Genomic DNA, 72,089 nt, shown 5'->3' with positions numbered 1-72,089 from the left:
ACACAAATATTATTACTTTTATATTATACAAATTTTTGTTTTTTTTTTCACTACAACCCAATATAATACTAATATTAAAAAATCTACGTATAAAAAGTAAACAGTAAATTTTCTACAGAACAGAGAGATGATATATTTATTTAATATATACAAATATTATATTTTACGTATTTATCATTCAAAATAAAATTGGATTTAGTGACAATAATAGAATATAGGAAATTAATTCATTTTTACGGTCTATATACAATATATTTTATTATTATTATTTTTGTTATTAATGTTGACTCTTAAAAAGAAAAAAAATTATTATATAGATTTTAAACAGATTTATAGGTCATATCAGATTTTACAGTAGATTAAGCCTAGGCCTTACAATATATATATATATATATATTTCAGGCTAATATATTAGGTTCATGCTGTAATATTTCAAAGTATGATTTGTTTATTTTAACCAAAGTTTGATTTGGGTTGTCCTATTTCCACCCTTAGCCACCCATGTCTACTGTTGGTATTTCTTTCCAGAAGAATATTACTAGTCTTTAGTTTAATGTAGCTACAATTTATATTATTATCGGTAACAATCAAATATATTTTTTATTCTCCATCTCTCTAGCAAATTCACTATTATGTTTACACTTATTTAAGTTAGTTCTTCGTTAAATTGTGAAAAAGTACATATAAAAACGTTCATTGCAGTCATTCCTTTTACTTTATTATCTCTTTTATCTCTCTCATCTACATTATATTCATCTCAGCATTCAAATTATTTTTTTTATCATCCGTTATAGTAATCACCTTCAATACATTATCTTTATTATTTTATATGATCCACAATAAGTTATCACTTGTGGAATTTTATCATTGATTTTACTATTTCAACTTTCTTTCTCTTCCAAAAACATCAAATCAAACACTCATTTTTTATTTATTTTTATTACACTTAAATCTAACTTTACATTCAAAACATCACATCAATACATATTTATATCACATCAAACAACTATTTTAATTCAAAATTTTACTATTCAAAACAAAAATAAAAAATCATAATCTTATAAGTAAACACACTCTTGTTTCTATACATTTTTTTACATAATATATATATATATAAATTATTTATTTATTTATATATTTTATTGTGTAATAATATTTTTATATAATATTATATTTTAATTTTTAAAGATTAATCTATATAAATTTTAATATATTAAAACATATAATTTACTATTTTAAAAACTGAAATTATTCGAAATAAATCAACGTATATATTTATAGATAATTTTTTTTAAATTTAAAATTTTGAAATTTCAAATAATATGAGTAATATTTAATTACTTTTATTTTTTAATTTTGTTAGAGGTAACCCGTTTTTAATAAAAATAATAAATACTTAATAATTGTATTTCCTTATTAAAGGTAATGTAAAACATAACTAATTTTTATAGTAAAAACTATAAAGACACTCATAAAAATAATTAAAAAAAAATGATTATAACAGAGGTCTAAGTTGACTATTCATGTCTTTTCATGCACCGATGCCCATATAGTCTATAGAAAAAAATTGTATGCATAATGGGATAGGCAGCAAGTGAAATAAATAGGTACAATTTAGTTTAATGTAAAGGAAGTCCACTAGATCTCAACTATGTCCTAGGGCAGATATTTTGTTAATGAATAATATCTTAATCAATATAGCCGGTAGTTATATCATAAACAACAGCTTGTGATTATATTAAGTTCACTAACTTACTTTATCTCTATAACTTTTGGCCACCTGTTATACATAGTTCGCCTAGTGTAATTTTTCTATTGGTCCTAGTTTGCAGGATATTAGATTCAATCGGGAGTTTACTCAGTGCGCACTTATGGATAGCAGCAGCAGGTTTCTACGTCGTAAAATATATATATATATAAATGGTCCAAAAATACGATCCAAACACGACAAAGAACTGTGTTCGGACCTAAAAAATAGGTTCAAACATTTTCGGGTTGTGTCTAGCCCGAAACAATAATAAAGCGGGCCATGCCCGGGCTCTCAAGATCGGGCCACACTTGACCCGACCCGGTTTTCTAATTTAAATATTTTTAAAATAAATAATTTTATAAATATATACAAAATTGAAACATAGTCTAATGGTTGAGATATTTCTTCTCACGAAAAGTTATACACATATATGAAATTCCCTATACTTTCCTATAAATATATGCATGTGTTTAACACATCAAAATTCATAATCACTTAACCCGTTAGGTATAGCACCACACTTTGATCATCGCATGCATCACTACTCGTATTTTTTTAGTTGTTCGCTTACCTTAGCTTACATATTGTTTGTTTAGAATAAACTTCATTTCAAATTACGTCTTTGTTGGAATCAAATATACTTTCTTAGGAACACTAATTTACTTATAGTTAATTGGTTGGGTTGAACAGTTAATGGTTGGTTACCAACTGTTTTAATGTATTTTTACTCGACTTCTAAATTCAATTTCATATTGAAAATAATCGAATTTCAGCGAGAATCATAGATTTAGAGAAAAAAAAAGTCTGTATTACATAAATCTCAATCTCTTAGTGATAAATTACATATGAGATTAGAAAGTTCTTCAAGAACATGTTATTAGAGCGTGTTCTCTAGTTGTTTTAAGTATAAAATTTGGTGTTGTATTGAAAGAAGTTGAAGATATGATTCAGAACTTTCAAATTGCAGATAAAATCACACTATAGAGACAACAATTTAGATGTTGTGGAATTTATGAGTTGTGAAGAACAAATTTAAACAATCATGGAGAGACAAGTTTGTGTGTGCTGTTTGTGAGTCGTTGATTGAGTGTTCGTGACTGAGTTTGAGTTGGATTTGGAAAGAAAATTTATATAATTCTAGTAGTTTAATAGAGATAATAAATTTAGTCTCCATTGGTATTTACTTGTAAATTTGTAAAACTGAACATAATTAACACTTTACGGCATTTTTTTTAAAAAAAAAACCATTAAATCAAACCAACATCAAACTCTCCTCAATGATGATCAAATCTATCAATGATGATCAAATCTATCCAAATCTTTCGAAAAAAATTGTTGGAGCCAAATTAAAGATGAATCGAACCAAAAGAGAATGAGACATTCATCTAGAAAAAAGAACTCACTTTCATTTAATTTAAATTATATGGTATTTATATAAAATTGTGTTTAATAATACCGCAATTTTGTCCATCATATTATTTTATATTATAGATAGATAGTAGTTGCTAAAATGCCATGTGCAACTCATTATTACAATATTATCACATTAATAATACTACAATTAATATTTGTGGCCCACAAATATTAATTTGGACCAGCCTGTTTTTAGCTTCATATTCAACACTATATGATGCCCATACTTTTATAAAACACATAAATTATATTATAATTTCTTTATGCATATAAATTATCATCACATCTTATATATATATATTTTTTTTTTATTAATTTTTTATGAATAATAAAATATTTGCACATATTTTTTCTAACACAAGAATAAATTGTATATTACATTTTGCAATAAAAATAATCTTTTTATACATGAAAATGAAATATATTTAGATTTTCATAATATAAAAAGTTTTTAAAATATTATAAAAATGTGAATCTAAAATCCAAAACTCAAGTATGAAGATTTAAATACCAAAATACCACTAATTTTTACTTTTAAGGATAAAAATATTAAAATTATCTTACACATTTTCACTAATCAATAAAATACTATTATTAGAAGAAGTATTTAACACTATTATAACAGTTAAAATTATTACATTTAATTATAAAGTTTAACTGTAGTAGTAAGGCTTTGACACCCTTGTCCGCAAGCCACGCAAAATCAAAGATTTCGGGATTGCAGACTGGTCTCATAAGTCAACACGAGTTCTTCCAGCACCCTTCTGTTACTCTAGAGCAAGCATGCTTAACTTTAAAATTTTTTCAGTAAGGCTTCCGAAAAAGAATGTGCACTTGTTGACATTAATAATCTACTAAATCCATTTAACCAATATTCAACCTTAGATGACCTGACATCTGCTCATCCATGGAGTTGGCCTAGTACCGGCCCAACTCCGAAAGTATTACAAGCTTACCGTAAAAATATTAAAAATATATTTTATTTTACAAAATATTATATTACATTCGTCATAAAAAAATAAAAAAATAATAAAAGAAACATTTTTATATTCTTTTTATATTAAACTAGTATTAAAATTTTTAATTAAAATAAAAATAAAAAATTCTTAAATAATAATAATAATAATAATAATAGTAATAAACTGTGTATTTGTGTATTTATGTTATTAGGTATGAGAAATTGATTGAAAAAAATAAAAAAAATAAAAAATATTTTGTGTTGGATTGTTGATTTTTTGTAAATTGATAAAGTATATATATTATATATTGTATTAATACGTGTGTATATTGTATTCTTTTATAATATTTATAATAAATCATTCCACTTGAAAATTTAGGGTGTGTTTGTTTGAGAATTTAGATTTTGAGTTGAGATTTAAATAGTAAAAATTTTGAATTGAAATAGTTGTATGATGTGATATTTTGAATGTAAAATTGATTCTTAGTATATTATTCCCTCCGTCCACACAGAAAGTAAACATTTACTTTTGACGCGGTATTTAAAAAATAATAGTATTTTAATTATAGTGAGTAGTTAAAAGTAGTATAATGACATTTTTGCCCTTGTTTTTTGGTGTAAAAGTAATGATGTGATGTAAAATAAGAGTATTTGTGAAGAAAAGTAGGGTATTTAATGAAATGTTTACTTTGTAATTGGATATCGCAAAATAGGATTATGTATATTTTCTACCTGAACGGAGGAAGTATAAAAAAAATAATATTTGATTTAATGTTTTTAAAAAAAAAAATTTGAATGAATAGTGAAAATTCTAACAAATCTTTCAAACAAACACAACAAACCCTTAATATTTATTGGTTTATATGTTTTTGTTGCGGGATACATAAAGTTATGAAAATATTATATGAAATGATGTTTTATACTCTTTGCATCCCACTTATAGGTATTCATTTTGCCATTTTTGTATGTCCAAGCGAAAAGTATTGATTTCTTTTTAATTAAAGTAACTCTCAATTAAATAGTTAAATACTTTTATTTTTTATATCATCCCACTAATATTAAGGATAAAATAGATTTTATACTCCTTTATTATTTTATATATTTAAAATACTAATTTATATAAATCTGTGTGCAAAAATCCAATGAATATCTTTAATTTGAAAACAGAGAATATATTTTTTTGTTGACTCTTACAGTGATATATATAAATATAGATATTGTATTTTTGTAATATTTTAAAAAATTTGTACTCCCTCCGTCCGAGTGAAAGGTACTCATATGACTTTTGTACGTAAATTTAAATATATTAATGGTTTATAGATGTGTAGTATAATAGAAGAGTGTAAAGTTTATTTCACCTTTGATATTAACGGAATTCAAAAAAGAAATATAAAAATTAGGAATATTAACATCATAATTCTGATACCATATTAAGAAGTAGAGTGCCCTTTACTCTTATAATCCAGGGAGTTTTCACGACATATCCAATGTGAGACAATATTCAATGGAACACAATCCCTTAGGGATCTGATTTTTCAACGAAGAAAGTGGTGGTTAGCAACCTCAAGGCGGAAATCGACATTTCGCTATCGTTATAGTGGGTGTAGGAGGCGGGAGTGGACCGTGGATTCCGCATCACTTGCTTTCTATTGCCGGCGTTCATGTCACTATGTCAATTTTGTTCTTATTTATTATGTTGTTATTGTTGTTTGCAGCGGCGCGTGTGAATCCGACGAAATTATACTTTACTTCAACTAAAATCTGGATAGACAATAAAGAGGAAGGAAAAAAGAAATAGGAAAAATTAGAGAATCAGTTCTTCGATCTGCCCAAACGCCGTCGTTTTTTTTTTTTTTTTTTACCACGGCCGTGTAAATTTTGAACCAGGCCGTATATTTTCGGTCAATATTCAAATATGGCCATGTTAAATCTAACATGGCTGATGTTTACATGGCTGGTGTTTGTTCTAAGTCAGTCGCCATTACATCAATGTTAGGGTGTGTTTACTTGTAAGTTTTTAAATTTAAATTTTACTATTCTCAATTTTTTTTTTCCCTAAAATATCAAATTAAATACTTATTTTTCATTTATAATATTATACTAAAATTTATTTATACATTCAAAACATTACAAGTGTGTTTGTTTGGGAGTTTGAATTTTGAGTTTGGATTTGAATAGTAAAAAATTTGAATTTGAATAGTTGTATGATGTGATATAAATAGGTGTTGATGTGATATTTTGAATGTAAATTGATTTTTAGTATAATATAAAAAATGAAAAATAGGTGTTTTGATTTGATGTTTTTTTGGGAGAAAAAATGAGATGAATAGTGGATTTAGAAGACAATCCCCCAAACAAACACACCCTAAATCAACACATATTTATATCACATCAAATAACTATTTTATTTCAAAATTTTTACTATTCAAAATCAAAATCCCACAAATAAACATACCCTTACTGTTTTTTTCCGTTGATTTTTTTAATATTGAGATTAAAATTAATTAAAATTATTTTTTTCGTTAATTTTTTAAGGATGAGACTAAAATTTGATGAAAACTATGTATAATTGAATTAAAATTGATTAATTATTTATATTGACTTGATAATTTTTTTGTTATATTAGAATCAATTTTGATTTTTCTCTTTAATTTGTTTTTGCTTAAAAATAGTACTTCATTTGGTCAGTGACAGGATATTTTAAATAAAATAGATTAATAAATTATTAATAATAAATTATGATATTATTTTATTATTTTTTATATAAATAGTGTTGTTGATTTTAATTTTAACTATTTTTATCATTATATCTCACTCAAATATATGTATACTATATGAATATAATTTTTAGAGAATAAAAAATAAATAAATAATATTTATTTGTTTATCATTACTATACTATAAAATTGAAGAATTTTAAAGAAAAATTAAAATATTTATTAATTAAAGGAAGATATAAATAAAAGGATTTTTTTGAGCATGTTGCAAGATGTTATAAATTTAATTAAATAAATTTATATTTATTAAATATATTTAAAATTGATAAATTAATCAAAACTTTAAAAAATATACTCCCTCCGTCCCAATACAATAGTCCTGTTTATCATTTTTGTCCGTCCCAAAACAATAGTCTTATTTCCATAAATAATCATATTACTATAAAACTATCCTTATTTCTTTTTTATTATTACACAATTGTCAATAATTTTTACACTAATACACTCATAAGGGCAAAAAAAAATCTTTTACTCGTACTTTTTATCAATTATTAATATAAAAGGGTCATATATGGGGCTACTGAGAATGAGCATTTTATAAAATAATAATATATAATCTTTTACATTGTAAATAAACTGAAAAAAAGTTGGAATGAATAGGTCCAAATAAACAAATCAAATCCCATATTTCTCATCGATAAGGAAATTACAATACATGAGAAATTATTTCTTTTTATAAAAGTTTAAGTGGAAGGATAAACATATCAAACCATAAGTACGGTCAGTATATATAAATTTGTAAAGAATATCGAACGAGTCACCCGATACGAACCGCCAGGCAGTCATTGGACCGGTCTGCTAAATCATCCGGTTCACAAACAACCTTCATTTCCTGTTTTCCAGTACAAACAAAAAATTCATAAAGCCTCGTGAGCCCGGTTTTCTTACCGTCTCTACTCTTGAACCTGATTCTTCCGGTGCAAGAAACCCGAGGCGAGTCCGGCTCAGAATCCTGCACTGCTGCCGGTTTAGGATCCGGTTCGGACCGGTGGCTATTGGAGAGACGCAACCCGGCCGGCTTGGGGAAGCCAAACACCGATGGAGCGGAAAGTTGGTTTTTAGACGGAACGGCGGAGGAAGAGGAGAATGAATGGCGGCGGAGTTTGAGTGATGTTTTACGCTGTAAAACGGCATTTTGGTTGAGCCAGTCTTGCTCGTCGGCGGTGGCGATCCAGAAGGATTCCGGCGGGAGGTCGTACAAGGGGGGCGGCGGATCTGAGGCTGAGGCCATTTGGAGGGGGCAAGGATCGAAGAAGCATATGGGTACCATATGTATGTCTATTGTCTGTCATCCCATCCCATCCCATCCCATCACCCAAGGACAAATTCATTTTCTAATAATTATTGGTGTTTAATTTTAGATAAATTATAATCTCTTTCTTGCTTGTAAAACAATATAGGCTTTTGAGATTACCAGATAAATTAAAAAATATTAATATTATATTAATATTGGACGTAAAAATATTTTTAAAAAAGCCAAAATACTTTTATTATATTTTCTCCGTCTCAAAACTAAATATTCATTTGTTTTTTGCACGTAGTTTTAAAAATATTAGTATTATATTGGGATATAGTAAGAATAAAGTAGAAATGATTAAAATAACTTTATATGTGATATAAAGGTAATGACATTTGTTTAATATATTGTAAGTTGTAAGGGTATTTGTAATGTTAGGTAGATAATGCAGTTACTAAAAAGGAAAATGGATACTTTGTTATGTGACAGACGAAAATAAAAAAAAAATAGATACTTTGTTACGGAAGTATATAATTATTATGAAAACTTAAAATAAGTTCTGTGAAATAGTGGAAAACTTGTACAAAAAAAAATAAAAATGAAACTATTCATTTTTAATAGATGAAAATGATAAAATAAAACTGTTAAATTAGGACGGAGGGAGTATCATATGCATACTATTAAAAATGCACAAAATAATTCATATTTTTGCTAGCTTTGTCGCACAGCTGCAAAATAAATATTAGTTTCTACGTCACAGCAAAATTCAAAATGCAATATAGTAGAGGTGAGTAGGGTCGTCTCCGCGGATTTGAGATTTGATTTACTTCACTAAATAAATAAGCAAAATAATTCAAATTAGAAATAAAATATATTAAACTAAAAAAATATAACCAAATACCAAAATTGACTAAGGCCATCTCCGACCGGGTAACTCTTATTCCGTTATAACTCTAAAAATGCAGTTGTTACAATAATTTTACTCCAACACACAATTCTATTTTTTACTCCAAAACTAATATTATTCAAATATTTCATATTATATATTATTTTAAACCACTTTCTATATCTACAATTAATATTTTCTTTTAAAAAAAATAAAAAATTTATAAATTAATTAATATACAATTTATTTTTTTTAAAAAAACACAACACCATAAAAATGGCGTTGCTACTGTGCAACACCATAAACGGTAGCAAACACCATTTTTTGTGTCAAAAATAGCGCAGGTTTGGAGACTGAAAACTCCATTTATGGAGCTGCAACGTCAAAATTGCAACCCCGTTGGAGATGGCCTAAACTCTAGCCTAGGCACAAATTTCCGTTTGTGATATGAAATTTTGTTCATCAACCATAATCAAGTTTATTAGTTTATTGGATAAATTAGTTATAGTTGATCTACACGCGTTCACAACCAACATTTTCTTATTTGATCGATAACTAAGGTACGATCATTAGCTATTTTTCTAATCTAGTGAGAATCATAGGTTCGACTGTAATATTACTAACTCGACAACATTGAGAACTGGAAAGACCCAACTCAATTTAACCAAATTTCTACGATAATTTGTTCAAAATTGATTTTAATTCCTCTATAGAGTTTTCTTCCTCTAGATTGCTACTCCAATTGAAAGATTACACAATTACGGGTGTTAATTCTCAATATAGCTATGAAATCTCAAACTAATGCGTGACCAAAAATATCAATTTAAGATTTTTAATCTCGCAAATCAGAGAAATTAAAAATACTCCATACCAATAAACATAAATTAGAATTAAAATGAAGTCTCACAAATTCATATCTCAAACTTTAATTCATATATATGCTAGAAAATAAATTACTCACAATCCATGGAAATCGACAACACAACGAAATAAGAAATTCATCAAGCTTTTAATTTGGAAATCGACAGAAAAGACAATACTGAGAATGGAAGATGAATGCTAGAAAGTCATTTGTTCTTGTCTGCTTCTCTTCTTCCCCTTATTAGGATTGATGTTGTGGGTTGAACGTGATGATGCGTTTTCTCATTCCTTCTCTTCAATTGTGCATCGTGTCTTCTTAATTTTATCTTTAGATTTCCTTTGCAATTAAATCCCCAACAGCTTTTAAATTATCAATTCACCCCGGATGACTTCTTTGTAAATTTTCATATTTCCCACATTGTGGAAATCACGCCTAAGACTTTTTTGCATTTACCTCATTTTGTCCCAACATATGCCCAAATATTTGTCAACTTCACAAAGCATAATAAAACATTCGAAAACACACTATCAAGAGCCTACACACAAAATTTTTCATCCATAAACTACCCAAAACATAATAAAATATTATCATATATAGCACATATCAATTTTATTTATGGGGTAAAATTTATTTTTGCTAATTTAAATTATGCACAAAATATTTTTTTTTATCCAAAACTGATGTTTGATTGTAATTTGTAAACGCACACCTAATTATACAAGTTTTATATAGTAAAATATATTAAATAATGTTTTTTAAATAAAATAAATAACTAAATAATTTATTAACAGTTCATTTAATAGTTTTTTAGATGAATACAAAAAAATAAAGAATTGATAAGTTATTTATTTATTTATTTTATTAAATAAAATTACTTAGAATATTTTATCTATTTTATTTGTATAAACTTGCAAAATTATGTACTTATTTACAATCAAACATTAGCTTTAGACGAAGAGAATTGTTTGTGGATACTTTAATTAACATAAATAAGTTTCATGCAATAAATGAAAATAATAAAATATCGCATGTTGTACTTTTTTTTTGGTACTGTTGTCATTGAAAATTAACGATGATGGTCTAATTGTAATACCCCGAAGTTGTATCGGTGCTAGGCCAACTCCCATGTATGAATGAGCCGGTGCTAGGCTTCCAATATTGAATAGAAGTTAAGTGGATTGATAAGACTACTCATATCAATAATATCCTGTGGGGTCAGTCTACGATCCCGACACTCTCGGTTTTGCGTGATTTACGGGCTGGGGAGTCACACCAATAGATTTAAGCCTCTATCAAAATTGACATCACTTGGGTCCCCTGATCTCCTCGAAAAATTATTTGAGCTGATAAATCGCAATAAAAAATAATCTCGCAACATATCCAAAAGGGATCAATCATGATAGACAAATTGACATTACTTGGGCCCCCCGATCTCCTCGAGAAATTATTCGAGCTGATAAATCGCAAAAAAAAAAAAAAATCTCGCAACATATCTGAAAGGGATCAATGATGATAGACAATTTGGGAGTTGATTTGATCCAATAAAAAATCTAATAAAATCTGGACTGAACCAATCGAATGAATTAAATCTCTCTTATTTGTAAAATTATATCTCTTAATTATTGGTATTTTCTAACTAACTCCACTCATTCATCATGTGTGGATATTCTTTTTTCTAAGACTCCACCTTTTCATAACTATTTTTGGATGAAGTTTGATTGAACTTTTCTCCTTAATGTAAGCCTCTTGGAACCAGACAAAGGCTGCACTTCTTGGACTGAAGTTATATCCTGAACTGTGCTACTAGGCCGGAGCTCGCTAGGTCTACTTTGTTGTGGGATACAAATGTCCTAAAAAAAAAATATTTGGAAACAAATTAACTTGTAGTCTGGATATTTTTGTACGAGATATTGGAGGTACCTTGAACAGCGGCTTTGCCGGCAGCTCATTCGAATTCTGCAATAAGTTGATCCGGGTCGTCCCAGTATTAAATTCATTTTCGTAGGGCTCGCACCAAGTCTCAATAATTTTCTATGATATCGAGATATCCCTCGAAGTTCTATCATTATCAAGAGCTTCAATCGTAGGCTCGTCCTATGGAATTAAAGTTGTCCAAGGCTCCAAAGAAAGTCGTTGTCCTAGGTTGCCTCCATCTTTCGATAGTACGTATTTTGGCCTCAATTCTTGACACACCCAAAGCTGGTGCTGCAAATCATTTTTATCATTTGTAATTTTACCCAAATTTTCTTGCGTATGGCATGTTCGGAGCTGTCCATCCAATCGCTCCAGCTTCTCTTGACCGGACCTAACTCTCCTGAGTTGACACTATTTTCTCTGTTTTTGAATTACAATGAGAGGCCTGGTCTTCTTCATCCTCTAGTTGCTAGTCTATCTCCCATTTTCAATGGGCTATTCAGAGACGTTTGAAGGGTATAACATAATGATCACTTGATCTACGGAGCTCACACGCCACATTTTGCCATTTTTCTCAAAGTAAAGATCTACCATAGTGTTGCTAGATGATGACCAATCTCACACTGGCTTCTTTTTGGATATTTAATTAACATCCCAAGCCTTTCAAAAATTGTCTTCCTTGAGATGGAATTCTTGTTGCTACTACTGGAACCAGAAGTTGATCTGTGGATTCTCGTTGGAAGTACTCCTACGACATTGATCAACACAAGGAATGACCGGATATCCACCTTTCTATCTTCTGTTTTGACCAAGAGGGTCTCATCTATGCCATTCATGACATCAAGATTGTCTTCATGCGCACACAGAGGGTAAGCTCCGCTCCAATATTCATGGTTCTGAGCTGCTTGAGCATCCTTCAAAAGTTGTTTTGCCTTGACAACTTTGACAATGAGCTGCATAAAATTATGATATTTTGAAGGGCTAGCTTCTCATGGAGCTGGTGGTTCATGTTGCCAATCGTCATGTTAACGACTTGATTGTTGGCTATACACACTCGACATCTACCTTCAGCACTAAAAAAATAATCTAGAAATTGTTCAATAGGTTATTCGCCCATTTTCCATAGGTATGTGAGATCCGAGACAGTCACTTCCGGGAGGTGACCGTAAAAATATTCGTGGAATTCGCTCTCCAGATCTGCCCTCATGTGGAATAAGCTCAGACGCAATGAGGCATACCACGTAAACGCCCAACTAATTAGTAAGAGCGACAATAACTGGATTTTGTACTAGTCATTATTTTCAAACTTTTTTCCGCACTAAGTTATGAATCGGCTCATATGTTCCATCATCGAGTGATTTCTCCAGAGAAGAGCATCAATTTTGGCACCTTGGAATTTCGGGGAAGAGGGTGGTTCAATGCAACCTTGTCCAGAAAAGGCCTCTGATAATGAAGCCTCACTGAAAGTCTGATCGGATCGCCATAGAGGCGACGGACCACCTCTAAAATTTTCTAGGGGTTAATGAGAGGGTATGATGGCAGCGCTGCTTCCTACTACCCCCCGGCCTATTTGGAACCTAGCTGGACAGCCAGCTGGGGATGTGGGGCCAAGTGCTGGAACATTTGAGGAGCAGGCCCTCGATAATGAAGGTGCATGCCAGCTCATTTAGTTTCTCCTCTAGGCACTAAGGCTTCTTGGATTGGGTTGTTTCTGAATTGAATTTTAATCATTCATGTAGGATATCTGTGACTCTATTATGGCCCAAAAGCTGAGGGGGGAACAACTTCCAAGGTGGTTCCTTGCCCCTTGGTGTAAAATGGTACTGTCAAGCCGCAACCTCCTAAGGAATTCCTAGAGCTGTAGGTGCAGACCCCCAAGTCATTCCTAGAGCTGCAAAACTTTTTTCTAGTTACCTTCGAAGCTGATGAGATAGTGCACGGCTTAGAAATTGCTGAGAGCTAATCTCTCATGCATCGGGAGCTTCATGTAACGTTGTCTCACTCCCTTTGGTGTACAATTCGGTCGTAGGCATATGAAGAACCACTTTGCCTAGCATAAACTGATCACACCCAACACTACACACAATACAACCGTAGCATTTCTTTCTCAAAGAAATCATCTCAACATTAATGGCTGATCAATCACGATGGCAATTATCCTAGAAAAAAATTATATTGATTCTTCTTAATGAGATGAGTTATAACCGAGTGGTGTTGCCTGACGTGATCAGAGAGAGGATCTCTCCGGTTGTTTCCATTAATGATCGTCGGGCGCTCTTCGTCCAGATTCCCCAAAAAGATTAAGAAATGCACGTTCTAGCTAATCTCTAGAACTACCACAATGAGAAAAATTTCCTTGAAGGAAACAATGAGATGTGGAACGAGATCGAGAGGAGAAGGGTCATCATTCACGATGATAGAGGTCAAGAAATAGGATCAAGAATATGGTTCATTTTCGAAAGATCGACACAGATTCCAGACAGTGATAGATTCTTTTTGAGGGAATACATAATTGTTGACATGTTCCACCTGTCCCGCGTCAGAAATGATTGCAAACACTATGTCTTTCGTATAGTATTTAAAAATATGAACTCAGAAAAGTATATTGATACTCTGAGCACGAGCGGTGTCCTTGTCTAGAGGCACTTGGATTTGATTCTTCAGGCAAATACCCCTCTCTTATCAAATGTGGGAATTATCATTTTTCTTGTGAATATGGTCTGTAAACGTCGAGTGTAGTTGCCAAATAAGTTTATTCTCATTCCTACAATTGAGGTTTTCCGGTGACCAACCACCCTAGGAGCTCTTCAGCCACTACCATGATCAACGAGAAATTTACTTCTTTACAAACCTCGAGCCAGGCAATCGACGACACTTGGGTCACCGCAATTTTCGGCATGCCGGACACTGGGACAGTAACCATGGATTCAAGGATTTTATTCCTCCACACGGAACGAAATATACAGATATAGGGCATGTCCAGACTTTTCGCTACAAAGGCAAGTTTTAAGTCGGGACCAAATTTATTTTGAAAGAATACTCAATAGGCCCAATCTTCGACAAGGCCGATCGTCTTAATGACGATGTGAAAGACTACGTGTTCTGCATGGTCATAATGAGCGAGTCTCAAAACCCATTCCACTTTGCTCGTATACATCAGAAAATTAATACCGACGAAATTAATCACTATGTAGATGAATTTTTGAAACCCTACAGTTTTATTCCGACTCCATAATGAAATTATCACACTTTTAATTGAATTTTAGATGATCGATGATGTACATACGTACCTATTGCCTTTTGGATATTGATATCCATTTGATTCGAAAAAAAAAACCTCTGGAGCTTTTTGCAGCTCTAGAGCTTGAAGAAGGCCCAGGACAGACCTGCCCCAATAATAGCTTGGATTATCCAGCCTTCGTGGCATTAGGCGATGAAGTTCTAGGTCTGGTTTCTTTGCATAAAATGGTCCCGTGATTATATTGGAGAATGATGGATGACAATTCTGCCATTGCCTTCCGTGGAATTTTCGTTGAGAGGTCAAATTTAAGATATTATCTTCGCCAACTTTTCTTTACGAGCCTCATCTTTCATCATCAATGAGATCTCACTACGGATGGTGGGCTTCAGGATGTCCAAAAGGTATCGAAAAGGCTCCAGCGTCAACTCATAGAATAATACTTGAATATCCACTTGGATTTTGTCCTTGAGGATGGTCGTGGGCAATATGCCCAACCTATCATCTTGTTCTGGAGTTGCGGCTGACTTATCTCGCTCATTCTCTCCAGCAATAGGTTGCAACAATGTTTCTCTAACGATTCTTTTGTTTTTTGACATGGAAGAACTTTTTGGCGGAAGTAACTTGCGATCGCACAAGTGTGTGTACGTGCAAGACTCATAGGAGTCCCATTGGGCGTGCCAATATGTTGTCGTTGAAAATTTTCGATGATGGCCCAATAAATTTAAGCCTATAAAAATCGACGTCACTTAGGTCCCCCGACCTTCTCAAAAAAGTATTTGGGCTGGTCTTATAGTAAAAATAAATCGCACCACAAAACCGGATGGGATTGATCGCGATAGACAATTTGGGAGCTGATTTGCAATGCAAAATTAAATGAAATTTAGACGGAACGGATAGACGTAATGTTAGGTAAAATCAAGATAAAATAAAGAAAAAAAATCTAGAGTTTATTGCACACAAGATTAAAATGCAGAAATATATGAAAGAAAAAATTAATAAGAGAAAAATAGTAGAAAGAATAATATAAAGAGTTGAAATCGGCTGAATGGATCTACTTGAATAGAAAATTTAAGTCCTATACGCTGTAGGAAAGAAAATAAGTTCTGAATGTAAACAAATGCAATAGAAAATAGATGAAAAATGAGTTGAATTATTGTGTTATTACGATAGAATAAAAAAAACTAATATATAATAAAAAGATAATGCAAGAAAATAAAATTGTTCAATTTGAGTTGGTGCTAGAAAAATGATTGGATCTCTCTCATTTGCTAATTTTTATTAGAGCTGACAAAAATAGGTACGATATGAAAATCCAATCTAAATCAACACAAAAAGAACCTTGTTTGAACCTAAAATAGTAGACTCGAAAAATTTCTGGCTGCCCCCGTTCCCTGCCCGGGTCCACTAAAGTCGGACCATGTCTGGTCAGGCCCGAATTTATAAATTAAATAATTATATAAATATTTTAACTTATAAATGTATGTAAAAATAGAGGTTTAGTCTAATGGCTGAGATCTTATGTTATTATTGTTAGAGTATGGATTAAATTCCTACACTTGTCATTTAATAAATTGTATATAGAATTTAAAAAAAATAAATAAATTGAAAAATAAAAATAAAAATTGGCTTGCTCGGTCCAGTTTTGAACCGGATCGTGCCCGGACCTAAACTTCTAGGCACGACATAAAACCGAATCAAATCGTGCCTGGACCTAAACTTCTAGGCACGACATAAAACCGAATCAAATCGGCCTGGCTCGAAATTGCAACCTCTAATTTATATTCCTCAATTTTTGGTATATTTTTAGTAACTCCACTAATCTATTACTAGTGATATTCTTTTATCCATGACTCCACATCTTCATAACTACTTTTGGATAAGATTTGATTGGACTTTTTACCCTTTGGGTCTAACGTAGTCTTCTTGGAGCTAGATAAAAGTTGTATTTCTTGGACAAGTTGCATCCTGGATTGTGCTATTGAGTCAGAGCTCATTGGGTCTGCTTTGGTGTGAAATACATATATTTAAATGTGTGTTTTAAGTTATGTTCGTACAAGTTCAACTATAAAGTTTCTTAATAAGATGAAAAATGTATAAAATATTTTAAAACATAATCATGTCATAATTTAGAATTTTCCTACAACACAATTAGAAAAGAAAGAAAGTTTTGAGAAAATTATCATCATCAATATTTGCATCGATGATATTATATACAAAGGTACACATGCAGCATTAGTTAATGAATTGAAAAGAATTATGATGATAATTTTGAGATGAAGAATTTGGGAGGATTACATTTCTTTCTTAGTTTGAAAATCAAGCAAGTTCAAGAAGGTTTATTTTTTTCTCAAAAAACTATTTGACCGATGTGCTCAAAGTATTTGACATGGACCATTGTTTCGCTGCTACTACTCCAATGAATCCAAATGAAAATTTGAGTTGATAGCATTTGTTTGGGAGAAGCAAGCAAATTAGAGATCTTGGTAGTAAGGTTAATAAATTTAACCAGACGCGGCTTGATATTGCATTTTTTGTTAGACTACTTTTTAGATTTATGCGTCATCACAACAAGCAACATTACGTTGCAGCAAAATGGATTTTATGTTATCTCGCTGGTAGAGGCGGAACCAAAACTTAGCCGAAGAGGGGCTAATATTCGAAAGTAAGACAATTTATATAATTTATACATATAAAAACATATATATTTCTTTATTTTCGGTTAATAATATTTTCAAGTTAGATTTTAAAAATTATGCTAATAGCACTGGTTATGGCTTATCATACCTCAGTAAATTATAATATGATATACACTTGTTGAATATCTTTAAATACATTGACAAATGATAACGCGACTATAGATATTTTTTTTATTATAGTTTCAAATTGACAAATGCTACATTTATATTTTTTAAAAATTGCTTTTAATAAAAAAAATCATTAAAATTATTCCATTCCCACAATTAAAATTTTATTTGATTTTAATTTGAATTCAGTTATTATATTTATTTTTTATTTAAATAATAGTTAATATGATATTTTAAGAAACTATATTTTTATTATAAATTATATATAATCATAATAACTTTGATTAAAATTAAAATCAAACAAATTTTAATTTTCAATATTTTTGATGATTTTTTTATTAATTTTTATATTATATATACATATATTTAAAAATATATATAATATTAAATAAAATGGTGGGGAGGGGTGAGGGGGACTGCAGCCCCTTGCTCTTCATCTCATCCGCCTCTGCTTGTTGGTACACGAGACTACAAAATTTGATAGATACAAAGTAAAATTTTTATTCTTGAAGAAATTTCCGATAATGGTTGGACAATTTTTTTAAATGACAGGAATAATACATTTGCAAATTATTTTAACTTCAGAGCAGGTCCAGTGTCATGGCTTTATCAGAAACAATCAAATATTGTCTTATCATTTGTAGAAACAATCAACTAGTGTCATGACAAACAATCAACTATTGTCTTATCATTTGTAGAAACAATCAACTAATGTCATAGCTTTATCAGAAACAATCAACTAGTGTCATGATAGTCTGTAGCCGATGCAACTACTCCATATCCTTGAAGATCTCAATCAAGTGCAGAAAGAAATATATTGTAATAGTTCATCGGTTGTGGCAATTGCTAAAATGCATAGTCGGACAAAGCATATTGAAATAAAGCATTACTTTATTCGCAATTTGGTAACAACATGAAGTATGCATCTGACATTGTACAACACATGAGCTTAGCTTGCTGCTCTTTTGCACGAACTTTACGCACATCTCTATATTACTAACTTTGAATTAAAGGGTGTTAAAAATCATTTATCTTAATTCAAAATATTTACTATTATTATCCACCCATTATATATTTATATGTAGATGGTGTCAGTTTTTTTTCTCTTTCTTCTTTCATATTTTTATTATCATTCTGTTTTCTTTGTGCATACAATATGCAAATTTTTTTCTTATATTAAAAAATTAAATCCAAACTATCAAAATATGTAATTTTTCCATTTGGAAAAATGATGTAGTTTTGAGCAAATACACAGGATAAAAGATATAATATTATAATTATAAAATTGAGAAGGTAATAATAAATGAGTATTATAGAAAATTTATTACTAAGTTGATAAAAAAATAATAGGATAAATAAAATAAAAAAAATAATTACACAATTGCTAAAAGTAAAAGTAATAAAATTATTTTATTATAAATAAAATATACATAAAGGATTACTGAAGTAATTTTGATGGAAGGAAATATATTATCTTATTTTTTTCAAAGTAACCAATTTTTATCAAGCTGACTGCCGAGCACCTAGATAATTTTTATTTTTTTTTATTTATTTATTTTTTAATAACGTGGGAACTTGCATCCGCTATCCGAAAGTGCGCATTGGGTAAACTCGATCGAACCTAATACCCTGCAAATTAGGCTCGACAAATCTTGTATGGCAGGTGACCCGAAGCCTCGTATATAACCTGTTTTACATGCAGTGTCTGTGTATGTATCTATATATATACTATACACACATACAGGAGGTTATTAACACTTAATTGTTGATGCTCACTCATATCGATCGATTTGGACAAAGATGAAGATCCGCAACAAATTCCTCTCCATCGCACTCCTCCTCTCCACGCTTCTCTGCCTGTCCTCCTCCTTCTCCTCTTCTGTAAGTCTGCATTTCATTCATACAATTACAATTATTACAATTACACAATTTCAATCTAGGTCAGGTCAGGTCAGGATCAGATCTGCAAATTCCAATTATCACATATATATATATTAATTCATGGATGATCGATTCCATGGATCCATTGATTTATTTGATTGGTTGCAGACGAAGATGCAGAACAAATGTGTGTACACGATCTACGCTCGAACCGGGTCCATTGTGAAAGCCGGAACAGATTCCCGAGTCAGCCTCGTCCTGGGCGATTCCTCGGGTAACTCGGTCTGGATCCCCAACCTCAAGCACTGGGGACTAATGGGCCAGGACCACGACTACTTTGAGAGGGCCAATCTGGATATCTTCACGGGTCGGGGTCGTTGCATGGGTCGACCCGTTTGCAGGGTCAACGTCACCTCTGATGGGTCGGGGACACGCCCCGGTTGGTACTTGAACTATGTTGAGGTCACCTCCACTGGGCCTCATATACCCTGTAGTCAGTCCCTTTTCCACGTGGAGCAATGGCTGGCGTTGGATGTTCCTCCTTACAAATTGACGGCTCAGATTGATAGGTGTGAGCCCAAGAAGCCCATTTCGGAAGCCCGGCGGTTTTTGGTGAAGTGACGAATCCTCTCAATTCGGCTTTGAAGCAGTAATGATTTATTTTATTTTTATTCCTTTTTGTTGATTAATTAATTATAAATAACTCGAAACTAATTCGAAGCCAAACAAGAGTCAGATATTTGATTCTATTCGATTTTCTTGAGGCAAATAAATCTGTTTGTTTCTCAATTTATACATATAAGTATTCTTTTTCAAATTTTATATTTATATTTATATTTTTATTTGAATAGTAATTTATACTCAAAAAAAAAAACAACCTTTTTCAATGGAATTGAGCCTTGTTGTCTAAAGTTAAATTGAAAAAAAAAAAAAAAGTTTATATAACCTTTCCTATTTAATTTAATCATTAATAGTTTGTTTTCTTATATTATGAGTTTGTCTTTTATTATTTCAAATCCAAAATACTATTCATTTAGTACCGTTTCAATAAAAATATATTATTTTTTTAAAAAATATTATATCAAAATATTATTTAAATAAAATTTAAATTAATATTTTATTTTAAATTAATTTCAGATTACAATCAAACAAACTTATTCTATAATATGAAATTTGTACGTCATTTTCTCTTTTCATCACCTTTTGCAATGCCAATTCAAATCTGATCAAATAAGATCATCTATAAAAAAAATTTCTCTAGGAAATATTTTTATCATTGCAGGTTATTTTTTCTTTCTTAAACATTATATTTTCTCTTTTGCAAACTTAACAAAAAATATATAAATATTTATATCCATACTAAAATTGTTTATTTAAAATTAAAAATTTTAAAAATATAGTAATTTACATATCATTGGTAAAAAATAAAATTTTATATAATACTTTATATTATAATCAATGAATTCAACTTCATAAGCATATATGGACAATACAAATAGACAAATTTTAAAAAATTGTCTTGAAATATACATTATCACAAAAAAATATTATAGTGATTTGATAATGGTTTAGTTTCTCTTTGTATTTGTTTAAGAGGAATATAATTTTTCGAAGAGAGATATAATTTTCCTTCAATTTATTATTGAACCAAGTAGTGGCTCTTTCCTAACCGGATGTTATCTAAATCCGTAAATTAAGGAAATATTGAAATAATTCCTAAAAGTTTTTGTTTTTGTATCGTGTTTTTTGTGCACTTCGAAATATAAATTGATAGCGTTCATGCAGGGAGCAGCTTTAGGATCAAGTTAAATTTTACTGAACGTGTCTTTCTCGAGCTTACCTACTCCTGCATATCGATACCGATAGAGCAATTAGCTCCCATAGATTATTACCGGCTGGCTTCCACTGGCCGTTGGTAACTTGACAACACTTGAAATTCTTAACCGAGACCTACCGGTGAAACAACCACATGAGAAGATTATAGTTTGTTAAATAAATATTTGTATTTCTAGTATTCATTTCAAATAGTATTTTTTTTTAAATTTTTTTATAGTACGACCAATATTTAATTTTATAGTGTATTTGAAGTACTTGTTCATTTTATTACTCATATTGTCTTCAATTGAAACCAATACTTTTTAATAGATGTTTATTATGTAAGCGACCTATTTATTTCCTAACCGTACATGCAAAAAAAATATTACGATATTAACTAGTTTGTGATTTTTTTAAAAATGCTTTAGTGTTTATACAACTATTTATATAAGCACTACAAACCTTCAAATAATTCAATTATGTAAACATAGTAGCCGCATGTAGATTTTTATAAGAACTAAGTTTAAAAATACATTAGGCCAATGAAATATTACAATAAATCAACATGGACTTGTTATCATTTTTATTTTCTATCCGAGAAAAAATACATTCTTTTTCAAAAGAATAGTTGTATTTTTGCAATTTATTTTATGTATTTTTCTATAGCGTAATCAATACATATATATTCATTATATTACATATACTTCATTCAATTGGGATCGATATTTTCTTCAAATATTTTTTTATTTCGATTTAATAGTTATGAATATTTAAATGTTTATATTATTTATTTGTCTATATATGAATATTTAAATATAGAATCAATCTACTTATTTTCCAACAATATTTGTAAGATTGAGTATTGTATACTTAATTACTATATCATTGTTCTTTAAATGCATAACATATGATTGTTGTAATTCATAAGCCCTATATATTTAACATAATTCCATGAATTCTATATATATAAAAAAACGAGTTGACGTAATTCAATTTCGGTTAATTTTTACATTAGAAAAATATAATTTTCAAACGAATGCTCTATTTTTAGGTTTCATTTCAGATATTATTTTTTTATAAATTGATCAATACTTTATAAAATATTTGAAATTTTTATTTATTGTTTTATTCATACTTTATTTAATCAAAATTGATATATTTTTTTTTATAAATATATATATTTTTTACTATTTAAGCATTGCAAATATTTCTTTATATTTATGATTATTTACGGGTCATTAATTTAAATTATTTTGTATTACTATAGATTTTTTTTTTCCCATCAAATGTGTGTTCCTTTGTGTTTTGGTTTGAATTTTGTGGTTTGAATTTTTTTTTATGTGAATTATAGAGAATTGTGTATATAATATAAAAATAATTAATGTGTATAATATATTAATTTTTTGAAAAAATGTGTTAAATTTTTTTTGTTAAAGAAACAAATTAAATAAAAGTAAATTAATTAAGCTATTAATGGCACATATTTATTTCAGCAATGTTGAATGATGAAATTCAGCATGTTATCAAACTTATTCTATTTTAAGTTTATTTTATACTCCCTTCATCATGTGTTAAGGTGTACATTTACGTTTGATGCGAAATTTTTTTTTAAAAAAAATAATATTTTAATAATAATATATAATTAAAAGTAGTATAAAAATAATTTTGGCATTGCTTTTTGACATAAAAGTCACGATGTAATAGTAAAATATAAATACTTGTAGAAAAAAAGTGGAGTCTATAATTATTAAAAAATAAATATGTACATTAACAATGGACGAATGAAAATAAAAAGATATATACGTTAACGCGGAATAGAAATAGTATTATATCAATAAATGATCTTTATTATATAAAAAGTAACCTATGTATAATTAAATACCACATAATATTATTTAATTTAAGATATATTCTCTTCAAAATAAATAATATTCACTCCGTCTCAATTGAAAGAGGTACTTTACAGTTTTTTAGTAGATTAAGAATAATATTATCTTATTAGTTAGTGGAAGTGTATAAGAGGTTTTGATATTTTTGTCATTTGATGTATAAAATAATTGTATATATAATAGTATGTTTGTAATTTAAATATAAATTAAAGAAAATTTTGATAGTAGTGTATGATAAATTTTTCTAAAATAGAAAATACATATTTTAGTGGGACAAAAGAAAATGGTAAAAGAAATATTTGATTGGAAAGAGTAATTACTTCACATTACTTTTAGTATATATATATATATATATTGCTGGTCCTAAGTCCGGACGAGATGGTGCTTGCCCAGGACCAAATATAAATAGAGGATCCATTATATATTTATATTATATATGTATAATTTTTATATAGAACTTATTTGATATAGATATATTTAGTGTACATTTACTATATTATTATTGTTGTTATTGTTGTTGTTTAATTTTTAGAAAAAAGTCATTAATTATATAATACTCTTTCCATCCCACTTATCATGTCCACTTTTGTATTTCTGTCTGTCCCATTTATGTTGTCACTTTTTTTTAGAAAAGAATTAAAAAAATTTAATTAGACTAATTAGTTATCTTAATCTTAATCTACAAATATTTTTATTATATAATAATTATTTTCACTAATATATTTTTAACTATTTACTAATTATACTCTTCTTTAATTTTCGTATTACAGTAAAGCGAACATGGTATCCAGAAGGAAGCAAATAATATAAGGATTACAATATAATTCTATATCCATGGCTAGGGCTCAAATAATATAAGGATTACAATATAATTCTATATCCATGGCTAGTGCTCACCTACTTTCTTTCTTAGCCTGCAGGTTTTCAGACTTGCTATTAATCAGAGGATAATTTTTCCAGAGGATCTCATATATATATATATATATATATTCTCATCATACAAAGGTAATGATGATTTTAGTGCTTCAATTGGGATATATTATGCCACCTTATGAACAAACATCAATTACTATCAATTCTTGAAAAATCATATCTAAATAAAGAGTTGAATTTATTCTGTGAAAAATTACATTCCACTGGAAAATTGCATCTCTTACTTTAAAAATAACGTAACATTTCAATCTCACACTATTTGAAATATATAAATAAGTGTAGAAGACTATGTATTAAAGCAGATTTAATGTCTGGAATAGATCTGATTAAATTCAATACTTGAGTAGTACTCTTGATTTTGCTGATAAAAAAAAAAAAAAACAGTACGGATTATCCCATAAAATTGATTTCATAATACCCGACAATAGGTTTGAACTACAACTTTTGGAAATTATGTCTAGACACAATTACAATCTGATTTGTATATCCAAGTCATTACTATTTTACCCGGATGGTGTAAATACTTCTCATAATGGTAATTTTATTTTATGTATATTTATATTGAACTTGCATTTTGAAAAAGTCAGCATTTTGTTGTATTTCTACGTAAGTGAATTGTTGATACATCATAAGAAAATACTTATTCATTTGTAATTGGACAGAATATTGGTGTATTTCCAACAGGTTCTTAAGTCGGCCAAGACTGCTATAAATACTTGACATTGTATTTAAAACATATACATAGAAATCAATTCTCCTCTTCGTCTCTCTCTCAATTCCCTGCCTGCACTCATACAAACTCATATTAACATACAAACACAATCATTACTTATATATATATATATATACACGCATATATATATATATATTACATATCAATATATATAATATATACAAAATAGTGATTAACAATAAGGATTATAGAATAAATTAAAAGAAAGATACCGATCACCTAAAATTTATCGTACTGTCAAAAGTCCGCAACGAATGGTAAAATTTGAGGTTGCATAATACTTCAAATCGGTCATTGGATATAAATCTCCCATATTCATGATCATTTTACAGTTGAACCTATGTGGTGAGAATATTAATAATAGTGACATAATGAAGAAAATATTTTCCACATTCCATGCCTCAAACCTGCTTTTACAGCAGCAATATTGAGAGAATGGTTTCAGAACATATTCAAATCTTATTGTTTGTCTTCTGGTGGCAGCACAAAACAACAAAATATTGTTGAAAAATCATGCATCAAGGCCAACAAGTTCTAACCCATTCCCTGAAGCAAATGCGGTACACTTTGCAAATTTAGGTTGTGGAAATAACAAAGGCCAAGGCAGAGGCCAAAGACACAACCATCCCTAACCTCATCGAAATAATGACAAGAAATCATACAAACCCCTAAAGAGGAAGAACGAAAAGAAGAAAAAAATTATGAAGATAATGTCACATATGCGGCACAAAAGAACACTGGTCACGTGTCTGTAGAACGCCTAAGCAGTTGATTAATTTGTACCAGGTTTCGTTGAAAGGGAAAAACACATATGCTGACGTAAATCTTGCTGAACAGAATAATGATGACACATATAATGATATCCTAAACTTCGATATTATGCATCTCGATACAACAAACTTTCTTGAGTACCCTAAAGGTTCCTAGTGATTATATATTTTATTGCTTTATTATTTTTTGTACCTCATCTAATTTTTGTAATCCCTCATTTTTGTATACTTTTGTATTGTATCGGCTATATTGATATATTTTATTTTATTTTTTTAATTCTGAAAAAATATTGATTCCATGTGTCAAAATACACATTATAAAGAGGATAATATTTTTCTAATTGACAGTGCGACTACACACACGATATTAAAGTATAAAAATATTTATCCCACTTGAAGTTGGAAAAAGTAAAAGTCGGCACAATAAGTGGTAGTGCAACATTAGTTGAAGGCTCCGGAAAGGCCTTTATATGTTTCTCTGAAGAAATCAGACTTATAATACAAAAGACATACTTGCTGAATTTCACTAATATTCGTAGAAAAGAATATCACATTAAAACAATGAATGAGACAAATAATAAATTTTTGGTGAGCACAAGAATCATCAATAAAAAGAAGTGTGCAATTGCAAAATTTCCCTCATTATCCTCTGACTTGTATTATGTCAAAATAAATACCGTTGCAATCAAATGAATTTTTGACTTGGCACGATCGCTTCGAGAATCATAGAAATACCAGAATGAGGCGAATAATTGAAAACTCCATTGGTCATTATTGAAAGATCGAAAGATCTTGAATTCGAATGAATTTGCGTGTGTTGTATGCTTACAAGACAAGCTGATAATCAGGCCGTCGGAAATCAAAGTTGGGACCGAATATACACATTTCTAGAAAGAATCTAGAGTGATATATGTGGACCTGTAGATCCACTATATGGGCAATTTAAATATTTCATGGTGCTAATTGATGCATTGACAAGATAGTCCCACATATGTTTGCTATCTACGCGTAATTTAGCGTTTGCAATGTTACTTGCACAAGTAATTAAATTGAGAGCATATTTTCTTTATTATCCAATAAAGAAAATTAATCTTGATAATGATAGTAAATTTTTATCACAAACATTTGACGATTATGGCATGACTTTGGGGATAACTGTGAAATATCATATTCTTTATGTTCACACCCAAAATGGTCTGAAAAAATCTTTTATAAAAAAAGTGCAATTAATTATCATACAATTATTGATGAAATCCAAACTTCTCGTTTTTGCTTGAGGACCTGCAATATTACATGGAGCAACACTTGAGTGAATTAGATCGATAAAATTTAAAAATACTCCCCAACACAATTATTGTTTGAAAACGAGTCCGATCTTTCTCACATGAGAATTTTTTAATGTGATGTTTACGTGCAGATTGCATCACCTCAATGCACAGAAATGGACTCCCAAAATCTCTTGGGAATATATGTTAGGTACGAATCACTGTTGATAATTAAATACCTCGAACCACTGACGGGTGATCTATTTACTGTGTGATTCGCAGACTCTCATTTTGATGAAACAAATTTTCCGATATTAGGGGGAGAACAAAATCAACTGAAAAAAAAAGAAATATCTTGAAAAATACCTATACATTTCGTGGATCCTCGTTCAAGACAGTGAGAATTAAAATTATAGAGAATTGTATAATTGCAACAAATTGCAACTTAGTTACCAAATGCATTTAATGACTCCAAGAGAGTCACCATGTCATATATTCCTACAACAAATACACCGGCGAAAATGAATGTTCCAAAAACACAAATGAAAGTGACATGGATTAGGATCATCTCCATGAATCAAACTAGAAAGACAAGTATCTAATATATTCGGGAACTTACAAATGACGAATCGAAATAGAAATAGAAATAGCATAAGTCGAATTCCAAAAAAGTAATCACTCCTCTCGAGCAAGAACTTTCGAGAATCCACGGACTGTCCGAGGTTGCCGATGCATCTTCCGTCTCTCACACAATTGCATCCAAAGCTCAAACAATCGATGCATCTTCCGTCTCTCACACAATTGCATCCAAAGCAAATATGTATTCACAAAATATTCTCATCTAAGTTGTGTGTCCATCAAGAAAATAAACAAGGCTATACATACTAAATGACAAATTAATCTAAACCACACATCTTAAGTGGCAAGCTAATCTAAATCACACATTTTGATTAAGATCAAAGGATCACAACCTCTAAGCAAACAAGTAGCTTCGAGCGGGTTCGGGTTGCAATCGGTCCGTCTAAGTTCGGGTTCGGGTGATCCGGAGCCGTGTCATCCTCTCCCCCTTCGGCTGCCTTGTCCTCAAGGCTAGTAGCATCTTCAGCGTGATCAAATAGGCTCAAATCGGCAACGTTGAAAGTTGCATTAACGCCCAAGTCTTCCGGAAGTGCTATCCGATATGCGTTATCATTTATGCGCTCCAACACACGAAATGGACCAGCTCCATGAGGAGAAAGTTTCCCACGCCGCAGCTCTGGAAAGCGTTCTCTATGCAAATGTACCCATACCCAATCGTCCGGGTAAAAATATCACGCATTTTCTTCCGCGATTGGCATAGCATGCGTATGTTGTGGCCGCCTTATCAATGTTCTCCCGTACTTTGGCATGTAATTCCTTGATTGATGTAGCTCGATCCCTGCAACTAAAATTCAAATGCTCGCTACTAGGTAGTGGCAACATATCGGTAGGCGTTAGAGAATTAAAATTGCAAACAGCCTCAAACGGGGACAATTTAGTAGTAGTACTAATATTCCTATTATAAGCAAATTCAACATGTGGTAGCCATTCACCCATGTTCGACCACTATCATGTACCATGGCACGTACAATATTACCTAAGGTACGATTGACCGCTTCCGTTTGGCCATCCATCTGGGGGTGACACGTGGTAGAGAAAAGTAAGCGCATCCCAATTTCATGCCAAAGACTTTTCCAAAAATAAGATACGAACTTTACATCCTTGTCTGATACAATAATTTTTGGAACCCCATGCAATTTCACAACCTTTCGGAAGAAAAGCTTTGCCATATGACTAGCATCTGTCGTTTTAGCACAAGGTATAAAGTGAGCCATTTTGGAAAATTTATCAACCACAACAAAAATTGAGTCTTTAGCACACGGTGTCCGAGGTAAACCAAGAACAAAATCTCTAGAAATATCTAACCAAGGGCCTTCCGGAGTGGGAAGAGGAGTATACATACCATAGGGCTTCAAAGTACTCTTCGCCACTCTACATGCAAGACACTTATCAACAAAAGAATCAACATGTTTATGCATATGAGGCCAGTAAAAGTGAACGCTAAGAACATCAAATGTAGCATGTCTACCAAAATGTCCAAGCATATGACTACCATGACTCTCCTCAATCAAAACATCTCTAATGCTACATCTAGGAATGCACAATTTATCACCATGAAACAAATAGTCATCATGCTTATAATAATCATCAAAATCATGCTTCTCATACTTCCTAAATGTATCACCATAATCTACATCATGCTCATACAACTCACGAATATGTGCAAATCCAACCAAATGTGTACGAGTATGATTAAGCAAAACATACCTCCGAGAGAGTGCATCAACAACTACATTCTCTTTCCCTTGTTTATATTTAATCACATGTGGAAATTGCTCAATAAAGCTTACCCACCGAGCATGATGCTGATTGAGTTTTTGTTGCCCACGCAAATGTTTGAGGGTCTCATGATCCGTGAAAATTACGAACTCCTTTGGCAGCAAGTAATGTTGCCAAACTCTCAGAGCTTGCACAACCGCATATAATTCCTTGTCGTATGTCAAGTAATTAAGGGCTGCTCAAATTGAAATTTTCACTATAATAAGCAATCGGTCGCCCTTCTTGTAATAGTACTACACCTATACCAACTCCACTAGCATCACATTGGACTTCAAAAGTCATTCAAAGTCAGGTAGTGCCAAAACTGGAGCATGTGTCAAACTATCCCGAAGCTTCTCAAAAGATGCTTCGTGACTTGCCTCCCACTTAAATGGAACATTCTTCTTTAAAAGGGAGGTCAATGGGGCTGCTATCACACTAAAGTGTGGTACGAATCGCCTAAAGAATCCACACATTCCAAGGAACCTCCGGACATCAGCCACACTTGTACATTTTTTCCATTCACGAATTGCAGCAACCTTAGATTCATCAACCTTAAGATCATTTGCACCCACAACAAAGCCAAGGAAAATAATTTCATTAGTGCAGAATATGCATTTCTTGAACGTACCATACAATTTAACATTTCTTAAAGCATGAAAAACTTGCCTAACATGTCCTAGATGGTCCTCGAAACAAGTACTATAGACAAGTATGTCATCAAAGTATACCACCACAAAATTTTCAATAGATTCTCTCAACATATGGTTCATCAACCGCATGAAAGTACTAGGCGCGTTTGTCAACCCGAATGACATGACTAGCCACTCGTACAACCCAAACTTCGTTTTAAAAGCTGTTTTCCACTAATCTCCGGGTTGTATATGAATTTGATGGTATCCACTCTTTAAGTCAATTTTTGTAAACAACCGTGCTCCATGCAACTCGTCAAGCATATCATCCAATCGAGGGATTGGATGTCGGTATTTTACAGTAATTGCATTGACGGCCCTGCAATCAACACACATATGCCATGAGTTATCCTTTTTAGGGACAAGTAAAATAGGTACAGCACAAGGAGATAAAGATTCTCGAACCCATCCCTTATCAAGAAGCTCTTGGACTTGTCTCCGAATTTCCTCACTTTCTTTTGGATTACACCTATAAGCTGGCCTATTGGGAATTGATGAACCCGGTGCAAAATAAACACGATGTTCGATGCCTCGCAATGGTGGTAATCCAAGTGGTATATCATCAATAACAAGTACTTCTTTGAGTAAGAGAATATAAAAGTAAATTCCCCCATCTTGGTTACTGTTTTGGCGAACTTCTTTGTTGAACTCCTTGAGACTAAGCAACAGCTTACCATCGTCTCCCTTGGAAGGTTTCACCGAAACGGTAACAACAGCCCCTTTTGATTTAACCACATCTCGCATAGTCCTATGTAAATATTCAACATCACGACGGACGGTCTCGAGTGGAAGGACAGAAATGCTCAGCTTCTTGCGACCTTTAGTGAATTATATTTGATTCTTATATCCTTCATACAGAACACGTTTATCAAATTGCCATGGTCGTCTCAAAAGGAGGTGGCATGTAGTCATGGGACACACATCACAAAGGACATCATCATTGAAACCACATCATTGAAACCACAAATCGAAAAGGTAACAATCGTTCGTCTATCGACATGGACAGCTCCTTCATCGCTCATCCAATGTAGGTTATATGGTTTCGGGTGAGGGGTGGTATTCAAACTCAGCTTCTCAACCACATAGGAATTAATAACATTGGTGCAACTACCCGAATCCACTATCACAGATATAGTATATCCCGCTACCTTGCAATGACAATGGAATAGATTTTCTCGTTGTTCCGCATCCTTATCTTCGCGCAGTAAACAGGTCAAGGCACGCATGACTACTAAACTTAATGGATTCTCATCGCACACTTCTTCAACATCATCATCATCACTTCCAGCCTCTGCTTCAGCCTCTACTACCTCATCGCCCTCACCATCATCGACATATCCCCATTCGCCATTCTCCAAAATCATAACGGTTCGTTTATTGGGGCATTGACCTGCATAGTGCTCTTGTCCATGACACTTATAGCACATTACAATCTTTTCTTTTTTCTATCCAAAATCCTTTCCTTTGAACTTCGCAGCCTCATCCTTCTTATCAATTATTTTATATTTGTCTTTATCCATATTTTTATCGAAAGGCTTAGCGAAAACAATTCCCTTAGATCCGGTAGAAGATACAACCGGAGCTACAGAACTGGTCGGGAACTTTCTTTGAGATGAAAATCCGGTTGAGGTTGGTCTCTTGAGCTGCTCCTCGCGTTTGATAGCCAAATCCACAGCTTCCCGAAGAGAACGAAAACGGTGCAGCTCAACCGTATCAGCTATCTCACGCCTCAAACCCTTAATGAACCGAGCTTCTATCAATGACTCGCTCTCATCAATATCCAGTCGCATCATCAAAATCTCCAATTCCTTAAAATATTCCTCCACCGATTTCAAACCTTGCACCAAGGAACTGCAACTTGATATTCATATCTCGTTCATAAATTTGTGGCACAAAACGCCTCCTCATGATTTCCTTCAACCGGGGCCAAGTATCAATTGGATTTCGTTGATGCCGTTATCTATAACGTCTCTCCTTCTCCCACCAAGTCAATGCATAATCCCTGAATTCACAAATCGCCATTCGGAATTTCTTGCCATCCGTGTAATTATGGCAGTCAAACGCCATATCGCACTTTGTCGTCCAATCCAAAAATTCCTCTCCCCCTCTTAATCCTCCAAAGGTGGGAAGGGTAATCCTAATGGTAGAAAGATTGTCATCCACTTCACCACGTCGATGATAAGTTCGGTCTCGTTCATAGAATGAGTGCTCTGAGTTATGACTATTGTGTGCGTCTGGCTTTATTGAAGGACTCACATCACGATGATGAGAAGCTTCAGTTGCATCATATCTACCCCGAATATCAGCTACTCCAAAAGGAACCTCAGTCCATGCCGTCTCCAAAGATGTCAACCTGTGATTGAGGTCCTCCATTTTCTTATTCACGGCGTACTCTACATGATCCCAAGTTACTCTTTGTTGCATGGATAAAGTTTTTTCTATTTTGGCCTCCAATTGTTGCATACTCGCTTCCAACAGCTCCTTCAATTGTTCGAAAGTGGCCATCCTGCAAACAAAGACAAACTAAATATATGTATATCGAAAGGTAAGTGCTCTCACTTTCTCTCACAACTCTCAGAAAGGAAAATCAGAAACAACCACAATCAAAACAGAAGAAGCGTTTTGCAAATACCTCAAACAGTACATAGGAGTTCCTTCAAATGCAATACTCAAGGAGAAGTAATTTTGAATAAAAACAAGACGCATCAACTAGGAAACAACTAGAGGATTCGACGCCAAACTATAATCGCAGAATGTAAAGAAAGTTTGACACAAGTTCTTATTCCACAATTAAGCAACAAGCTAGAATCGAAATCCCTAGCACATCATTTGATCATGACAATCTCTCATAACTCAAAAGAACCCCCACAGAAGGAGAGAACTACTTCCTCAAAATTGGTTTAGTGACTCTCAAGTATGATTATCCAAATGATCGACAATGCACTATAACAAGAAGAGAAAGTGTGCTGCTCAATTTGTTTTTATTTTTTTTTTGTTTTTGTTTTTTTAATGCTCTAGGCTTTTACTTAATGTTTAGAGTGCGCCTTTTTCTAATTTATATTACCATCTTGGCTCTTTTATTGCACTTTTACCACACTCCTAAAAAACAGGACGCAGTGCACTATAACCAAATTCAAATGCTATTTCAGAGAGCTATTCAAAACCAAATCTCACGATTCCAAAAATTAAAATAAACTTCAAGGATTGATCTAACAGGAAAGAAAAGAATCACTCAATAATTCCCAGCCAATTGAGAGCAGTAAATCAAACAATTCGACTGCTCAAAACAGAAAACAGGATGTTGGACCCAAAATTTTCAAACTGACCAAAAACTGTCTTCCATGTGTTTTTTTTAAGATTTTGAGATCACAGCACGGCGAAGCAGTGCTCACTATATAGAGGACTCGATGCCGATTCTGAAACCTCCTCAGATAGTAAATCAGAGTTCGTATGCAAAAGTTACGGCCAAAATACGATTTACCGACAAAACTCACAAAAACACACTTCTAAGCCCTCAATTCACTCAATTTCATGATCATTTGATGTGTTTAGTGCCAGCCAAAATCACAACTACTTGTGTTTCTTGAGAGACAAATTCAACAACACAACTCATGTTTGGCAACTAACAATGGATTGGAACTAGTTATCATTTCCACTATATAGGAAATTTTTGCAACAACGAAATGGCTATTTCCAGAAACTATGAACTATCTTCAAATAACATGAACTAAACCTATGTTCTAACACAAATTTGATCAAACAGGACATAGAGACATATTATCGAACATGTTGTGAACAAGATAGCTACGAAATCTTATGATCAAATCAACAACCGCCGCTCTGATACCAATTTATGACATGGATTAGGATCATCTCCATGAATCAAACTCGAAAGACAAGTATCTAATATATTCGGGAACTTACAAATGACGAATCGAAATAGAAATAGCATAAGTCAAATTCCAAAAAAGTAATCACTCATCTCGAGCAAGCACTTTCGAGAATCTATGGATTGTCCGAGGCAGCCGATGCATCTTCCGTCTCTCACACAATTGCATCCGAAGCTCAAACAATTGATTTGCCCTCTCGGTGATTCCAACTCTAAGGAATCTCTCCAAAGCTAGGTAAACCCTCTCACAAAATGTTCTCATCTAAGTTGTGTGTCCATCAAGAAAATAAATAAGGCTATATATGCTAAATGACAAATTAATCTAAGCCACACATCTTAAGTGGCAAGCTAATCTAAACCACACATTTTGATTAAGATCAAAGGATCACAACCTCTAAGCAAACAAGTAGCTTCGGCCGGGTTCGGGTTGCAATCGGTCCGTCTAAGTTCGGGTTCGGGTGATCCTGAGCCATGTCAAAAAGTGTCAATGAATCTTCTACGTGCCTAGAACATGGCAGACCTGTGGGTTCCAAGGATAAAAATCCTAAAAAAAAAAAAAAGTTATTGAGTAATAATTCAACCTCTCAAACAATTTGTAATGACAAGGAAAAAATCTTTGAAGATGATGCCCCTGAAGAGCTTATCTCAGAAAAAAATAAAGTTATTGAAAATCCAATTAACTTCACCACTACAAAAAAAGGTTGGAACCGAAAGTAAACAGTCATTGATAATGCTTTTGCATATAACGTGGTATTTGATATAATGGAAAATAACAAGGATCCCGAACCAACATCATTTGATGAATGCCAGAAAAAAAATGATTGGCCAAAGTAAAAAGATGTGATCCAATTTGAATTAGACTCACTGGCCAAAAGAAATACCTGACCTATAATTCAAACATCAGAAGGTGTCAAGCCAATTGGGTGCAAATGAGTATTTATGAGGAAAAAAATGAAGACAATGAGATTGTCCAATACAAAGCAAGACTTGTAACCTAAAGATTCTTACAAAGACCTAAGATTGATTATGATGAAACATATTCTACAGTTATAGATGGTATCACATTTAGATATTTTGTAAGCCTAGCGGTGCATGAAAAGCTTGACATGCGCCTTGTAAACGTAGTCACTGCTTTTGTGTATGACTCAGTGAAGAATGATATTTATATGAAATTCCCTGAAGGATATGACATGCTTGAAACATGCAAATCAAATCCCAGAGAATGTTATTCCATCAAAATACAAAAGTCTTTGTATGGACTCAAACATTATAGACGCATGTGGTATAACCGTCTCACTGAGTGTTTGACCAAAAATGGCTACACTAATGACCCAATATATCCATGTACTTTCATAAAAACTAATGAACCTATATATCTACGTGTTCTCATAAAAAAAAGGTAAAAATTTGTAATCATTGCAGTATATGTTGATGATCTCAATATCATCGGAAATCTTGAAGAGCTCCAGTCAGCTGGGAATATCCGAAAGAAAAAATTTGAAATAAAAAACTTTGGAAAGACAAAGTTCTCTGCAAATTGAATATGGATAATAAAATATTCATTCACCAAACTACTTATACCCAGAATGTATTAAAGCGATTTTATATGGATAAAAACACATTCATTATAGTACCTCCGGAATTTGGCCGGTGCTAGGTCAACTCTTGTGGGTGAGCCGGTGCCAGACCATCCGAGATTGAATGAATAGTAATTAAATGCATCAATAGACTACTCATGTCAACAATGTACATATTTCTTTTCTGGAGCCCTACTAAAAGAACTCTAGAGTTAAGTGAGCTTGTTCTAGAGTAATTTGAGGATGAGTGACACCCTAGAAAGTCTCTTAGGGTGTGCATGAATGAGGATAGAAGTTCGCTAGAAGGACTCGTGTTGATTTGTGGGCTTAGTTTGTAATCCCGACACGCCCAGTTTTGCGACGCTTGCGGGCCGGGGTGTCACAGTTGGTATCAGAGCCAACTTGCGATAGGCCGCAATCATTGACCGGATTGTTGACGAGCCTAGCAGTTGAGGGATCCTTGGGCTGCAACGGAGATGTTACATTCTTAAGTGGGGGATGATGTAATACCCCAGAGTTGGGCCGGTACTAGGCCAACTCCCGTGGATAAGCTAGTGCCAAGGCATCCGAGATTGAATGAATAGTAATTAAATGAATTAATATACTACTCATGTCAATAATGTGTACTTTTTTTTTCGGGAGTCCTACAAAAACAACTCTAGAGTTAAATGTGTTTGCTCTAGAGTGATTTGAGGATGGATGACCCAGGGTGCGCATGAGTGAGGACAGAAACGCGTTGGAATGACTCGTGTCAACCTGTGCGGCCAGTCTGCAATCCCGACACACCCGGTCTTGCGTGGCTTGAAGGCCGGGATGTCATATTCATTGAGTATCCGAATGATCGTCAGGTCACTTGATCCAAATAAGGATCCATTTAGACCGAAAGAAGAAGACCAAGAGATACTTTATCATAAAGTACCGTATCTCAGTGCTTTATGCCGATGTTGGGTATTTGTCTGACCCGTATAAAGCAAAATCACAAACCGGCTATATATTTACAAATGACGATACTGTGATCTCTTGGAGATCCACAAAATAGACAATAAGCGCCACATTATCAAAGCATGCCGAAGTATTAACTATTTATGAAGCCAGTTGAGAATGTGAAGGTCAGTGACCCATCATATTAAAAGAAATTGTGGGCTAATCTTTGAAATAAAGATCCCCCAACAATCATATACGAAAACAATGTAGTTTGCGTTGCTTAGTTAATAGATGATATATTAAATAAAATAGAATAAAATACTCTCACCAAAATTTTTAGTTATTATGTGCAACAAATCCGGTCATCTGACAATTTTATAGAGTTATTAACCAAGACTCTACCGACATTAATATTCAATAAATTAGTGAAATGAATTGGAATGCATTGAGTCAAAGATCTTAAATAAGGTTCAAATCAATTGAAGAAAATCAGAATAAAAATAGCATACTCTTTTTCCTTAAGTATGACTTTTTCCACAAGGTTTTTCCCTTAATAATATTTTAACAAGACACATTTTTTGTCTAAAAATATTTAAAAGAAAGCGTTGTATAACTACATGAATTGTGGATGTATCATAAGCAAATATGTATTCATATGTAATTAGAAAGAATATTGGTGTAATCCAGTACTTAAGAAGGCCAATACTACTATAAATACTTGACGTTGTATTTAATACATATACATAGAAATCAATTCTCCTCTCTCCCTCAATTCTATGTATGCACTCATACAAATTCATATTACCATACAAACGTAATCATGTTATATACGTAGCAATTACATACCCAATACGCAGTGGCTACGTCGTCACAATGTGGATGCATTTAATTCTCAAGTTACACCGCCTGACTTGCTATATATATGTGCATTCATTTGTGTAATATGATATAGAAAGATGATGACTCCAAATATGAGCATATTCTTAGCTTGACAAAAATGTGTGTTACTTGAATTTTTGCATAAGAACCATCAAAATAATTCGTAATCGGCATACAATATTGATTTATATCACCAGGCATGACCCAAAATTCGTTGTTGAGATTATTAACGATTTTTTGCCCTCTTAAGCGGTATTCTGGAGCCAGAAAAGCTAAGGCAGACGCCGCAAGCGACAGCCGCCTTCGCTCGCAAGCGCCCAAGACACACCTTGAAAACACTAAGGCACGAGAGGCAAGCGGCCACCTTCATAGCCGCAAGCGATAGCCCCTCCCGCTTGCAAGCGACAGTCCAGATACCCGCCGCTGCAGACTATCACCAAATTTCAACTAAGTACTTCAAATGCAGCGGTACAGCTATTCCAATTCCAGCTAGCTCAAGCGAGCTGTGCTACGCTGATGCCCTCTTGCTCTCCAGCAAGCGAGGAAGATCTGTGCCATCAACGCAAGCGAAGCGGACACCCTGGGAGTTATGGCCAGCAACTGCTTCAACAGAATAACCACCTGCAACCGCTTAACTGCCCAGCGGTTGGAACTACCCAACAGCTTCTTGCAACCGTCCCGTTACAGCTGCTATAAATAGGGCCAGATATCTGTATGTAAAAAGAATCGAATTCTTGGATAATTTTCAGAATACACACAGCGTTTGTCGTCTTCCTGTTTCCGAGAGCTCCAACCCTGTAAGGAAGTTCTCCACAGGAAAGGCCAAGGGAGTGGGTGTCGTCCCTCTCCCTTGGCCACGTCTTTAATGCTTTCTTAGACTAGCTTAATGCTTTCATTTACAGCTTTGTAGTCTAATCCTTTTCGCATTTTTCATAGTATATAAAGAAATATCATTCTCTTCTTCAATTTAAATCCTTCCACAATTTTCCATACTTATATAAATCAATTTAGAGAATTTCACATCACTGGTATAGAGCGAGAGACGAATTAATTAATTAAGCCTTGTGATGCGCCAAAAGCGGTCTCAAGGTAGTTCAACGTAGTTAAGTACGCGGGAGCCTTGTCGACCTACTTAATTACTGTGCTGAATTTGATTCTGATAAAAGAGTACCAACGTCAGGGGGTAAAGCCACTAATGAGGCAGAAATTGGGAAAATTAACGGGACATAGACGGGGGTCTATTAGGTCGCAGAAATTCCTAGTGACAGTAGGGTTTCTTTCTTATAATGTCTTAATTCTGGGTGTCATTGAAGTCTTGTTGTAAATCCCCCCCAGGCCAAAATACCAGTGTGATGAGTTCTTTATAATCGAGTTTATATAATTACAACATCTTTCTGTCATCATTTTCGTAAAATACATATATGCTTTCGATAACACAACTACGTCATTCGCTCGCTGCATCCATGGAATTCTACCCATTTAGTAACGCACAGCTCAGACACAACGCCTCTCTTTCACTCTACTTCGCTCATGTACATATACATATATCAGGCCGCTCGCTCACATCCCAATCCTCTCGCTTTCGCTTCGCTCACCCCCATTCACTCCTTACTGCTTTATTTACCGCTTTCAGTAGTTGAAGGTTCTCCGCTCGAAGCGGGCTCTCCTTTTGTTTCTTCGTCGCTTCTCCAAGATTTTTAACATTGAAATTCATGACTTTAAATCCCTGTGTTCGACCTGGAAACTCACCAGTAAAACGAGTATAAATAATTGTGATAACTATCCAGGGTCTACAACTACATAATTGCTATATCTGACCATTCTTTTATAAAAAACTCCACTCATTGATTTTCGAATAAAATTCCCTGCGAATTAATATACAACAACAAATATTTTTCGGCTATCATAATTTGGCGCCGTTGCCGGGGATTTGAAACTCATGAAAAGTATCTGTTGGAAATCTTTTGAAGCGCCATAATTTACTTTTAATTCGTTGTAATCATGCTTTTTGTATTTAATTAAAATTCTTCTAACTTTAAATTTTTGTATGTGGCTGCCATTTTGTAGGGGTCCGAAGCGTTTTCAGCGTCCCACGAGTCCTACTCCCTCCTCTCGATCACAGAGACGTCTGTTCCGAGAGCAAGTGCGAGAACAACTCATGGCGAACCAAGGAAATGCCACCGCTCCTCCTACTGTCATCCCAGCTTTCCAGACTGCCGCTGGGACATCTTCAAACTCCGCCACATCTGCATCTTCGCAGGAGGTGCCGCTCCACGTCCCCACTGTGGTCCCTACTGTCATTCCTCCTGCACTTTCACAGACTGAGGAGCAGCTATTGAGAGCCCTCAGTAGCATTCAACAAGGAATGGCGGGGCTGCAAGCGCACCTCGCTCAGGTGGAACAAACTCAAGCTGCGCAGGGAGCATTTATTGCTTCCCAAGCGGCACAAGCTACCACCACCGCTGCGATACCCACAACCATCATTCCCCCACCACCTACTGCTGAGCCTTACCAGAGGGCTGAGGGTCATAGGGCTGCTGATCGCCCACTTGCTGAAGTCCCCATGGATGTTCACTACCAGACCCTTCTGGATCACACTTTAATTACAAGTTCTGCGCCCAGAGGCTCTGGCCATTATGAGGTGAAACCAGCGCTCGTCAGCCTGGCGAGCCAGAGCCAATTTCATGGGCTGCTCAATGAAAGCCCTTACGAACACTTACAGAACTTTAATAGGATCGCTGCCACCTCCAAATCGCACGGCATCACGGAGGACGCTGCCAAACTGATTCTGTTTCCCTTTTCTTTAACAGGAGAGGCCAGGAAATGGTTTGATAATCTTTATCCGATCCCTGGCTCATTCAAGGAAGCAGCGCAGGCCTTCGTGAGCAAATACCATCCTGTATCAAAGACCATTCGCCAGAGGAATGAAATACTTACTTTCAAGATGGCGAGTGATGAGACCCTTCCAAAAGCCTGGAGCCGATTCAAACAACTACTCCGCAACTGCCCTCATCACGAAATACCGGACTTCATGGAACTTCAGATTTTTTACTCAGGAATTACTCCTGAACTCAGAATGTCCTTAGATGCAGCGGCAGGAAGCTCGCTTATGGGGCGTTGTGCCTCTGAAGCGAGGGCTTTGATTGAGAAGATGGCGGCCAATCAGTCAAGTTGGCCAGAGTCCAACAGGCCCGAGCCATCGAGGGGTCTGTACCAGGTCCCTACTTCCGTATCTCACGATGCAAGGATCGACAGTTTGTCAATCCAAGTGAAGGAGCTGTCTAAGCTTATGAAGCAGGACCTGCGTACTAAAGGAAAACAAGCATTACATGAGGCCGCGGAATGCGAGGAGAAAGCTTATGATGACCAAAAATGTCCGCAGGTTGCTGAGTATTCAAATGAGGAAGCTCAGAACCCGGCGGAGGTCTTTTATATGGCTGGCAGAAATGCCCCCCAATTCCAGCAGTTCCAAAAAGGGCAAGTTCAAGGCCCCGCTGGACCGCGTCCTCAGCAACAATTTCAGAGGCCACAACAGTTCGCTGCACAACAATATATCCAAGGGGGATATCATCCACATCATCAACAATACAATCAAACCCCCCATTTCCCGCAGCAGGCACATGCATTCGCTCAACCTCCCACAGCGGCACAAGTCCCGTTGAGTCTGGAGGAACTCTGGAGGAACACAGAGCGAGCGAATCAGGAGTTCCAAAGAAACACATCTGCTTCGATCAAAATGCTGGAAGTACAAGTCGGGCAGATTGCTGAAGCGCTGAAGCTGAAGCAGAAAGGAACGTTGCCTGGGACAGTCGAGACTGTCCCGAACCAAGCAAAGGCCATCGAAACTAGAGGAGGAAAAAGGACGCAATCGCCACCACTGCCAGACAGAGGTATGAATCAATCTTCTTCCCCTATTGTTGCTAATATGCCTGTGCAGGATGAAATTACACAGATTCCATCTAAGGAGCAAGGTCCATCCCAACCTCGAGCGATACCAGCCGCTCAGGAGTCTGACCCGAAGGAAAGGGATATTGCTCAGCCTTTGGTTCGAGCTCCCTTTCCCGCACGATTTGGGAAGAAGGACAACTCCAAGGAGTTTGATAAGTTTGTACATACTTTCCGTAGTCTTCAAATTACTATACCGTTTGCTGATGCTTTGTCTCAGATGCCACATTACGCTAAGTTTATCAAGGATATAATCAATCGGAAGCGGGCATTTCCTGATGAAGTGGCAGCGGTGCAGCTGGAAAGTGTGTGCAGTGCCGTATTTAAGGAGGACCTCCCGAAGAAACTCAGCGATCCTGGGAGTTTTATCATTAGTTGTATAATAGGAAATTTAGAGCCGATTAGGGCATTATGTGATTTAGGTGCAAGTATCAATCTTATGCCCTTCTCGCTTTTCTCTAAATTAGGGCTTTATGAATTAGAAGCATGCAGAACTGTAATTCAGCTTGCCGATAAATCAATAAGATTGCCTAAAGGAATCATTCGTGATGTACTCGTGCAAGTAAACAAATTTATTTTCCCTGCAGATTTCATTATTATGGAAATGAGCGAAGACCGCGACATTCCAATTATATTAGGGAGACCTTTCCTAGCCACCGCTCAAGCTACAATAAATGTTGCTGAAGGAAAAATATCCTTGAGTTTTGGTGGTGATAAAGTCACATTTTCCATGAACTCAGCACTGCGCCAACCCCAGGAAGAAAATTGTGATTTTATCAATGAGTTAAATGAAATAATAACTTTTGAGAACCATGTTACACTTGATAGCCTGGAAGGAATTTCAGGTAATGGATCGCTCGAACTGGAAGATAAAAAGAATTCAGCTGAGGCAAGCGACGACATTCAAGCGCCCACTGAATCCATTGAACAAGCGAATAGGGAACCAGCGAGCGAGACCAACAATAAGGATGAGCTGAAGAAATTACCTGAACACCTCAAATATATATTCCTTGGGCCGGAGGAGAGTTACCCGCTGATAATCTCCGCCTTATTACTGCCGGACCAAGAGGCTCAGCTCATCTCACTTCTCAGAAGAAATCAAGCGGCGTTTGCATGGAAAATCTCAGACATTAAAGGAATCAGCCCAGCGGTGTGTATGCACCATATAAGGCTGGACGCTGATGCAAAACCATGTAGACAGCCTCAGCGGCGTTTGAACGAAAATATGCAAGAAGTAGTCAAGAAAGAGGTGATCAAATTGTTCGATGCAGGAATCATATACCCTATCAGTGACAGCCAGTGGGTTAGCCCAACCCAGGTGGTTCCCAAGAAAGGAGGATTCGTTGAACAGACAAGCGACGATGGGGAGGTCTTCATGACAAGACCTGTCACGGGATGGAGGGTTTGCATCGACTACAGAAAACTGAATTCAGCCACAAAGAAGGATCATTTCCCACTTCCCTTCCTTGATCAATGCCTTGAGAAGCTCGCAGGTCACGAATACTACTGTTTCCTCGATGGCTACTCAGGCTATCATCAAATTCCCATCAAACCGGAGGACTGTGAGAAGACCACATTCACTTGTCCATATGGGACTTTCGCTTATAGGAGGATGCCGTTCGGGCTGTGCAACGCTCCGGCCACCTTCCAGCGATGCATGTACCATATTTTCAGTGATCTCCTGGACTCCTGTATTGAAGTTTTTATGGATGATTTCTCGGTGTATGGCAAGACATTTTCCAGATGCCTGAATAATCTGGAAAAAGTACTCCTCCGATGCATAGAGACTGATCTCGTGCTGAACTGGGAAAAATGTCACCTTATGGTGAATGAAGGAATTGTCTTGGGCCATAAGATCTCGTCTGCCGGTATAGAGGTAGATAGATCAAAAATTAGTGTAATCGAAAAAATGCCAGCGCCCTCGAATGAGAAAGGAGTGCGAAGCTTTCTGGGTCACGCGGGATTTTACCGTCGTTTTATCAGAGGTTTCAGTCAAATCACACAACCACTCACGTCACTGCTGTGCAAGGATACTCAATTCCGCTGGTCAAGCGAGTGTGAGGAGGCTTTTCAAATACTGAAGGATAAGCTGACCTCTGCTCCTATAATTTCAGCACCAGTGTGGAGTGAGCCATTCGAGTTAATGACGGATGCAAGTGATTATGCCGTCGGCGCTGTACTAGGACAAAGGGTGGAGTCTAAACTTAACGTCATTTACTATGCAAGTAAAGCGCTGGACTCTGCTCAAAAGAATTACACTACCACCGAGAAAGAGCTGCTAGCTATTGTCTTCGCTTTTGAGAAATTCAGGCAGTATCTTATTGGAAGCAAGACTATTGTTCACACTGACCATGCAGCCATTAAATATTTGATGGAGAAAAAGGAGACAAAAGCCCGCTTGATTAGATGGGTTTTGTTGCTCCAGGAATTCGATATAGAAATCAAGGATAAGAAGGGAAAGGAAAATCATGTGGCAGATCACCTCAGTAGGTTGCAACAAGAGGAGGACAAATCTCCTGGAATCAATGAACAATTCCCAGATGAGAAGCTGTTCCTGGTGCAAGCGAAAGAGCCATGGTTCGCTGACCTGGCCAACTTTTTAACTACAGGACAGTTTCCAGCACACACTGTACAACGGGAAAAGAAGAGATTGCTCAGTTTGGCAAAGGATTATTTTTGGGATGAACCTTATTTGTTCAACATCGGCTCAGATGGGATAATCCGTCGCTGTGTAGCGGAGTCTGAGATCCCGCTGATCTTGAACGAATGTCACGGGTCCCATGTAGGAGGGCATTTCGCTGGCATGCGCACAGCGGCCAAAGTTTTGCAGTCAGGTTTCTTTTGGCCTACCCTACAAAAAGATGCAGATGCCTTTGCCAAAGCTTGCGACAAATGTCAAAGACTGGGGTCCATTTCGAAGAAAGATGAGATGCCCCAAACTGGAGTCTTGTTTGTGGACATATTTGATGTATGGGGGATAGATTTTATGGGTCCCTTTCCACCTTCTAATGGGAAACAATACATTCTGGTGGCGGTGGATTACGTGAGTAAGTGGGTTGAAGCGCAAGCGCTCACCACAAATGATGCTCGATCAGTGATCCGCTTCCTAAAATATACCATATTTCCAAGGTTTGGGGTCCCTAGAACAATAATAAGCGACGGAGGCACCCATTTTGTGAATAAGGCGCTGCAATCTTGCCTTCAACAATATGGTGTTCGTCAACATTTAACTACCCCCTATCATCCACAAGCGAGCGGTCAAGTGGAAGTTTCAAATAGAGAGATCAAACACATCCTCCAGACCACAGTAAATAAGAGTCGCAAGAATTGGGCAGAAAAATTGGATGATGCGCTGTGGGCCTATAGAACAGCCTTCAAGACTCCAATTGGAATGTCCCCTTATCGGCTTGTATATGGAAAAGCCTGCCACCTACCGCTGGAACTAGAGCATCGTGCGTACTGGGCTATCAAGTATCTCAATTTTGATCTTCTCCCAGCGCAGGAGAGGCGCACGAAAAGATTGCTCGATCTGACCGAGTTCCGATACCTTGCATATGAAAGCGCAAAGATCTATAAGGAAAGGATGAAATTCTATCATGACAAGAAGTTGAAAAAGAAAGAGTTTGCGGTGGGATCCAAAGTTCTTTTATATGACACTAGGCTCCACTTATTCCCAGGAAAATTGAAGTCACGGTGGACTGGGCCGTATATTGTCAGACAAGTGCTGCCAAGTGGAGCCATAAGGATTAACAATGTGGAGACCCCCGGAGAGAAAGATTCCTTCTTGGTGAATGGAGCGAGGCTGAAACCGTATATTGAAGGGCCTGTGTTGCAACAGGCCAATGCAGAGATTAATCTGATTGAGGTTCAGAAGCTCAAGCGATGATAGAATTTCGTGAAAAGAATCCAGAAGCCCAATCTTATATCCGCCAATTTACAGCTTTCTTTTATTGCTTTTCTAGTTAAAACTTATCGCTTTCATAGTTAAAATTTACAAGCTTTCCTTTACCGCTTTCATATATAGATTTCATAATTTTATCGCTTTCATTAGAATAGGATTATCGCTTTATAGGAATAGTTTAGTGTTAGCATTTTAACTTCCAACCTAAGCCTGACCCAAGTCAACCACCGCTCCGCTTGTTTCACCCTGATATTAACTGGGGGAGTAGCATCGCTCACTCAGCACCGCTTCATTTTCGCTTTTGTGTCAGTCTTAGGTATATAGAAGTGTTGCTTTAACCGCTCGCCCGCCCTGAAATACCCTCCCCTATACCTTTATAAGTATTTACAGTGGACTTGGCATCGCTCCGCTTGTCCTCCAGAGAGTCTTGAGAAAATCTATAAATACCCCAGTCCACAGTCATTTTTCCACTTTTGCCCTACAGTAACTTCCTCCCGAAGCTTTAGTAACCGCCACTCTCAGAGCGAAAATTTTTCAAAATCTCACCATTTCAACCAATAATAGCTTCATCTAAGGTAAGATCTAGGTTAACCTTAGTACATAAACTCTATTTTACGGTTGATTCTCGCCGATTTAACGTTTAAAAACACAGAATCGCAAATTATTTTCCCGATATTTCACTGTTCTTCATTTTTGCGAAAATGTTTGCCTGTTCGATTTCTGTGAATCTAAGTCTGTCATATGCTAGATTTAGATACAATAACTAATATACTTGCTTTCTACGGATGAATTTCACTCTAATCTGTAGGTTAGGTTTTGTTTTGTGATTTTCTCCCTTTTTCACAACGTAACGTTTACAGTAGTGTTCTGTTTCGTTGTGAGGGGGAGAATTTAGGGTTAAAATCACCGGAACTTTGAATGTGATTGCCTTATATGGATGTTATTTACATTTAAAGATAATGAGGCAGGATTCATAATGTTCGTATGACAAACAATAATTCTGGAAACCCTAGTTTCAGGACAAGCTTAGCAAAATAGATCCAGCAAAGCAAGAAACGTTGAAGAAGGAGTTTGAGAAAGTTGAGGAGAGGATCGAACGAAGAGTCCAAAGAATCAAATCCACGGACGGACGTAAGGTGGTGACAACAACCTCAGGGGCAGAATTAGTAGAGCCAGCGCCACCTGAGGCATACTACAAGAGGAGGAGAGTATTGGAGCTAACAGAAGACTGGGGGAAGCTCAGGCAGCTTAAGTCACTGCCATTCCGAAAATTCATCCCAGAGTTCCCGGAGGAATACCTCAGATTCGAATACACTGAGGAAACAGAGCAGAGGTATCCGGTGAGCGACTGGTGGCTGGAATTAGAAGAATCGGAATACGAACAGCTGAAGGAGTACCAGCTGAAGGAGCTTAAAAACAAATTTGCCTGCCTAGAAGCACCGCCAAGGAAAATGAAGGCATTCCGGAGCAATATCTCCAAGAAGAATGCTGCCGACGCTGCAAAGGACGTATTGAGATCGAAGCAGTATGACAAACTGCACTTTTCCAACATTGACGCAGCGGCGGCGTACGAGCGGATGAAGGCAATGGGGATCCTCTACGAGAGAGGATTTGACCCCGAGAAGATCACAGGCCCGCTCTCTGACTGGCTGGAGGAGCGGGGTCTGTCTTGGTTGATCAGAAACCCCAATGAACCAGTGGATGTATCACTGGTGAGGGAGTTTTACGCTAATCTGAATCAGGCTGAGAGTCTAAAACATGTCTACGTTCGGGGAAAATGGGTAGACTGCTCAGCCAGGAAGATCAACCGACTCTTGGGTTGGGAACACCACTACCCCGGCCAAGAGATGCAAGACAAGCTGAAGGCTACGGAGGTCTGCAGTTCACTTGAACTACAGTCGCTATACAGGACCTTCGCCACCACCCCTGCATATGAGAAAAGAAACCTGAAGTTCGGGTCGGTGGACGAAGAGAAAAAGGAATGGGTGAAGTGGTCGTTGAGCAGAATAATGATCACTGCTCACACCACTGACATTCGTCCTGACTACCTCATAGCCCTTCGCTCAATCTTGGAGGAATCGAACGATGTGGATTTGGGCGCGATCATCGGCTTAGACATCTGGGATCGAAGAAGTGGAGACAGAACATTGGGTCACGGGACCCTGATCACAGAACTTTGCCGTCGCGCGGGCGTTGATTTGCCCACTCCAGCCCCAGAACTCCAAATGAAGCCGCTTGTCCCAGCGGCCTTCCACAAAAATTGGCTGGAGTCCAAAGGGTTCACTCTCATCCCCAAGCAGAAAAAGAGGAAAGCACAAGCGGCAGCGCCCCCTCCACCAAAAAGAAAGATGAAATTTGTGGGGGGGGAAATCATAAGAGAAGATGTGACACCCCATACCGAGCCAGACTCTGAGAGAACAGTTTCCAATGAAGCTCCCAGCGATGAGGAAGAGGAAGCCCTCCGCTTCGCTCGGGAGATTGAGGAAAATCTATTTGGGGCTGAAACAACTAGGAGTAATAAGGAAGGAAAGGCGCCGCGAGCGGCCGTGGGCGAAAAGAGGTCAAAGAAACAAGAAGACCCTGCTCCACCGCCTGTCAAAAAGCCGAGGGTGAAAGAAGCACTGCGAAAAAACCCAACACCCCCTCGGCGAGCGACAAGGCAGGAGAAAGGGAAGGGGAAAGCGGTGGATATAGAGTCAAGCGAGGACACGATTCCCCTCTCCAGACTACGGAAGGGGATCGTCATCAGAGAACCCACCGCCCAACCCGAGAGACCTTCGCCGGCACGGCCAGCAACAGAGGAGGTTTTGCCAAGCCCATCTGGCGATGAACCTGTTCCCTTCGACCAACAGGGGGCAGGTGAGCCAACTGCTGTTGGAATAGGCAAAGAAACCACACCCGTTAACCAGCCGGGAGCGGTGGAGCCTACTGCTGCTGGAGCAGAGGAGGAGCGGGAGACCATATTCACCGAAGAAACTATTGGCGGGATCGATGTCACCATTGAATCATACAAAGAATATCCCGCCGAGGTCCCCGCTGCCACAACCGCTGAAGCTGCCAATGAAGCCGAAGAGGTGGAGGCAGTGATTCTAAATCTTCCTGTCTTGCAGGTATCCCCAAGCAGCCCAGGAACGCATACCATGATCGGGACACCCGCAGAAATTCTGACTCCTGCCTCAACCAAATCTGATAAAACACTTATAGAAGAGGAGGAGGAGGAACAGGACAGGAAGTTCCAAGAACAGAAAGCTCAGCTGCTTGCCGCAGTACAACGAATCGAACGAATGCAGCAGCTCGAGCGAGAAAGAAAAAGGAAAATGAAGGTGCTGGTCAAGCTGCTAAAATACTGGAAACCGCTGACTCAACTCCAGCTGCGATTCAGAAGATATTTACAAAAGAAGAAAGCAGAGCAGCAGGAGTACGAGGCAGCGAGGCAGCTAGTATTCCTCAGGGATGTCTCCCCTGAGCCAGCACCCGATTCCCAAAACGAGGAAGAGCCAGTGGATATCAGTTCAGCTGAGAGCGAGCGACAATCACCAGAAGCGGCGGGTGCTGGACCATCAGCCTCCCGCGCATCACTGGAAAATATTGAAAGAAGATTGGATGAACTCGACTCAGCCATTCTCACCCAATACATGATGACTCAGACATTAATAGACACATACGCTAGGAGTCTGGGTGATGAACTGACTGCTGGAAAAAAAGCGACTGCCGCACTAGAAGAGCGAGTGGAAGCGCTAGAGACCCTGGCTGCAAGCATGGGTACGACGCTGCATGAAATCATGAAAGCTCTCGCAGCCCTTACCCAACAAAACGCCATCCTAATGGAACAACAGCTTGACACAGCCAGGAATCTCCTCCGATTGGAAGACCTAGTGCGGCAGATATCACGCAACCTTCCTCAAGGGCGAGGACCAGCAAGCGAAAAGAAGAAATAAAGAAAGGTCCTCACCCATGAAAAATTAAGAATAACAAGGGCTGTACATAACATCAATCAAGGAGACAACAATTTTTGGTAACTCGTGACAATTTTTCTTTATTGTATGCCTAACATAACCTGAAGTATGTGCTCTTATGTGAAATTCCTGTGATATTCTGCTTGGTTAACTTTGTGATATGTTCTAGAGTAGAGTTAGACAACCTAAGCACATCAGACTAAGTACTTGTCCTTCGAACTTCACCATAACTCGAACACTAGTGTTAGACTAAGTAACAGCGAAAGAGACTTGTGAAAAACTAGTGCCCCCTTCGTTTCAACTTTCCATACTCGGTAAGGCAAGTGACCAGGTTTTTCGACTTTGCTCATAAGGCATAACTTGAAAAGAGAAGTCCTTAAATTTGGTTTAAGATACGATGCAAGCAAAGCAGGGAGGACCTATCATTACAAAGGAACTGAAAAGGCCTAGGCGTGCGAGAACCTAATAAGATCATGAGCAGACACAATGTTTGTTTGAAACTCACGATCCAAAAAAAAAAAATATATATATATATATACATATATTCTCCACGCCCTTCGGCTGAAGGTTTCCTAGATCAAAAAAAGAATCTCTGCTAAGCGAACAAAGTTGACAATACCTGGACAACTCCAATCTCGTTAAATCAAATGACATGCTGAATACTTGTGTTTCACTTGTTACTAATTGAGATTCACTCTACTCCCAATCATGGCACTGGTTATTAGCACTTCTTGATTGCCGTGAACGAAATAACCTCTTGATCCTTTAATGCAGTTTGTTCGAGGACGAACAAAGGTTTAGTGTGAGGAGGTTTGATGACTCCAAATATGAGCATATTCTTAGCTTGACAAAAATGTGTGTTACTTGAATTTTTGCATAAGAACCATCAAAATAATTCGTAATCGGCATACAATATTGATTTACATCACCAGGCATGACCCAGAATTCGTTGTTGAGATTATTAACGATTTTTTGCCCTCTTAAGCGGTATTCTAGAGCCAGAAAAGCTAAGGCAGACGCCGCAAGCGACAGCCGCCTTCGCTCGCAAGCGCCCAAGACACACCTTGAAAACACTAAGGCACGAGAGGCAAGCGGCCACCTTCATAGCCGCAAGCGATAGCCCCTCCCGCTTGCAAGCGACAGTCCAGATACCCGCCGCTGCAGACTATCACCAAATTTCAACTAAGTACTTCAAATGCAGCGGTACAGCTATTCCAATTCCAGCTAGCTCAAGCGAGCTGTGCTACGCTGATGCCCTCTTGCTCTCCAGCAAGCGAGGAAGATCTGTGCCATCAACGCAAGCGAAGCGGACACCCTGGGAGTTATGGCCAGCAACTGCTTCAACAGAATAACCACCTGCAACCGCTTAACTGCCCAGCGGTTGGAACTACCCAACAGCTTCTTGCAACCGTCCCGTTACAGCTGCTATAAATAGGGCCAGATATCTGTATGTAAAAAGAATCGAATTCTTGGATAATTTTCAGAATACACACAGCGTTTGTCGTCTTCCTGTTTCCGAGAGCTCCAACCCTGTAAGGAAGTTCTCCACAGGAAAGGCCAAGGGAGTGGGTGTCGTCCCTCTCCCTTGGCCACGTCTTTAATGCTTTCTTAGACTAGCTTAATGCTTTCATTTACAGCTTTGTAGTCTAATCCTTTTCGCATTTTTCATAGTATATAAAGAAATATCATTCTCTTCTTCAATTTAAATCCTTCCACAATTTTCCATACTTATATAAATCAATTTAGAGAATTTCACATCACTGGTATAGAGCGAGAGACGAATTAATTAATTAAGCCTTGTGATGCGCCAAAAGCGGTCTCAAGGTAGTTCAACGTAGTTAAGTACGCGGGAGCCTTGTCGACCTACTTAATTACTGTGCTGAATTTGATTCTGATAAAAGAGTACCAACATCAGGGGGTAAAGCCACTAATGAGGCAGAAATTGGGAAAATTAACGGGACATAGACGGGGGTCTATTAGGTCGCAGAAATTCCTAGTGACAGTAGGGTTTCTTTCTTATAATGTCTTAATTCTGGGTGTCATTGAAGTCTTGTTGTAAATCCCCCCCCAGGCCAAAATACCAGTGTGATGAGTTCTTTATAATCGAGTTTATATAATTACAACATCTTTCTGTCATCATTTTCGTAAAATACATATATGCTTTCGATAACACAACTACGTCATTCGCTCGCTGCATCCATGGAATTCTACCCATTTAGTAACGCACAGCTCAGACACAACGCCTCTCTTTCACTCTACTTCGCTCATGTACATATACATATATCAGGCCGCTCGCTCACATCCCAATCCTCTCGCTTTCGCTTCGCTCACCCCGTTCACTCCTTACTGCTTTATTTACCGCTTTCAGTAGTTGAAGGTTCTCCGCTCGAAGCGGGCTCTCCTTTTGTTTCTTCGTCGCTTCTCCAAGATTTTTAACATTGAAATTCATGACTTTAAATCCCTGTGTTCGACCTGGAAACTCACCAGTAAAACGAGTATAAATAATTGTGATAACTATCCAGGGTCTACAACTACATAATTGCTATATCTGACCATTCTTTTATAAAAAAACTCCACTCATTGATTTTCGAATAAAATTCCCTGCGAATTAATATACAACAACAAATATTTTTCGGCTATCAAAAGAAAAATAAGAAAAGCTCTCCATCTCCACTCACATCTTCTTGCCATCATCTTTACATCTCTAATCAATTCAAAACATTATTCACTTATATATATATTTTATATACAAACACACACCCGTACACACACATACATATATATATACACTTTATATTTATATTATATTATTATTACATAACACGTTATCAGCACGAAGACTCTTGCCTATTTTATTTTTTGTAAATTTTATTTTTATATTATCTATATTACCTATTTTCCAAACTATGAAAAATCTTGCAAAATTTTCTTTTAAACCTCTGTCTCTCACCGGCAATAATTTTCTTACTTGGTCCCTGGATGTAGAAATGCATCTGGTTTCTATGGGCCTTGTTCATACAATTGCCAGTAAAAATGCGGCTACAAGCCAAGATCGGGCTTAGGCTATTGTTTTCATCCGTCTTCATTTGGACATTCCTCTACAATCTGAATATTTGACGGTGAAAGATCCACTAGATTTGTGAAATGAATTGAGGGAGAGATTTGGGCACTTGAAATATATCACTCTCCCGAAAGCCCGACATGATTGGCTTAACCTGCGGTTGCAGGATTTTAAAACTGTTACAGAGTACAACTATGTTATCTATCAGATTACATCTCAGTTAAAACTCTGTGGAGAAAATGTTACTAAGAATGATAAATTGGAAAAGACTCTCTCTACCTTCCATGCTTCTAATGTTGTGCTGCAGCAACAATATCGTGAGAAAAACTTTCAAATGTACTCACAGCTTATTGCATGTCTTTTATTAGCTGAGCAAAATAATGAGTTACTGATGAAAAATCATTATTCCCGGCCCACTGGTTCTAGTCCGTTCCCTGAAGTGAACGTGACATTTTCTGAACGAAGCTGAGGACGTGGTAGAGGCCGTGGACGTGGTCGCGGTCGTGAGAGTCAATGTGGTCGATATACACCTTACAATCACCCGCGGTATTGACATTAACAAGAAGTAGAGTAAACCTCAATATGGGGATATAGCCGAAAAGGCTAAACAGAGAAAGAGGCAAATCGGCATTTGTAATCGGTGTGACATTGAAGGCCTTTGGGCCAATACCTGCAGAATAGCCAAACACCTAACTGATCTTTATCAAGCCTCACTGCAGAAAAAAGGGGAAGGAAGTCGAGACTAATCACATTGATAATGATGACAACCCCGATGATGATCCTCTGGATTACAACACAACGCATCTTGATATAGCAAATTTTGTCGTAGATCCAACAAACCCCCAGTGATAGACATATTGTGTCATTTTATATTTTGTAATATTTAAATTATTGCATATTACCTTTTTGTAATGTATTTTGTAATGCTTATATATGCCTTATTAATATTGCGTTTATTTATATTTGAAGGTTAAATGGATGCCAATCAAAATCATGCAAATATGTGTTTTATTGATAGTGCAACGACACATACTATATTGAAACACGAAAAATATTTCTCCCATTTGAAAAGGGAAAGAATGAATGTCAATACAATAAGTGGCAGTGCAAAATTAATTGAAGGCTCTGGAGAAACCATTATATTTCTCCCCGCGGGGACGAAAATTGTGATACAGTATGCACTGTTGGCCACTAAAGCTCAAAGAAATTTACTGAGCTTTCATGACATTCAGGAAAATGGTTATCACATTGAAATATGAGTGATACCGATGGTGAATTTTTATTGATCACCAATATCATTGATAAAAAGAAATACATCATTGAGAAATTACCGTCACTCTCTACTGGCTTATACTATGCCAGATTAGGTATTGTTGAAACACACCTCATGGTAGATCAAAAGACTACCGATTTTCAAATATGGCATGATCGCCTTGGGCATCCTGACAGTATAATGATGAGACGAATAATTGAGAATTCGTATGGCCATTCATTAAAAGGTCAAAAAGTGTTAAACTCAAATGAGTTAACCTGTGTTGCCTGCACTCAAGGAAAATTGATAGCCAGACCATCGCCAGCTAAAGTAGGTGTTGAATCGCCTATATTTTTGGAAAGAATACACGGGGATATATGTGGACCAATAGACCCACCATATGGGCCATTTAAATATTTTATGGTGCTTATTGATGCATCTACGAGATGGTCACATGTCTGTTTATTATCTACTCACAATATGGCATTTGTGAGATTGCTTGCCCAAATTATTAAACAGACACAATTCCCCAATAATCCAATTAAGACTATACGTCTGGATAATGCTGGTGAATATACATCGAATGCATTTGATGATTATTGCATGTCGATTGGAATTAATGTAGAGCACCCGGTTGCTCATGTTCATACATAAAATGATCTGGCCAAATCACTTATGAAAAGATTGCAATTGATTTCTAGACCATTACTGATGAGGTCTATGTTGTCCATTTCAGTTTGGGGGCATGCAATCTTACATGCAGGAACACTTATAAGAATGAAGCCGACAAGCTATCATAGATATTCCCCAATGCAGTTAGTATTTGGTCACGAAACAAATATATCTCATCTACGTATTTTTTGGTGTGCTATTTATGTTCCTATTCCACCCCTCAAACGTACAAAAATGGGTCCTCAACGTAGATTGGGAATTTATGTCGGATATGAATCGCAGTCAATTATAAAATATCTTGAACCCATGACGGGTGATTTATTCACTGCAAGATTTGCAAATTGTCATTTTGATGAATCATATTTTCCGGCATCAGGGGAAGACAGAGATGAACTGAAAAGGGATATTAATTGGAAAATCCCATTGAATTTTTGTGATCCTCGTACAAAGCAGTGTGAACTAGAAGTTCAACGTATTATACATTTGCAAAATATTGCACATCAGTTACCGGATGCATTCAATGACTCAAGCAAAGTCACTCGATCATATATCCAACCTGCTAATGCTCCAACTAAAATAATTGTCCCTGATGGACAAATTGCAAGTGCTAATGAATCAGTGACACGCTTAAAGCGTGGTAGACCACTCGGTTCCAAAGACAAACATCCTCGAAAGAAAAGAGGAATTAATTATGATAATCATGAAAATATCATGAATGACATTGATAAACCTCAATCTAACGAGGAAGTTAACCCTGAAATAATTGCTCCATAAGAGCATGATCTTGAAGAACATGATGAGATTATTGAAAACTTAATTAACTATGTTACTTCAAGAAAATGTTGGAATCGTAAAGAGGCAATTATTGATAATGCCTTTGCATACAGTTTAACACTTGATATAATGGAAGAAAACGAGGATCCAGAGCCAAAATCAGTTCATGAATGTCGGCAAAGAAATGACTTGCCAAAATGGGAACATGCGATTCAATCAGAGCTTGACTCATTAAACAAAAGGGAGGTCTTCGGACTAATAATTCAAACACCGGATGGTATAAAACCAGTTGGATACAAATGGGTGTTTGTACGAAAAAAAAAATGAGCATAATAAAATTGTGAGATATAAAGCCCGTCTTGTAGCTCAGGGATTCTCACAAAGACCTGGAGTAGATTTTGATGAAACATACTCTCCAATTTTTGATGGAATAACTTTAAGATACCTTGTGAGCTTAGCAGTGCGATAAAAGCTCGATATGCGTCTTTTAGACGTAGTTACTGCATATCTTTATGACTTCTTGGATACTAATATTTATATGAAAGTTCCTGAGGGATTCAATATGCCTGAAGCATACAAATTAAACCCAAGGGAATCGTATTCCATCAAATTGAAAAAGTCATTGTATGGACTTAAACAATCAGGGCGAATATGGTATAACCGTCTCAGTGACTGCTTAATAAAAGAAGGTTATACTAATGATCCAATATGCCCATATGTCTTTATAAAGAAAAATGGATCAAATTTTGTCATTATTGCAATATATGTTGATGATCTCAATTTAATTGGAACTCCTTAAGAGATTCAAATTGCAATGGAATATCTAAAGAAAGAATTTGAGATCAAAGATTTTGGAAAGACAAAATATTGTCTGGGATTACAAGTGGATCATGTGGACAATGGGGTATTTATTCATCAGTCCACATATACCCAAAAGGTATTAAAACAATTTTATATAGATAAATCTCACTCTCTGAGTACACCAATGGTGGTCAGATCCCTTTATCCCAGCAAAGATCCATTTAGGCCAAGAGAAGAAAATGAAGAAATACTTGACCCCGATGTACCATATCTCAACGTTATTGGCGCATTAATGTACCTTGCAAATTGTACCAGGCCAGATATATCTTTTTTAGTAAATCTACTGGCCAGGTTTAACACATCCCCCACAAAGCGCCATTGGAATGGTATCAAACACATTTTTCGTTACCTTCAGGGGACTCATGACCTCGGTTTATTTTACTCAAGTGAATCTCAAAATGAATTAATTGGTTATGCTGATATTGGTTATCTGTCTAATCCACACAAAGCAAAATCTCAAACTGGCTATTTATTTACTTGTGGCGGAACTGCAATCTCTTTGAGATCTGCTAAACAGACGATAACAGCTACTTCTTCAAACCATGCTGAGATTTTAGCAATTCACGAAGCCAGTCGTGAATGCGTTTGGTTGAGGTCCATGACTTGCCATATTCAGAAAATTTGTGGCTTGATTTCTGATGATGTATTACCTCATACAATATTATTCGAAGATAATGCAGCTTGTATAACTCAATTAAAAGAAGGATATATTAAAGACGATCGGACAAAACACATATCTCCAAAATTCTTTTTCACTCACGATCTTCAGAAAAGTGGTGAAATTAATATGCAACAAATTCGATCGTCTGAAAATTTTGCAGATTTATTTATGAAGGCGCTACCGACTGAAACATTCAACAAACTGGTGCAAGGAATTGGAATGCGTCGGATGAAAGACATCAAATAAAGTCCAAAACAGGGGGAACGCATTAATACAAGAATGATGTACTCTTTTTCCTTCACTATGATTTTTTTCTACAGGGTCTTTTCATAGTAAGGTTTTAACGAGGCACATTCATTGTACAGAGGCATCCAAGGGAGAATGTTATATACGTAGCAATTACATACCCAATACGCAGTGGCTACGTCGTCACAATGTGGATGCATTTAATTCTCAAATTACACCGCCTGAATTGCTATATATATATGTGCATTTGTTTGTATAATATGATATAAAAAAAAAATAATAATAAGAAAAGCTCTCCATCTCCACTCACATCTTCTTGCCATCATCTTTACATCTCCAATCAAATCAAAAAAATTATTCACTTATATATATATTTTATATACAAAAACACACTCGTACATATATATATATATATACACTTCATATTTATATTATATTATTATTATTACATAACAAATCATTATTTATATAATATACATATATATATTACATTATTATTATTACATAACAAATCATTATTTATATATATACATATATATATTACATATCAATATATATATACAGTCTGACACACCTAAGTAATATAAATAATGGCTATATAAATATTGATGGCGGCTACTGTGTTAACAATACACACAGAGATCTAACAAGTAGCATACGGTAATGTTAGTGACAACAAACATATCATTTATATTAATATAATACAAACACAACACATGAACTAACATCACATAGATAACTAGCAAAAAACACACGGTAATGTTAGTGACAACGCATCATTTATATTTATATAATACAAACACAACACATGATATAATCTCACACACATACAATAGTTCATTTAAGCACATGATATATACTTGCACAACACACGTATAATTATAAACAAACAACAAATGTCATTATTACAAACAACACGTACTATTTTTAATAAAGATTTGGGCTGCTCGGTCCCGATTTTTTCAAATCAGCATCATAATCTTCCCCGTAAATAATAATTAAATAAATAATATTTGTATTTGATATTTCAATGTTAATAATTATAAAAGCATTTTAGTTTTGTATTGATTTCGTTTGTTTTGGGTAGTTATCAAGAATCCTTTGCTTTCAATTCTATGGTAGATAGGTGTTTATTTAGTACTTTTCCTATGATCCTTTTCCTTATGATTGTATCAACCTTTTCCTACGATCCTTTTCCTTTGTTTTTCCTTTTTTTTTTTTTTCAAAGTACATACACTTTCCAAATTTATCTCCAACAATAAATAAGTTTTATGTAAACCGAATATAAACTCGAATGTAACATCAAATCAGCATTATACTATATAAAAATATATCAATTGTCAAAATATATTGTATATTGTATTATTATGTACTATAAAACATATGCTATGTGCTATGTGCTATCTACTTCACTGATTTGATCTGATTGAATCAAATCAAACGCTATACTTATTTGATCCGGTCAACATGAAAACCAAATTGTCGACTAAACACTAGTCTTCTTAAGCCAACATTTACTCCGACAGTTCATCATTTCATTACAAAGAAAGTTCAAACCTGAAGCAAAGCACAAGACATCACATATCAAAACACATTGACTACACTCAGTCAGCACAAATGAGCATGATCAGATATGCTCATCACCCATTAATCATACAATAAGAGGAACAACTATAATAAATGACGCCCAGAAACACCGAAAATTACTGAAGTTTGCCGAAACCAGATGACATCTGGACCGTCCATCTAACAAATTACTTGCAGTCCTAGGATCGCAAAAGCATCATTGTTCTCATTTATGAACCGATCTGAGTTTGAAAACTGAGAGCATGACATTCTAGGTTCCTCAAGTTCAACTGCACAAACACAAACAAAAGAAACTCATCCAGTACTTTCTCAAGATTTGGGAGCGACAATAAAACTTAATAAAATACTATCTCCGTTCGACTATGAGAGTCATAATTTACTTTTTGTATATTGATCTTTGTATATTAATTACTATATTAAAACATAGTACAAATCAAAGAAAAATGACAAAAATATTTTTATTAATGTCTTATAATATTAATATAATGACATTTGTATAAAAAATTATACAAATATAAAGATATTTTTTGTTAAGTACAATAATGCAAAAGTAAATGTAATCCTTACATACGGACGGAGGGAGTAAAATAAAAGAGAAAAAGCTTAACTCAGTCATTCTTATTAGCAAGTATAATGGGTGTGTTCGTTTGAAGGATTTTGGAAGACTTCCACTATTCACACAAAGTTTTCTCTTAAAAAATATCAAATTAAATACCTATTTTAATTTTTTTTATATTATATACTAAAAATCAATTTTACATTCAAAACATCACATTAATACTTATTTATATCATATTGTATAACTATTCCAATTCAAATTTTTTACTATGCAAATCCCACCCCAAAATTCCAACCTTCAACCAAACACAACCCAAGTAGATTTCTTCCACAGGTCATGCAAATTGGAACTCAGGTCATATAATTACTAGCACAGTTTATAATCTCACTCCATCTCTTCAAACGACACATTCAGATATTTTTTCTATTTTGAAAGTACTTAATAAACATTCGATAAATTAATAACACTTTAGTGAGGCATATTTCTTCCCTTCAGGAAGAGCATCACCACTTAAAAGCAAATATCTTCGACATCTTGTCAGGTTAACTTACCATTACAGCAGTTCCAGTCTCAGCAAATCTTGGAATACTGATAAACCTCACCACCTGCCCCTCGGATCCTGCAGTTCAGCACAGCCAATTGCACTTATGTGAGAAAAAGCCAAACACAAACATCTAGATAATTACTAATAAATTCTTACCCTTAATCAAGTCAGTCTCATACTTGTCTTGATTGCCAGCGAAATAGACATGAGGGCATGTCTCGATGAAAAATGGATCCCTATCAGTGAATGGATAACAACCTGCAGAATTGCAAAGGGAGTGAAGCCAATGTAGAATCAGACAAAAATACCAAGGATCTTGGACCTCTGAAAAAGTAACTGTATCACTTCACGAACCTTTACTTAAGGTGCCTCAGCACCTTATGCTACATTTATTTCATTATCATTAACCAAAAAGATAGAAACGCTCCCTTTCGATTTTATTTTAACAAGAAATGGTTTTTAACTGTCCCACAATTTAAAAGGAATTAGTTTGAATCCAATTCACATCAATTAAGTAATAAAACTTCTTCTCCTCATCAAATTTGACTGCAAGTGTATGAAAAGATTAAAATAACAATAAGTTTCCCAATTAAGGAATAAGGCAAATGTTAAACGTACAAGAAATAACCGTTCTAACCTAGAGTATTTGGGGCAGTTGGTGCCAGGTGCCGCCATCTCAAGGTCCTTTCCATGAATTCAGTTGTACTTTTTGCATCAGAATATTTAGCAAGATCGTCAATGTTCTGACCGGATGTCCCGATAAACCTGATGAAGCACAAAGACATATCTAACTATCAATCCAATTAAACAAGATAAAAGGCACAAACTATATATAAATCTTACTTCACATTGTCTATCTCAAAGGAATGAGGGTTGGTGCACGATCTGAAAGTGTTATACAATGAAGATCCTGGAAAAAGGCATCTATGCAGAGGCTAACAAAGAAAATACTTCAATTAAATAGAAACAATATGGTGGTCAATATAAAGTCCACCCACCAAAATGTAATAAATGTAACATAAACCTGTTGTGGCAAGGCAAAATTTGCAGGGTCATTTGATCCTGGCATTATATCCAAAGGCAGACCTGCAGCAATCTGCACATTTTTGCTTTAGTTATAAAACTTGAAGTTTCTATGGAAACTTTATTTCAGCAAGCATTCTAAAAATACCTGAGTCAAAAGAATATCAAGCTCTTTTATTGGCTCTGAAAGTCTTAACTGATCCTTTGAACTTAAGTTCTGCTATAATAAAGTGTTTGACAGATGTGAAAAAGGTTAAACTTGAAATATAATTGGGGGCCTGAAGCTCCACTGAGATGGTACATTTCATTTCTTCAAGAAATACTAACTGCAAAACTCCCAAGAGATGCTAAAACAAAGATGAGAACTAATTAAAATAGGGGGGGAAAAGTTTGTATCATGTACAATCTGATTTCAAACACTTCTGCATTGCTAATAGGTCTCAAAACTTTGTTATGTTTGCCTTCTATTTGCCATTCAAATGAAATAGCAAAGTCATGTCCCTCCTGAAATTGGATTTGGGTTGGAATTGTAATCCAAGATTTATTTGTTGCATCAATCTAATCAATAAACTGAAAATCACCCCTCCAGAAATAAAACTTATTGTTACCACAACAGAAAACAGAAAATCCAATTATTTCCACTTTCCAATTGTAAATGAAGCTATGAAGTGTCATATAAGACTAAGTTGAAATTTAAATTCAATTTGATAAAATGAAAGATACATTTGTCCATGCAGAATAATCTTCTAACAAAAAGAAATGCATTGACAATGTCCTGCCAAAATCTTCAAGATTTACAAGATATAAATTTCAAAGCATTCACAATAAAATGAGTGAGCTTGTAGGAAAACACTTGAGTAAAGGGGAAAAGATAAAAAATAAAAAGTAATAATAATAATAATAATAATAATAATAATAATAATAATAATCAAAGATACCTGGCCATTTAGAAGTCCACTAGGATACTCAACAGAGTTCCCAGCTAGGACAACTTGAACAATTTGAGCAGCAATGCCTTGTTCCTGATGCAGGGGTAAAACTTTGGTATAAGATTAATCAGACACAGCATCACCAACTCGCAACAGTAACAAACAAAAGAAAATTATAGCAGATAGATGAATTTGAACCTTTTCATCTCCAAGATGTCCAGTTATATGGTCAATGAAGAGTTGAAAATGAAGAGGATTAGAAGATTGTCCCCCAACACTCAACCCCGATACAAAAACTACAAACTTATCATCACCTGTTCCAAATGGTTCCCCATATAGGTAAATTACATATAAAAAACTGAAAAAAGCATCCCGATAATATAGTTTGCAAATAAAGAATACTTAATTTGCTAAAACGAGACTGGGTGATAAATAACCAAAATTGTTGGAAAGCATTATATCTTTGTATGAAATCTCTGCAAATGGAAACTAAAGGAGCTACTACCAAGGATAAAAGTTAGCTCAGAGAGCTACTTATATATCTCAAATATTTATTTGGTGTTAATTCTTTTTTAATTAACTAATCTTGATTTAAAAATCATGGATTTCACTGTTCACAAGTGGCTGAAACTGTGACTGGAAAACTCACTGGACCCAATGGCCAGAGTAATCGCCAGAACAGAGCTAAAGATGGTTTCTAGGAGGCAGTGGGATAAAGTGCTGCTATAATTATTTGGTGTTAATTCAAAGTTGATTACTTTTATTTCAAAAGTCAGAAATTTCACTGTTCACAGATGCTCGAAAAAGTGGCAAGAAAGTTCACCAGACCTAATGGTTATGTCACTACAAGAACAGAGCTAAGATTAGCTTGACGCAGACATCCAAATCCCAGAGCCATTCCCACCCGCAGAACCCATAACCCACATTCGAACTCAAAAGCTTCTGCCCTGATGCAAGAATTTGAGTTGAAGAATTAGTATATAATGAAAAATGGAGACCAATCAGCCCATGCCTAACTTTAATACAAGTTTAAATCCCCAATGGCAGTAGCTCCACTCTCTCAGCAGTAATCTGCAATAACTTTGCGGCTCCACATGATGCCATTGCTTAAATCATGAGGCCTTAAATCTATTTTCATTTCTTCATAAACTCAAGCTTAGCTTTTGTAGTTTTGAGGTGACCTAACAACAAAGTGTTCCTCCATGAATTTTTAACTTTTAACACATGGTCTCCCTCCCTTTTTCTTATACGAGGATACTAGCCGCTATTATCAACACCATTTTGATTTTAGGGGAAAATAAAAATATCCTTAGTTTTGAAAACAGGGGTATTTCATTATGTTTACTTTTCATCATGTGAGTGAGGATTTCTTATACATTGAATTTCCAATTTGATCTTTAGAACTATCCATTGATTCGTAAATCCTATATTTTGTAAGGAATTAAGCCCATCGACATTCTTATTTTCCTTACTTATGATATTGGATCCAAGATTAGGTTTTTGTATTGCTTGGTATAGGGTATTGGGTTCACTTTCATATTTCGGCTTTATCATCTCTACTCTTTTAAAATTGAGAACCTTAAGGCTATGTTCTTTTCGAGTTTGGTTATTGTATTTTCACTATGCAACTTCTCGCCCAAAAAATATACCATTTCCTCTCACAAAACATTGTATCCAAACCATTATTCAAATCAAAACTCAAACCCAAAACCAAACTTCAAAAGAACCTGTAATTTTCTGATAAATGAACTTCCTTTAAAGTTGGGAAACACTCATCCAATCAGGCTTTTTATATGATATCAGAGCAGATAGTTTGAGTTCTTCAGCTTGATTTTGCCTTGATCTGAACTTTTGTTTGTCACGAATAATAATAATAATTAATTTTCTTAAGAGAAACTTGCTTTCACAAAAGCATGTGCTAATTAATGCAGCATATTTGTTATCTAACATATTCGACTTCTACAAAATCACCTTCCACCACATCATACATTCAGCCTTTCTCACCTCCACAAGTTCTTTCTATCTGTATTCATCTCTGGGGGAACTTCCCCACATGGAAATTTCTCTATTGAGAGAGGTGCATGTGAGTGAAACAAAGAGGCGAGGGGAATTATTTTCTAACTTAACTACATATATCTCTTAGTGTTTTCTATTGGAAGGAGGACGAAACCCAGATTCAGAATGGCAGTCAAGTCATTGGAAACCTTGTGCCAAACAATGTAAACGATTTCACCATTCCACAATGAAGTTGCTCACAGACTGGTCTGACTAATTGGAGTTTGTTGAAATATATTTTGGATAGATATTTTAGCTGATATTATTTATATTTGTTAGTTATCATATAATTATATCACCTAGATTAGGTGGTTATTAAATTTGATTGTTATTATTTAGATTTATCCCTATAAGGTCTCTAAATAGACCTTAATTTCATTATCTAACATATCTCATAAATTTCTCTTAGAATTTTTACATGGTACAACTTTTATCCTGAAATGAACATAATCTACTAATTCACATTTTCTCCGGGTACATTCCGTGATGTACCTAGACTTTTTTTCAAATTTGAGATCCATTCCCACAATCATGTATTCCTAATTTGAAAATACTTGCCACCAAATATCATCATCATAAACAGTGCATATGAGTGAGAATTGTCGGTCAACATTTGGTCAATGTTGTTGGTCAACGCCGGTCAACAATTTTGTGTACGACTTTGGCCGTGCGTGCAAGTGCATTTGGTGTCCAAATACAAGAATTTTTCGGCAATAATATAATGAGATATTTTTAGTCTATCTATTAAGCTTTCAGTTTTGATTAAAGCTTTTGGCTTAGTATTTAATTACCTGTCCGAAATCTCTGCCTATTAAGATTTAATTTCTAAAGGTTTAATGACGCTGCAGTGACAGGGAATCGCCAGTGCCGCCATGATAGAGGATCGCCGTCATAAAAAATCCTACTTTGATGCCGCCACAGCAACAAAGTATAGTTTATGCTGCCGCAGCAACAAAGTATAGTTGCCGCCGCAGCCGTGACAGAAGATCGTGTCCATTAAAAATTCTATTTTGGCCAAAACTTTTATTAATTAAAGTTTCCGCCGCTTGACAAACGATCGCCGGGGCGTGCCCGTGATAGAAGATTGATGCTATTATGAACCTTAATTTGGCGAAAATCCTAATTTCTTAGGGTTCAACATTCCCACCACAACAGAGAATTGATTTGAACGCCAATGTTCAGATATGAAGTCCGTTTATATTCAGCCACCTCTTATTTCTTCCGCCAAACTCGAGTTGGCTTCTACATCACCAATTTGAGTTTGGGGTGGGATGTTGAAATATATTTTGGATTAATATTTTAGCTGATGTTATTTAGATTTGTTAGTTATTATATAATCACATCTATTATATTAGGTTGTTATTATCTAGGTATGTTATTAAATTTGATTGTTATTATTTTGTATAAGGTCTATAAATAGACCTTAATTTCATTATCAAATATCTCGGAAGTTTCTTTTAAAATTTTTACAGAGTTAAATCAATAGATTACATAAGCAAGGTACTCCCAACACCGACACCATCAAAGAAGAATGAATCCTAGGGGAAGTATGAGAAATATTCCTCAGAGAGAAATACCAGTTTCTTGGCAACCTAAGCAGGAACAAAGGAAGCATGGATGTTAGTCTGAGACCAACAAGGGTGAGTAATTCAACGGGAAATTTGAACTCAAATTTTAGAACAGAAAAACTTAAGTAACTACGACAATCGACGAAACTATTAGACTATGCATTAGTATGGTATGAACTAGTCTTGCACGTCACAGAAACAGAGCAATCCATGCAAACTCAGTAATTTCTTATTACATATGCATGATTGTATATGGTGTGGTAGTTAGCAACACATGGACCTTACTTCCTGCTCTGCCCTCACTAGGCTTTGTTCAGAATCTAGCCGTTGTTACCTCTTCACTTGACCTAAATCCTAATCACCCAAATCTTGAGGATCTTTTGTAGCAGCCTAATGAAGATGTAAGAGGGGCATTCAATAACACATCTTTTAACCATACATCTTGCATGTAGTAAATTCTTATTTTCCCGCATAATCTAGACTCGGATCATGTTGACATTTCTACATTTCATTTAAGTCAACATGGTAAGATGGACTAATCCTACTAGTATCAGAATGGGCATACGTAAGGTTTATAGGAATTAGATTGGTGCTTTTTTAACTTTGAGCTGCTATTAATCGTCCTACAAATGAATAGCATATCATAGAAATTTCTTTTATAAACACAAGTGAGGTTGCATATCTATAGGTACAATCAGGAGTCCATCCAATCTATTCAAAGCAATAAAGTCTAACTAGAAAACCATAATAATCCTATCACAATATAACTCTATTTATATTATGCCTCTATCTAATACTATGTATGTTAATTATATGGTCATCCATCCCCCTCAAGTTAGAGCATATATATCTATCATGCTTAACTTGTTACGATATGATTGATTGTACTCTATTTACTGCCTTGGTAAAAACATCTCAAAGTTGATCTTGGGATCTGACATATTTCGCAGAGATGAATCCTTCTTGAATTTTGTTGCAGACAAGATGACAACTTACTTCAAGCGCTGTGTGTTTATGGAATACTAGATTGGATGCAAAATGTAGGGCAGCCTAGTTATCACAGTTTATTCTTGTCAGATGATCAATTTTGTGGCCGATTTCTCTCATTAATTGTTGTATCAATACCATCTCACAGATTGAGTCCTCCATGGCTCTATAATCAGCAGATCACTAAAATACAATGTGTTTCTTACTTCTCCATAATATAAGATTGCCTCCTACAAAAATTGCAGTATTCAGAAGTGAATCTTCTATTATACTTAGATTCCTTACACCCATCATACTCTGCATTGGTGAGACCTTCTATTTTTGAATGATCATGATTTTTGTATAGCATGCCTTGACCAAATGCTCCTTATAACATAGGAGTTGCTCTAGCATTTTAATAGTTTGTAAAAATAATAATAATATATCTGTATTAGAACACATGCAAATTGAATGTTATTAGCTTTAGAGTGTGTTTGTTTAATGTTTTAGTTTGACATATATTTGTTGATTTGAGGTATATGAAATTGTGTCAATAGTATAAAAAAATACTCCCTCCGTCCGTCAACGTACCATGTCCAACTTTTCATTTTCATCCGTCCCACTTATTTTGTCATTTTTTTTTTGGAAAAGAATTATACACTCTGATTGTATTTTAAATTTGTTAATTTATATTTTTTTAATTTTAGTTAAGACTAATTACTTATCTTAATCTTAATACATAATTAATTTTATCATACAATAATTATTTTCACTGATACATTCTTAATAATTTATTAATTATACCATTTCTAATTTTCAGTATCTATGGCAAAGCAGCATGATAGCCGGGACGGAAAAATATTGTGTTGAATGTTGACTTTTTGTAAGAAAATAGAATATATATTATACCGGGAATCGTGTCTGTTTGAGTGAACAAAACCTAACATACTTCATGCTTCAGAAAAATGTGAAATATAATCTTTATTAAAGGTACTTCCGTAATCTATATCTCCTAAAGAAACTATACACGTCATGCTTATCTGAAAAATAAATAAGACATGTTGTGTGCTGAAGCTTCCCCCAATATAATCATTATTTGGCTCCTAGGTTACGTTTATGGAAATAGCTTCCATCGCTTCACCAAAACTACTTAAAAAACAATTCAAAGCAATTTAGCAGCACAGCCAAAAGCACTAAAAGTATAGATAATAAAACTGCAGCTTCTACCTGAATTAAGTGGCTTCTCTATCTGTTGAGGAAGGCCAGCTTCAAGAATATCATCAACAATAAAATCTCCAGCCCCATTTTCTTTTCCTTGCAATGCAACCACTATACCTACAAGTGTATTATGTAAGGTCAATACAAGAAGAGAATCAAAATAGCAAATATTCATGCTTTACAGTGCTGGTATTATAATTTAAATCGCAACTTTGTCGGAATTGTTGTAAGAAAGTGTTTTATGAAAACTCTTCAAAAATTCATCAAACAATGTTGGAGCTAATTTGGATTGATACAACATCAGATATATTAACTATCCCCGGATGAGATGTTTTCTCATAATAAATCTCAATTAAGTATTATAACAATCTAAAGTAAGTTAAACAAAATTTAAGATTAATAAGCTGCATATTCTCAAACTTCTAATAGCAATGAGACTGCATACCTGTAACATATACAGAAGGCAAAAGATGAGCACCACATAGTTTAACTCTTCCACTTTCGTCTTCCAAAACTAGATAATCGTCTGAGTGCATAAAATTCTGGGGTCTGACAAGTGGGCTTGCTGACCTCTGCACATAACAATTTAACATACCAAGCACAAATGAGTTTCCAGGTTGGTTATTTTAAATCAAATGTGATTTGTTGGGTAGATACAAGAGCAATATTAAATGCCCTGTCCATCAATCTTTAGTAGAGTGGATTGTGTATATGTGCAGGTGCACGCGTGTGTGTATAGAGAGAGAGAGAGAGAGAGAGAGAGAGAGGCAGGGAGAGACGGAGAATGATTTTAAGTAAAAACAACAGTACCTCCTTCGAGTATTCCTCAAGTATGGAAGGTTTGAGCTTCATGTGCTTATATAGGGTTCCAACAACAATGCATTCCTTTCCTTCTTCCAATCCTAGCACAGTACAAACTGTAGCAGAAAGTGGAAGGATTCTTTCAAATTAACAAATGGAATTCAAATGTCACCTATATCCAATTAACACGAACATCCGAAATGGCAGTTAAAAGCATCTCCATATCTTTACACACTGGATAAAATAACACGACTTCTAGTGAGGCAGCAAGTTAGAATGTTCATTCTTTCATAAACGACTGGGATAATTCATAATTCCAAATTCCATCACCAGTCATACCAAGTTAGTATGAACTACTTTATACACTTGGCTATTCAATCTTTTGCATAAAAAGGTAACCTAACACCCAACTAACACCAAAAGAACCAGATCTAATCAACTAGAGAAATCTCTTAACTAGAAGAATATAAATAGAAGAAAACCCCTACGTTGGAAAAATCATGCAGACAGTCCACAACAAGAACGAAATAAGAGGTTTCATTGAAAATTATATCCAAACAATAAGAGAACTTTACTTTGGCATCGACAGAGTTACCCTAATAGAGATTCAAAAAAAAGTACACACAAGTGATAATCTATGGGGAAGGGTGGATTCTTTTGTTTATGTTTTTTGTTTTTTGTTTTTTTTTTATATATATATATTTGGAAAATGAGTGCTAAATGTGATGTTTTTGAAGGACAATTGAGATATTTTATAATAAAATGAAAATCAAAATAAAATTTAAAATTTGGAGAAAAAAACTCAAACAACAATCCCAAAATCATTAATTGAAAGTTGGCCATGAGGAATTTGAGAATTAATCTATATGAAGAATAACACTATGGGAATAAACCTAGTATTTGCTCTTACAAAGAATCCGCAGCACATTATGCATACTCTAATGTTCTATCAGAATTCATAGCAGGACTATTAAAAATAGATTCTATTGTGCAAAGCAACATTATATACCAGTCAATCAAATGAACGAACAGACACAATCCCAACAAAGGATGCAAACTGCAGGTATAGCGAAATAACATTAGCAAGCAACAAAAGTAAGTTGAAGAAAGCTGAAACTGCGAAACATGAGAAAATTCAACCAAAATAAGAGCAAAAAAATAAAAAAATAAAAAAAAATAAAAAAAATCATATTTTTACAAACCATACATCACTCTAAGAACGACGAGGAAAAAACTTACTCGGCAAATCAGGCTTCAAAGAAGGGATAAGAGAGTAAAGTAGGGTTCTCAAGAGGTGAAGCCTCGCAAAGTATATTTGGCTGTACTGTTGCCCTCTGTACATCTCCTTCTGTATCTGAAACCCTTCATCCTGCAAAATGAAACGCCCAAATAAGAAACCGTGTGTTTCAAGGACAGAAGGAACCGCCTCGCAAGTGCTGGAATCAGGAGAGGAGCCGCCGGAAAGAGATTGAGGGCGGGGCATCACTTTACCGAGGATCTGTAGACTGCCTGTTTCCTCTGGAGTACGCCATAGCTAGAGTCTACATCCATCGCTGCGGCTGCCGCCATGGCGGGAAAATTTTCGCGGAGGAAGACAAGAATATGCAAAGAACTTGGAAGAACGGGGCTATAAGTAAGAGTGTGTTTCTTTAACGAAATTTTGGGTAGAGTTTTATTATTTTAGAAGTTTTTAAAAAAAAATAAATAAATAAATTAAATATTTATTTTTATTTATCGTATCAAAATTTAATTTTTGGGAAAAAATCAATTTTGGTCCCAATATAACCAAAATTTATCAATTTTGGTAAAAAACTCATCAATTTTGGTCCCAATATAAATAATTTCAATCAATTTTGGTCTCATTATAAACAATTATTATCAATTTTGGTCCCACCGTTAAAAAACTAATGGAAATTGCTGACATGGACATGACGGAGGTGACGTGGCAGTTGACCTGGACAGTACACGACCATGTACAATTATACACGGCCATGTTGTTACATGACCATGTATATTTCAGTGTATAATTATACATGGCCATGCTGTTACATGACCATGTATATTTCAGTGTAACAACATGGCCAAAGAACAATGACAAAAAAGATGCAAGTCAGGTGGTATGTTGGAATTGTAAATGGAATATGAAACGACAGTGCAGGGCACTGGAGAAGGATCAGGTTCGGCAAACGCAGCGGATAAGATATCCAATGTGCTGATTTTGAGCGTCAACAGTCCAATAGAGTCATGGATCTTAGACTCATGAGTATCATTCTACGCTACAAAGGATGTATGAATATATTTCCTTAAGCGTGAATATGATGCTTTTGATACCTTTAGGATATGGAAAATACGTGCAGTGGGAGTATGAGCCGATTTATGGGCAATCCTGCAAAACATCCTAAGATGGAAACATTAGATGAATCGAGATTGTGTTCAACCTCAATTGGCCTCGATGAGTGAAGGAGGCTTGGCGCTTTCATTGCCGATGAAATAAAATATTGAAGTGGAAAATGAAATCAGTCTTTAAGTGGGAGATTGTTGGTATATGAAGCCTGATTATATCTTAAAATCTATGGATATGATTTAGACATTATATTCTAGATTTAGATATATGATTTGGGTATTATTGGCATAGGGTTAAACTATAAATATCCATGTATTCTCACTTTAACATGTACTACTCTATACATCATATTCTATAGTAAAATTCAGCGCTCCCAGATGTAGAACACCCTGATCGAACTGAGTAACCAAATTATTGTGTTCTTTTATTTTTGTTTGTCTATTCTTGATTTCCTGATATTTCCACAACATTCTATACATCAACTTATTGTCTACTGGATTCATTTGTGCCCCCGATCTCACACTTTACATGTTGGTAATATTCTACCCATGCTGATCCTTTAGTTATTCATGTGGACCGGAAGAAATGACGCAAAACATCCATCTACTAAATTTTCTTTTAACAAGATAATTTTGAAATTTAGACATTATTTACAGATTCTCAATTGGCGCATCGAAAGGCAATCGTGGTGCTGCTGGGGTAGGAGGGCGATTCGTGACCACAATGGCAATGTGCTGGTTGATCAGTTGCTCGCCATTTATAATAAATATCCTTGGTGGTCTCAAAATTTCGATTGAGAGACAACTACTCCCAGCCGGTCTGGCTGGAAACGGAAACAGACTCGAAGGTATGTATCAATCTCATGGTCTCTACAAAGGAATGGAAACTCCAGCATGTGGTTGGTTGCAAGGACACATAATATATATATATCCTTGGGAGCATAAACATTAATGGAATTAATTAATACAAGGTTTCTCATCTCGTTGAACTAACTCTCAAATCTTTGACATGCAACAATTAAATGTTGGATTATAAATCCAATTGTGGGTTAAATGTAATTATTTGGGCTATCAGTCATATTAAGTCTAAATTAAGTGATTTTTAAATTTATTGGGCTTAAATGTATTTAGTAAGTGCAGACCTCCTATGTGTAGAAACTCGGTAACTTATTAATTGGGTGATGAGGCCAATTAATAATAAGGGATATAAATAGGGTTGTGATCCTAGGTCTAGACGCAACAACCATTAATTTTCATATCTCATCGTGAGAGTAACGGCAGAAACCCTAGCGGTCTTCTCAGAAGGGGCTGCGTCATATGCTTGAAGAACACAAAATCCTCAATTGTTTGCAGATCCAAATATGAGAACACTGATGGAATCAGGTTAGACTTATTTGCTTTATTTTTCTTATCTCAATTATTTCAACACGACATATCCTGAGCTTAGGGTTTAATTTCTTATAAGTTCCAACATTAAGTTACAAGAGGGACACTCCGATATGCGGAATGATTGACATTCATAAACTCAAATTAGCATGCTTCCCATTCTACGTGCCATTTGGGTATCAATTTTAATTAGGTTTGTGGGATCTTATTTTCTCCCATTCACCTGGTGAGTTTGTGTTTTATGTTGCATGGTGTGTGGGGCGTTCGAATGTCTTATTTGAGGCATCAGATCGTC

At 35.3% G+C, this 72,089-nt stretch overlaps 2 protein-coding genes across 4 annotated transcripts; one reads left to right on the top strand and one right to left on the bottom strand.

Annotated features, from left to right (window-relative positions):
• The first annotated feature begins 19,584 nt into the window (after positions 1-19,584).
• On the top strand, positions 19,585-21,850 carry LOC127259956 (PLAT domain-containing protein 3-like). 2 transcript variants are annotated; one of them, XM_051287575.1, is made up of 3 exons: positions 19,585-19,723; positions 19,892-20,372; positions 21,509-21,850. In XM_051287575.1, the coding sequence occupies exons 1-2, from the start codon at positions 19,643-19,645 to the stop codon at positions 20,342-20,344; spliced, it is 534 nt and encodes a 177-aa protein (XP_051143532.1). In that variant the 5' UTR covers positions 19,585-19,642; the 3' UTR covers positions 20,345-20,372; positions 21,509-21,850. The 2 variants fall into 2 exon arrangements, with proteins under 2 accessions (XP_051143532.1, XP_051143533.1); XM_051287576.1 differs by having other exon boundaries at positions 21,498-21,517.
• Positions 21,851-58,164: 36,314 nt separating this feature from the next.
• Positions 58,165-69,697, bottom strand: LOC127260062 (DNA polymerase delta small subunit). Of its 2 annotated transcripts, none has more exons than XM_051287714.1 (14): positions 69,557-69,697; positions 69,305-69,434; positions 68,075-68,181; positions 67,710-67,836; positions 67,274-67,381; positions 61,656-61,771; positions 61,467-61,550; positions 60,677-60,748; positions 60,530-60,601; positions 60,349-60,440; positions 60,143-60,270; positions 59,662-59,763; positions 59,513-59,580; positions 58,165-58,671 (listed from the first exon to the last, which is right to left on the bottom strand). In XM_051287714.1, the coding sequence occupies exons 1-14, from the start codon at positions 69,632-69,634 to the stop codon at positions 58,612-58,614; spliced, it is 1,344 nt and encodes a 447-aa protein (XP_051143671.1). In that variant the 5' UTR covers positions 69,635-69,697; the 3' UTR covers positions 58,165-58,611. The 2 variants fall into 2 exon arrangements, with proteins under 2 accessions (XP_051143671.1, XP_051143672.1); XM_051287715.1 differs by having other exon boundaries at positions 60,677-60,745.
• Positions 69,698-72,089: the final 2,392 nt, after the last annotated feature.

The sequence above is a fragment of the Andrographis paniculata genome, unplaced genomic scaffold, assembly GCF_009805555.1.
Source record: "Andrographis paniculata isolate CXL003 unplaced genomic scaffold, ASM980555v1 Contig60END, whole genome shotgun sequence".
Lineage (NCBI taxonomy): Eukaryota > Viridiplantae > Streptophyta > Magnoliopsida > Lamiales > Acanthaceae > Andrographis > Andrographis paniculata.
Note: the sequence above shows the minus strand (reverse complement) of the source record. Positions and strands in the feature narration are given on the sequence as shown.

What these genes read in the sequence shown, in the direction of transcription:
- LOC127259956 (XM_051287575.1), top strand. Translation starts at nt 19,643, where the DNA reads ATGAAGATCCGCAACAAATTCCTCTCCATCGCACTCCTCCTCTCCACG. An exon ending in CCTCCTCCTTCTCCTCTTCT is followed by an intron (nt 19,724 to 19,891) that starts GTAAGTCTGCAT and finishes GATTGGTTGCAG; the next exon opens with ACGAAGATGCAGAACAAATG.
- LOC127260062 (XM_051287714.1), bottom strand. Translation starts at nt 69,634, where the DNA reads ATGGCGGCAGCCGCAGCGATGGATGTAGACTCTAGCTATGGCGTACTC. An exon ending in TTTGAAGCCTGATTTGCCGA is followed by an intron (nt 68,182 to 69,304) that starts GTAAGTTTTTTC and finishes TTTCTGCTACAG; the next exon opens with TTTGTACTGTGCTAGGATTG. An exon ending in TTTGAGATAGACAATGTGAA is followed by an intron (nt 60,271 to 60,348) that starts GTAAGATTTATA and finishes GTGCTTCATCAG; the next exon opens with GTTTATCGGGACATCCGGTC.